The sequence below is a fragment of the Capricornis sumatraensis genome, chromosome 7, assembly GCF_032405125.1.
Source record: "Capricornis sumatraensis isolate serow.1 chromosome 7, serow.2, whole genome shotgun sequence".
Classification (NCBI taxonomy): domain Eukaryota; kingdom Metazoa; phylum Chordata; class Mammalia; order Artiodactyla; family Bovidae; genus Capricornis; species Capricornis sumatraensis.
This window is the reverse complement of record NC_091075.1, coordinates 65,636,718-65,689,805: the sequence shown is the minus strand read 5'-3', so window position 1 is coordinate 65,689,805 and position 53,088 is coordinate 65,636,718. Positions and strand designations below refer to the sequence as shown.

Sequence of the window (53,088 nt, the reverse complement as noted above, 5' to 3'; positions counted from 1 at the left end):
GGATCATGGAGAAAGCAAGAGAGTTCCAGTAAAATATCTATTTCTGCTTTATTGACTATGCCAAAGCCTTTGACTGTGTGTATGTATCTCAGTAAACTGTGGAAAATTCTGAGAGATGGGAATACCAGACCACCTGACCTGCCTCTTGAGAAATCTGTATGCAGGTCAGGAAGCAACAGTTAGAACTGGACATGGAACAACAGACTGGTTCCAGATAGGAAAAGGAGTATGTCAAGGCTGTATATTGTCACCCTGCTTATTTAACTTATATACTTAAGTACTATTAAAGGCATTGGTTTGTTCAAGATTCCTACAGTTTTTCAAGTTGGCATTTTACAGTGACTCCAGTAGTTCATTCCTCTGGTCTATGTTAATAAACTCATTGATATATAATGTAAATGTATTATTTCATTTTTAAAATTTTAATTGTATTATTTCTTGTTTACATTTGTTTTAGTTTCTTCATCCCCCTTCTTATTTTGAGTGTTTCCCAGAAGATGCTCTATGTTATTGATTTTTCCAAAGATATTGCTTTTCATCCTCTTTTAAAAATACATGTAATGGGAATCCCCTGTTAGTCCAGCAGTTAGGACTCTCAGCTTTCACTTGCCAAGGGTGTAGTTGAATCCCTGGTCAGGGAACTAAGATTCTGCAAGCCACATGGTGTGCTCTCCCTAAATTTTTGAAAATATATGTATGTAATTAATTTCTGCTCACTTTTAATATTTCCCTTTTTCACTCTTTTTTTTAAAGTTGTTGTTGTTGCTCTCTCACTGTAGTCTTGAATTAAATATTCATTTTTCCCCAGTGGTTGCTCTAAAAAAAGTATAAGAAAAGTACTGCATGTGCTTAGTTGCTTCAGTTGTGTCTGACTGCGACCCCATGGATGGTAGTCCACCAGGCTCCTCTGTCCATGGGATTTTCTCGGCAAGAATACTGGGGTGGGTTGCCATGCCCTCCTCCAGAAGATCTTCCTGACCCAGGGATGGAACCCACGTCTCCTGCATCTCCTGTGTTACAGATGGGTTCTTTACAACTGAGCCACCTCAGAAACCCATGTGAAATGTATTAGAAGATTTAAAAAAAATTAGAAAACAAACCAGCAAATAAGCAAAATAATGTCTCTCACATTAGAAGCATATTTCAGAGTTAGGGAAGAAATGTAGGAACATAGCCTAGAATATGCATGTAAGATTACATGTGCTATTAGTAAAAAGAGAGAGTGCTCATAACTTTTATTTTCAAATTTATTTTAATTAAAATTGCACTTTAAACATATTATTGTATCTTTAATCTGTTACATAAGAATTCACTGTCCTGTTCATTTGAAACAAATAAGCAAAAATTAAGTTCATCTAACTTCCTTCCATTTGTTGTTTTGTAGCCTGTGAATCCCTTGGACAGCAAGGAGATCTAACCAGTCCATCCTAACAGAGATCAGTCCTGAGTGTTCATTGGAAGGACTGGTGCTGAAGCTGAAACTCCAATACTTTGGCCACCTGCTGTGAAGAACTGACTTGTTTGAAAAGACCCTGATGCTGGGGAAGACTGAAGGCAGGAGGAGAAGGGGATGACAGAGGATGAGATGGTTGGATGGCATCACCAACTCAATGGACATGAGTTTGGGTAAACTCCTGGAGCTGGTGATGAACAGGGAGGCCTGGGGTGCTGTGGTCCATGGGGTCACAAAGAGTTGGACACGACTGAGTGACTGAACTGAACTGAGCCTGTGAATTACTTTTATTGTGTTTATTTAGTTTCTGTCTGACCAGCATTACTTTCCTTCTCTTGTCTTCCCTCTTTCCCTTTGTTTTCATTTGGTGGCTGCTCCTTTTTTCCTTCAGCTACTCTAGGAGAAATAATCAAATACTCAAAAAATCTACTCTCTGGCCACATTTGACTGGAGTTGAAATGTATAGTTATCAAAATCCTATTATAACTTTTCTCTGGGGTTGTGACACTGGGAACTTGAAAAAGGAATCAGCTTCCTGATGATACAAATCTCCAGATGTGAGCTTCTCAAACTCTTTGGACTTGTGTTCCCACTATGAGAAGAAACAGGACTGATATTCGTTAAAGAGAAAGGGAAGGAAGGAGATAGAGATACAGAGAGAATATTGGTGAGAGAGTTTGTCTTATGAAGGTTCTGGTGACTGGCTCTAGCTATCCCCACAGCCCAGCCTTCTGTCATTCTTCATTTCTTTGTTCTTTCCTTCCATAATTTCTGTAATGCAATAACTTCTCTTTATTCCCTATGCTAGGTTGTGTTCAGTTTCTGTTACTTGCCATCAACACTCTTCTGACTAATATGCTTAATCTTTATGCAGCAGAAATTGCAAACATCTAATCATGTGATATTTCATAAAGCCACCTGGGCTTTCCAGGTGGCTCAGCCAATAAAGTATCTGGCTGCAGTGCAGGAGACCTGGGTTTGATTCCTGGGTCAGGAAGATCCCCTGGAGAAGGGCATGGCAACCCAGTCCAGTATTCTTGTCTGAAGAATCCCCATGGACAGAGGAGCCTGGTGGTCTACAGTCCATGAGATCGCAAAGAGTCGGACATGACCAAATGACTAATACTTTACTTTTTACTCTTAAAGCTAAACAATGGACATACCTAAGGAGAAATAGTATACTGCCTACTTCACTGATCTGAGCCCAACTGAGTGACATCTATTTCATATAAGAGATCATCAATCTGCTGCTTCAATAGAAGCCCCACATGGAAGGTAGGAAATCAGGAATGAACACTTATACTTTCAAGTAAATACATATACAAATAAATAATAAAGAAATACAAATAAACTGTGCTTGTGTGTTTGAGAAGCTTAATAACCCTCTAAATAATCATTGTCATTAATCCAGATTCTGACCAAGAATTATGAATCAAATCCTATCTCTTCCATTTACCAGGAGAGAAACTTAGGCATGTTACTTACTTTTTTCTGGGCTTCATTATCATCAACTATTAAATGGCATCAATTTTAGTAGATTTTTAGAATAATCATGAGGTTTAAATGACTAGATGCATAGATAGAGATATGAGTAAGAATGTAGATATATATTTATCTTTATCAATTAGCAAAGAAGAGGAAGTGCTGTACAATATCATTTATTATTTTCAATCACTGCTAAATGCTACCTCTGTATTTCCCTCCTATGAAAGGAGCCATATAAGTATCTAGTAATTCCCATTATTTTTTCCTAGAACACATTTAGAATTCCTATCAATAATTCTTTCCTTATCTATACCCTATCACCTCTATCTGAGGTGAAACTCATTAAAAAAAAAAGTAGAAAAACAACACTGACAGTGATCACCAAAATTGCCTTTTTGTGATGGTTACTGGAGGGTACTTATTAACTTCATTTTTAACTTGAGATTTTGTCATGACGTTTTCTTGTATCTGCATACTATAACTTGCATTATATGTTCTTCTAAATATTACAGATGAGTTGTACATATATACATGTTTTATAAAATTGCAAATCTAACATGTTTCAGTGTATGAGGTCCACTGTGAACAGAATTGGTGGATATTTACTAGGCTGTACTTAACAATGAAAACAAGCTAGTGCTATTTATTACATTTCGTAAGTCAAGTGGAAAGTAAACAAACCTATAAATTCCCTTGATATGTGTTATTTAAGGTGTATAGCATATTTTGAAAACTTTAAGAATAAGTAAGTTTATAATAAAATTTCAGAAGTTCATCTTAGTCTCAGAACATTAATTTTTGTAAATTAGAGGATAATTACTTAACAATATTGTGATGATTTTTGCCATACATCAATATGAATTGGCAATAGGTATACATTAATTTTATACTATATGAATCAATATATATTTCTTTCTATGTTGTGAAAAAGTAGCAGTAAGAAAAGATTGAAGCTTTATCACTATAAGGAATTTCATTAATGTCACAAGAGTTGAAATAGAATATGAGTGTTTTCTGTGTGCATATGACTTCATATATCCAAAATATGAACTTATATCATTTAAAATACACATTTATATATCAAGGATGTGTATTTCTATGAAGTAATTTAAGACATTTAATATAAATATGTGCCAAAGAATTGAAGCTTTTGAACTGGGGTGTTGGAGAAGACTCTTGAGATTCCCTTGGACTGCAAGGAGATCCAACCAGTCAATCTTAAAGGAAATCAGTCCTGAATATTCATTGGAAGGACTGATGCTGAAGCTGAAGCTCCAATACTTTGGCCACCTGATGTGAAGAACTGACTCATTGGAAAAGACCCCTATGCTGGGAAAGATTGAAGGCAGGAGGAGAAGGGGATGAGAGAGGAGGAGATGGTTGGATGATATCACCAACTTGAAGGACATGAGTTTGAGCAAGCTCCAGGAGTTGGTGATGGACAGGGAAGCCTGGTGTGCTGAAGTCCATGGGGTTTCAAAGAGTTGGACATGACTGAGCAACTGAATTGAATATAAATATGAGTAAAGAAAGCATTAAATGATTTTTTTTTTAAATGAGAGAAACTAAAAGACAAAACTGGAGAAGGCAATGGCAACCTACTCCAGTACTCTTCCCTGGAAAAGCCCTTGGATGAAGGAACCTGGTGGGCTGCAGTCCATGGGGTTGCGAAGAGTTGAACATGACTGAGCAACTTCACTTTCACTTTTCACTTTCATTCATTGGAGAAGGAAATGGCAACCCACTCCAGTGTTCTTGCCTGGAGAATCCCAGGGACGGGGGAGCCTGGTGGGCTGCCGTCTATGGGGTCGCACAGGGTCGGACCCGACTGAAGCGACTTAGCAGCAGCAGCCCAAAAGAGAAAAATGTAGGTTATAAAGCTTAAGTGCATCTGGGAAAATAAAAGGAAATAGAATCAGGGAAATTCAACAAATATATGACAAAATTGTATTATGATTAATGTTATAATGTTTGGTGAAGAGGCTCATGGAGTAAAAAAATTGGAGGTTTTATGATTAGGAAACTGAGTGATCTGATTTATGTCATTCTCAATGTAAGATTTACAGTGAATTTTGAATATAGAAATATGTGACTTGAGAAAATATCATAAAAGGACTGAGCAGATCAAATCAGTGCCTCACAGATTTTGTATGGAGTCCTAGCTGAGAAATGGGTCATATTTTCAGTCCAGTGAAATATTCACATCTTAATTCGTATTCTGAAAGTAAAACCCTCAAAGACCTTTAGATCCTCTCTTAATATGTAAATAGTATTCAAGTCTCCTTTTTTAAACCACATAATCCCAGTTAGTTTTCTTGAAAATTTCAAAAGAACTATTGATATATATATATATAAAATCCAATTATTTTAGTTTGAAACAATATTCATACATGAGAGAAACACTGCAGAATGTCTCTTTTGCTGTTAAAATTATATCATCTTCAGAAAATTTTTAAACATTTAATTATGAATATTCTTAGACAGATAAGTTTCTAATTTTCCCAGTGTACTTGACATATCTGTAATACTCCATGTGATGAAAAAGTGGAACAGTGACTAGAGACCTAAATTTAAATATTGCCTGTCAACATAATATACAGTCGGGGAGTGAAGATAATTGATGTGTGTAGTGCAATCAGAATAAGCCCAAATACTAAATTATGTATTTGTTGTTGCTGTGCCACCAAGACCATTATCCGGTATGTTTATAAATTTTAAATTTTCCTTGCAGGAAAGATATGCTTCTAATAACTCTGGCTTCATGGTGAAATGAGGCTTTAGAAACATGATGCCAATATGTACTTACTTTTGACCCTACATAAGAAGATAATCTTTCTGTATTCTGGGCTAAATATTTTCTGAGTATTAAGTATTTAAAATACTGTATTTCTCAATAACACAGCCAGAAAGGAAACTGCCAACAGTCCTAGAGTATTTTCATATGAATTTTAGTCCCCTTTTCATCATTAAATTGGAAATTGACATTGGCATTGGTGCATTTAAATGTTAACTGGTGAAGATATGGAGGTGGTGAAGGCTGAAGGGAAAGAGAAGAGATAGTATATAACTTCAAGGTATCTTAGCGCTAACTCTCTTTCTAAGTTGTGAATTTTTAATTAGAAATATGGGGCAGAGAACAGCTAGAGGGGTGGAGTAGATACTGTTTAATTTGTACATCCCTAACAGCCATTACTGAAATCTCTTCAAAATGCATTACTGTCAACCTGCTTCCAGCATGCAAACAAGTAAGATTATCAAAGTTCATTTTGGTATGTTTGAGGGTTTTGAAATGTTAAAATACATTTTCTTATGAAAATATAATAATGGCATTATAATGCTAAATTGGCAATTAGTTTTCTAAAACAAGCAGTGTAATCTAATTTATCTGCTATATAGTTTAGCAGTTGGGCCAATGAATACCATAGAACCTGGCTAAGATTTATAATCTGTCTGCAATGCAGAAGACCCAGGTTTGATCCCTGGGTCAGGAAGATTCCCTGAAGGAGAGCATGGCTATCCAACTCCAATATTCTTGCCTGGGAAATGCCATGGACAGAAGAGTCTGGTGGGTTGTGGTCCATGGGGTCACAAGGAGTTGGACTTGACTGAGTGACTTTCACTTTCAACTTTCAAGATTTATACAATTAATTCCATGAAATGTGTTTTCAATTTCTAACCTGGTCTTTGAAAAATATATCTTCTCTTTTGACTTGGCAGTGAGACATCTAGAACTCGTAGTTCCAGTGAATGATCTACAGATTTGTATAGTCTTTAGATCTGACTATTTAAAGTGATTTAGAACTGGAAGTAATTGTCAACGAATCAACTCAAAGGCAAATCATAGTTTCCTCCTGCTACTGTGTGTTCCAATCAAGATGATTTTCAGCTGGCCTCACTACATAACAGAAAACATAAACCACAGTTTACAGGTGAAGTAACAACATGGATCAATGAAGTGATTTTCCAAGGTATACAGAGCTTGTAAAATGGTAGATCTGAGGTCTGAGCCAGCAGTGCAATAATTTGAGGGGCCCAGTGGAAAATGAAAATGCGAGGTCCCTTATTCAAAAATCAGAAAGAAAAAATTTTCCCTTCTTCCACAGCTTGTCTCTCCAGTTGTTGTTGTGGTTTTCATTTGCTAGGGCATGGGAAGATTTGAGGGGCAAGTGTAGGAAACCCTTAACAGAGTGTGGGGTCACATGCCTAGACACACTATTCCCCCTCCATGGGTGGAGGGTGTCAGTAGTTTCTGGCTGGGGGCAGATGATGGAGAACCCGCTCAGGAACCCACTCAGGAGAAGCAGAAAGGTGGGATGCCCATGGAAGCAGGATGTGGGTGTCAAGGCATACAGCCTGCATTGCCCCATCAAACTTCATTTGCAAAGCACAGATTCAAAGAGAAAATTAAGAATTTCAAGGCAGCTACTGTAGAGCATCAGCTCCAAGGTTTATGAGCATGGGTTCCCAGGAAGATCACATGGACTTAAAGCTGATTTTATCCAGGACACTAAACCTGATTATTTTATTTCAAGGTTTTTTTTTTTTTTTTTAATTTTTCCACCATAGTAACTGCCTATCTATGTTGAAGATTATTTGCAGAATGACTTTCTTAAAATGTAGCATTTCCATGGAGAGGGCCTGAAATTTGAGGTCTTAGGAGAGAGAGGCTTAAATGAACAGTTTGCAAGGTTTTGACTTTTGATTTTTACTCTGAAGGCATGCTCTTCATATAAAGGTGAGTGCTTTTTACAGCCTTGCCATCAGTAACCACTGACCTCTCTTACCAAACCAGGATGTGTGTTTCTTATGCCATTCCAACAAGTTTAGGGCAAAAAAACTTCATAGCAAACATTTCAAATGTATTAATTCTTGAAGTTTATTTTTCACATACAGATAAGTACCTTGACAACTTCAGAATAAAGAGAAAAAAGAAAACAGAATAAATACAACTGGCAGTGGTGACTCTTCTGTTCCAACTACACCCTGGACAATCTTGACATTGTTTTCATGGGCTGATGACTCCTACAGACACAGGCAGATACGTGCTGTTTTCAGAAGCTGTGTCTTAAGGGCTGATGCTGAACTGCTGCTGTGAAGCAATAGGGAAAACCTTTGGTCCATAACGTTTTCTTAAAATGGTTAAAGTTAAATATTTGGAATTTTTTCTCATTATGCCCCTAGTCTGTGTTGTCTAGCGTTAGTCAAGCTGCCATAAAATTTCTTAGGATGAAAAAAATCCATACATCTCTCTACGAAAGTGAAAGTGTTAGTCGCTCTGTCATGTCCCACTCTTTGCGACCCTATGGACTTTAGCCCGCCAGGCTCCTCTGTCCATGGGATTTTTCAGGCAAGAATACTGGAGTGGGTTGCCATGCCCTCCTCCAGGGGATCTTTCTGACCTAGGGATTAAACCCAGGTCTCCTGCACTGCAGGAAGATCCTTTACTGTCTGAGCCATCATATCTGAATATTACCCAGCAAATTAAATATATTTAAAATATTTATAGGAAAAATAAGGGAGAAGGAATAGGCTGTCTAGAATTGGCTCATTGCAGAATTATTCAACAACGGGAAAATAACTTTATTTCTTTTATGATTTACAATTTGCAGTCAGGAAAAAAACAGAAAAGTATGTGATGGCACAGAAGTAGTTTGAGCATGAAGGTATTACAAGAGGGTAGCTCAAAATATATAATCCACACGAGAGCTATCTAACAGGATTTTTCAGCTCTGTGCTCCTGTTTTATTGAAAGAATCCAGTCACCTGCTGTTTCTTTTCTCTCTTCTCCAGATGGAATAAGCACCTGGGTAGGGTCTGCAATCTATGTTTTCAGACTAAACAAAGCTAAAATGTCTGATAAAATAGAGACAAAGCTCTGTTCTTAATCAGGGACTCAAACTATAGCCTTTTCTTCTACCCTACCCCACCCTGTTTTTTTTTTTTTTCCATTTCATTGCCCATATCAACAGAAGTTGAGGTGACAAGAAGATGAAAATTAATATAACCAAGTGAGGACAAGTTATGATTACATTATCAAGTTGATGGCTTAGCCTACTTCAGATGCTTAGCATTTAAATCCAAGTTCTGATTTGAATTGTGGCAACTCTAAATTCCAACCCATGCTTCAAGTCTCAGGAATTAGAAAAGGGTATATTAACGGTGGTACTTTTATGAGGTACATAAAACATGGAGTCATGTCAGTGATTTACCGGTTTGCATCAGATGACTTGACATTTGATCTTTTATTCATACAGTGAATAGTTCAATTAAAATATATCCCAAATCAGAACAAGATGCTGACCATACTGGCAAAAGACATACGAATCCAGTAGTAGGTTATAATGAATATGTCTATTTTTCTTGTTCTGCCCCCTGCCCCATCCTCTCCTCCCCAATATGAAATCACATCCCCAAAAAAACTCATTCTGCTCAATGAATGGCATTGTAATCTGAAGCTGGTTGAATGTGCTTATTATGAATAAATATATTTGTATAAAGTTTTCTTAGTTTAATGTGGAGTTTTCTCACTAAAAAGCTTAACTGTCCAATCATTCAGATACACATTATTTTCAATGCTTGTAGCCAATTATCTAGGCTGTATTTTCTCACTGTAGTTTTCCAATTTTTGAAATATCTTCCAATTATTTAGAGTAATAAACTGTGGTTTCTGCAGAAAGGTGACAACAACTGGAAAACTCCATTTAAAAGTTTCAGGAGGCCTTCAGCAAATACATACTGAATCAGCTTTTCTGAATCCCTAGAGATCTCTGTCAATGCCACATAGCTATGTGTACCTGCTGACTGAGCCAGGATCTGGGCATGTTAAACAAGCCAAATCCCCTGGCCACCATATCCTAAAACACACTGCCATCAAACTCACCCTGTATAATCAAGGATACTTAGAATGCCTGTTTACTGGCTTAACTGGAGACTTATATAGATAAAATGGGATGCTGGGAGTCAGTGGACCCCCTGCATTCCCCTGGGATCAGACTGACAAAGGAAAGTAGCATCAGTCGACCATCATGATAGAAGTCCATGTAGTTTTGGATTTCCATCTAATAAAATATGTAGCTAGTGATCATCTGATGGGACACAGAAACCTGACTACAAGAAACATAATTCTGCAACCACAGAAATTATAATGGAGTCACCTAACAGTGACCTTCTATCTTCCATGTTTACATTGGGAGGTGAATGTTAAGTCCTATTGCTACAGAAACAGGTAAAAACATTTTCCCCATGGAGGCCATGCCATATCTCAACACAATATCATCTAAGTAAAGACAAGTCTCTTCAGGCTGGTTGGAATTGTATAACCCCAGCTATAGGTGGTGAAAAGGGGAATACTGAAGAATTAGTGAGCACTCAGAGGGTTTGTATATGGACCAGGTATGGCCATTGCTTCAGGGGTTGTGGATAGAAATCCTGGCATGTGTATAGTGGAGATTCTCCTGGTAGGCAAACACAGGTTGGGTGGTATGTTGTGAAAGTCAGGGTGGGTGTTCCAGGGGAACCGAAGTGGGAAAAAGCTAGAGATGATCAGCACAGAAGGAATACAGGCTCTTGGACTCTGATTAATGTTGTTTTCTATGAGGAAGTGGCAGACTGGAAAACAGCTACTTACAAATATAGAAAATGCTGTTCCAGGGAGTGAGGGAGGTGTCTAGAATGCTTCAGAGTCAGTCTCAGGAAGAGGACATACGAACACTTAGCTAATGTTTATTGATTGCTTCTTATATGCCCAGCACTAATCCAAGTGCTTTACTTATTTCAGATAATTTAATTCATAATAACCTTATTAGTTCTATTATTGTCCTCATTTTACAGATGAAGAAACAGAGGCATAGGAGGTGAAACAGTTTACCTAAGAGTATAAAATTAGGATTTGAACGCAGGCATTTGGACTCCAGCAGTCCTGTTTGCTAACCAATTTACTTGGTTCAGAGTACATCCTACCATGGGACTATCATTACAGGCAGAAATATAATACATAGAGTCAGAAAGTAAAAGAAGGGAAATGTGATCAAAATGTTGCCAGTTGTTCTAAAGGAACTTTTTGCAGTCACTTCGCAGTTGTTTGAAATGATTTTTAGAAGAGATGCCTGCTAACCAAGGTAATGTTTAAATCCCACCTGCCAGAGTCCAGTGTTTATTTTGGTCTAATTCAGTAATTTGGAATAATATGTTGGGTTTTAAATCTTTAATATTTTATTATTTACCTTCCCAAAGGGCTAACTAAGATGCTCTATAATCAAGGACCATTCTTTATGTTTCTTTCCTTTCCTTTAGTTAAAAACAATTTGAAATGACCAAATAACATTGTAGACTAGCCCCCATTTCTTTCTTCCATTCTCTAGCTTTAAGAATTTATTTACTAAGATTATTTTTCTCACATAAATGGTAAAATAAAAAAATAAAAGCACAATCAAGGAAATGTTGAAACATTATGTTTTGACAAAACTAAATCGCATATTTCAAAAGAGGAACAGTGAAGCCAGCTATGAAAGACTTTTAGTCAGGAACTCAAAGATAATTTGATTGGAAATAACTGTCTGGGAAGGGCCAGAGCTTTTCTATGTCTGGGGGTCTATTTCTGTTTTGTAAATAAGTTCATTTGTTAGATTCCACATATAAGCAATATTATGTGATATTTGTCTTTGTCTGGTTTGCTTCATTAGTATGACTGTGATTTTTTTAATTGCTCTTTGCCCAGATTTACAGGGAATGTCCTATTTGGTGATAGTTTCTGAAAATCAGTGGAAAAGCAGCATCATGTAGGGAGACGTGCACTGCTCGGACAGACAGCTTCAGTTCACTGTCCAACACTTGAATTTTTTGTGTGTTGCCAGACAAGTCATTCAGTCTCCATGAATCTGTATTTCTTTTTCTGTAAGATGAGATTAAAACCACAGTTTTTACTTTGCAGAGTATTAATTAAGTGAGAATTGAATCGCCAGTCTATGTCTGACGCAGGATACAGCATGCTTGGGGCTGGTGCATGGGGATCACCCACAGAGATGTTATGGGGAGGGAGGTGGGAGGGGGTTTCATGTTTGGGAACACATGTAAGAATTAAAGATTTTAAAATTTAATTAAAAAAAAAAAAAAGAAAAAAACCATTGAGAAAAAAAAAATAAAAAAAAAATAATTAAGTGAGAAAATGTGACGGGTCCAACACATTGCAAATAATCAATGCATGTTAGTCAGTATGGATCATTCTTCTATAGAGTTTTCTCACAACTAGTTACTTTTCTTTTTTTGTTTGTTTGTTTAGGTTAAACTTCAAGCAAGTTAATTTTTTCATGGATAAATAGTCATAAAAACCAGGAGAAATTATAAAACGAAAATTGTAGTTTCCTTCCTCGCTTGATCATGATATCCCTTTCTTAGATGTATCAGTATCAATATTTTCCTTTTTCTAGACAACAAGCCAGTGAGCAGCCTCAGCCTGCCTTTGTCCCAGCAGAGATGCTCATGTCCTCAGCTTACTCAGGGCAGTTTTTTCAGCCAACATCGAACCAGGATTATTATTCACCATCTTCTTACATTGACAGCTTTGATGAAGAGCCTCCTTTACTAGAAGATAAGTTAAGGAAGTGCTATTAATGTGTGTACAGCTTGAAGAATAACAGCAATAATCAGCACTTAATGCATACTATCAGCATGCTGCATATAGTGTTTTATATGATTGTTCCACATATAAACGAGAGTCTGCCAGACAGATACATTTAAACCAATGGGAGATGGTCTCCTGTTTGTGTGGGGAAAATCTGAAGTAGATATGTGCTAACACTATGTTGGTCTCGCAGTTTTTAAGTGTTTCTTCACTGTTTCTTACACGTGGACTCCCTGGCCATCTCTAGACAACAGTGAACATCTTTGGGCAAAGTAATTATATCAAAGTAACCACTCTTCCCACCTAGTTAATGAAGCTACTTTATAGCAGCATGTTTTACTATTTTCTGCTATGGTTGCCTGGGGGCAACAGAGATAGTTTCTCAATATACTTTGTTTGTTATCATGGAGAAGCAAGTTTTTTTTTTTTTTCCTCCTTCCTGGCTCATGTGAGCCCCCTCACCTCATCTAGGTAGGACTAAGTAAGGAGGAATATGACTCCAGTAAGTAGCACTGCTGGTGGCAAGGAAACCTGGGGACCCTTGCAGATGAACGTTTCCTCCAAAGATTTCAGGGGTCTCCCATCCTTTGATTTTTTTTTAAATTTTTAAGATTCAGCCAATTTATGTCTGCTACTTTTGTTCCTATGGCATGTCAACATGATGCTAGAAAACTAAAATTCAAGGAGATTTAAATTTGGGAGCCAAGGAGAAATATTCACTGGCTAACTGCTCTCTTTTCTATGAGGTCCAATGAAGACAGATAGGCTAACATTCCCAGTATTTTAGATCAAAAGATCGTTGTTTGGACACGGCCAGCCACCTGATATTAAAACATTCTTCTCTGTTTGCCTTCAAAATTAAGAAGAGGGTAAAGATGTAAACTATTCAGAAAAGTACAGAGAATTATATAATCAATTTGTTGGAACTTTAGAGGCCAGTTAAATTTTTGCATCTTTTATGCTTAACCATGCATTCTAAGTTGCTTCTACATCTGATACCTAACACCTGAAAATTATAAGCTATTTTCATTAGGCATCTGCCATGACCCTGCCAACATCGCTACTTAAAAAATAAAAAAAACTTATCAATTGTCTAATTATAAAAGTTATCCATATTCAAAAATAAAAATTTGGAAAATATAGAAACATATGAATAAAAATATAAAGTCACTGAAAATTTTGTTTCTGAGACATGACTATCATTAATGATTTGATAATATTTATTCCAGCCTTTATTCTATTTTCTATGAATATATATATATATATACACACTTAAAAATGAAATACTGCCTCTCTTTGAATATATATATTTGTAAATACTTAAAAATTGGATCATACTATGGATATGAAGGTTTTTTTTTAAGTTACCTTATATCATAAGCATTTTTATCTTTGCATTCTTTAAAGTCATTAAATATTGTTTGAAAACATGATCTGTTATATACAAGTGCACGCATGGTCAGTCACTAAGTCATGTCCAACTCATTGTGACCCGATAGACTATAGCCTGCCACACTCCTGTGTCCATGGGATTGTCCAGGTGAGAAGAGTAGAATGGGCTGTCATTTCCTTCCCCAGGGGATACTCCTGACTGAGGAATCAAACCCATATCTCCTGCACTGGCAGGCAGATTCCTTACCACTGAGCCACCTGGGAAGCCCATTCTATACAAATATCATAATTTAAATCTGGCTCAGCAGTGAAAAATCCATCTGCAATGCAGGAGACACAGGTTCGATCCCTGAGTCAGGAAGATCCCCTGGAGAAGGAAATGGTAGCCTGCTCCAGTTTTCTTGCCTGGAAAATCCCATGGACAGAGGAAACTAGTCTGTGGGGTCGCAAGAGTTGTACACAACTTAGTGACTTAACCACTACCATAATTTAAATCTTAAACGTTGCTCCTTTATAATAGATAATGCTTTGGTGAACATCACATTAGATAACTTTGACCTGTACAGAATCTGTCCTCAGGATTGATCTATAACATTGGGATTGCTGGGTCAAAGGCATTTACACTGTCAGAGTCATCTGGAAAAATGATGAGCCGATACACCTACACAGTAGAATAGTAAATGTCTTTGTTAATTTGATAGACAAAACAGGCAAAAAAATAATACTTTTTATTTCTTGGTTACTAGAGAAGTTAGACTTTCTTTTCATGTTCGTTGACTTTTACGTCTTTCTGCTTTTAAAATCTTAAGACTTTTCCTTTCTTATTCCTAGAGATATTTATATGGTAAAGATATTTATTATTGTCTGGAATATGTATTTCATGCTTTTTTCATAGATTGTGTTTGCCATCTAATTTATTTATGGGATATTAGAGCATATAGACATTTTAATATTTATGTTTTCAACCCCACAATATTTTTCTTTGTAACTTTTTTCCAATTGTTCTTTGTTTAGACTATATTTCTCCAGCTCTAAAGCCAGAAAGATATATCCTCTTATAGATTCTTAAATTTTTAAATTATCTTTTTGTTCTGGACTTAAATTTTTGATTCATTGAAAATTGTTTTAAGTTAGTATGTGAAGCAGAATCTAACTTTTTTATGGTTGATCAATTTTTCCTATAACATTTATTGAATATAATATTTTCTACTTGCCGCAAATACTTCCATTCTGATATTCTAAACTATAATACATTCTCCTGTAACGTCTTCTCAAATTTCAAGTAGGAAATATATTAGATTTCCCCTCCTCCTTTTTACAGCTCAGAGAAATTCCTAGAATTTTTTTCTCTTTGTGATTATACTCACCAAATATATATATTAGAAATAACAGTACCTAATGTAATTTTCCATTTTGAGTCTATGAAATTTCTGGACTCTAATCCAATATGCTCTTCAGCCAGGGTGACTTTGTGAAGCCTTAAGCCTTATCTGTCTAAAAGGTATAAAAAGACCATAGGCAAGATTTCTAGGATAAGATGATAAATGATATTTGCTAGTTTTTATTGAGTGTACACCAAAACAATCTATAAAATTATGAAGCTATAATAATTATCCCTTGCACAAAAATATGCTATTTGAAAATATGTTTGTTTATTCCTCAGTTTGCTTGCTAAAAAGCTCACTTTCGCTTGCTTTTCTGTAAGAATGATAATTTTGCTATGTGGTAATGTGCAATCAATGTGTTAACAAATGCATCTTGATAAATAATAGTCAATTCAAATCTGTCAGACTAGAAAAATTACTATGACATTTGGTATTTATATTTGTAGCATAGCCTGATGTTCATATTTGAAAGGCCAATGCCATAATTTGCATAGAAAACAAAGGTATTAATTCATTTTTATAGCATATATATGGTATACTTTACTACCACTAGATGACAGCAAAACAATAAATTTTGCATTCAAATTTCATAACAGTTTCATCTTTTTTATCTTGTAAAACAAGGTGTTATATTAGAGTACTATAATTGATAAATACATATAGTCTTATTTGCATACCATGTAATAAATTTTAAAACAAAACATTATGGAAATGTATTTTGGTAAAAAACACATAAGATATTTTTTCTTTTTTTTTTAATTTTACTTTATTTTACTTTACAATACTGTATTGGTTTTGCCATACATCAACATGAATCTGCCACGGGTGTACATGTATGAAAAAATTTGTTAGATCTTATGTTCATTTACTGTTTCATGACTCAATGTTGAAAAGTGCAAAAGTTAATTATGCCATTAAATAAGTGCCTGAAATCAGTAACAATGTCTTGTAAAACATTTTCTTCTGGGTTTCTTCAAGCATAATAATTATACTCTTTGAGGAAAAAGTTATTTTAAATTAAAAGTCACTTTATTGTAGTAAAAACTGAAAGCACATTGTTAATGTAAATGTCTAAACTGAAAATAAAATTTGAAAACAACATAAGTCTCAGGTGACATCAACTTCAACTTAAGCATTTGTCTACTTTTAAAATCTTCTGCTATTTTAAATATCACATTAGGCAGCCTAGGCGATTTTAAATTGATAACTGCTCATATTTTCCAAAGTATATGTTCATTAAGAAATATATAAATACACTGTAAAAGTGAAAAAGGAAGTTGAAATGTAAAATTGTTTGCTCACTATTAATTTAGTTCAAATTAAATTCATTTTCTTTCTTTTCAAGTTTGGGTGGCTAGCGCTTGTCACCCTGGATGTGGAAAGAGTGAAAGATACACCTTCTATCCTAATTGAGGTCATGTCTGGCTGATATTCTGAACATGCCTAGGTCCCTGTTGGAGCAAGACCCCTCTATGTCATGCAATCATTGAAATTTCATCTGATACCCTGTGTGTAGAATGTTAGCTCTGCAAGGTGTTTAGGTACATGCCACTATAGAAGAAACTGAACTATACCCTGTCTTTGACCAAAGAGGGTTACTAAATCCTGTGAAGGGAAGTTAAATGCCAGGTACCAATGATTTGGGAATACAAGCCTTCACATGGGAGAACTGAGCACACTTTAAAAAATACAAACATTATCAGATTAGATGCACACTGACTCAATCAAAGCTATGGTTAAAAGTGTGGGTTCTTTTTCTGCTTTTCTAACCTTTTACCAATCTCTTCCTACTTTCCCATGGCAACCACTTTTCTACTCTGACTCTGTAAGTTTGACTTAAAAAAAATTTTTTTTAGACTCCACATAACAAGTGATACTGTGCAATATTTGGCTTTTTATTTCTGGCTTATTTCACTTAGAAAAATGCCCTCAAGTTCCATTCATGTTGTTACAAATGGTAAAATTTCCTCATTTTTTATGACTGAATAGTATTCCTGTGTGTGTGTGTGCACACGCACATGCGCACACTTAGTTGCTCAGTTGTGTCCAACCTTTTGTGACCCCATGGACTGTAGCCTACCAGGCAGCTCTGTCCATAGGGATTCTCCAGGCAGGAATACTGGAGTGGGTTGTCATGACCTTGTCCAGGGGATCTTTCCAACCCAGGGATTGAACCTCTCACACACTGCAGGTAGATTATCATCTGAGACACCAGAGAAACCCATGAATACTGGAGTGGGTAGCTTATCCCTTCTCCGGGGATCTTCCCAACCCAGGAATTGAACTGGAGTCTCCTGCATTGCAGGCAGATTCTTTACCAGATGAGCTACCAGGGAAGACTTCCATAGTGTGAGTGTGTGTGTATATATATATATATATATATATATATATATATATACACTATAACTTTTAAATCTATTCATCCATCAGTGAACACTTAGATGGTTTTGACTATTGTATCCAATGCTGCTATCTTCACAGGTAGCACTAATAGTAAAAAACCCACCCTTGTCTGAAGAATCTCATGGACAGAGGAGCCTGGCAGGCTATGGTGCATAGGGTCATAAAGAGTCGGATACAAGTGAAGTGACTTGGCACGTGCACACACACGGTGCCGCTATCAAAGTGGAGGTGCAGGTATCTCTCTGATATCCTGTTTCTGTTTCCTTCATATATATTCCCAGCAGTGGCATAGCTGGATCATATGGTAGTTCGATTTCTTTATAGTATTTGAGGAACCCCCATAGTGCTTTCCATAGTGGCTATACCAACTAACAGTCCCACCAACAATATTGAAGTGTTGCCTTTTCTCCATATCCTCACCAATACTTACTTCTTTTCAATGTTAGCCATTCTAACAGGTGTGAAATGATTTTGTGATTTTGATTTGCATTTTCTTGATGATTAATGGTGCTAAGCACGTTTTCATGTACCTCTTGGCCATTTGGATGTCTTCTTTGGAAAAATGTCTATTCAATTCCTCTATCTATCCTTTAAATTGGACTGTTATCTATTTATTTATTTGAAAAGTATGAGTTCTTGGGTCAGATTCTCCAGTGCTGGAACCTAAATTTTCTATTACTGGCTTTGTGACTTTGGAAAACTTACTTTATCTCCCCAGACTTCAACCATCTAACACACAAAAGTAGAGATAAATTAACAGTACTTGCCTCAGTGCCTGTCAGAAAGACCAACACATGTAAATCTTGCAGGGCTTACAGCAAAATTCAGTAAAAACATTCACCTAAAAGATTTCCACTCTTTCCAACTGAAATGCATGTACTTTATAGGAGTTTAGCATCAGTTTTTCCTAACCCCCACCTCACTCTTATTCAAATTTAAAATGATAGCAGGAGGGAAATCAGCTAAATTACTGGTTCCTAAGTAGAAAAGTTACATTCTTCTTCCTTATAAATGTTCTTTTTTTTCTACATCTTAAAGTTTATCAGAGTGGTAAGAAAAGTAACTGATGTAATCCTGGAATTTATTTCATATTCAGTGTATGTCAAATGTCTGAGTGTTTTTCTTTTCTTTTTTTATGAAAAATATATAAGAGGAACAGAATCTAGCAGAGGGGTATGTAGTATGTAATGTGGCAGTCACAATTCTTTGAAAAATAAGGCACTGGAAAAAAATTAGAAACATATAAATGAGTTTAGACTCACAGACACTGGGCCTCAGTGATTTTGGTTATTTTCTTTTATCATCACTACTCAAAAAAGAGAAAGGTTAATTGTCTCAAGAATTCAGTCTCTGAATACACACACTCAACAACACAGAGCTTTGGCCTGATTAAAATATGTGTGCACCCATGATTGCTGTTACTTGCTGAAAGAACCTGTTCTCTTCCATGGAGTTTTACATAGTTAGCATAGCATTGCTCATTAGGAAGAGTGGAGGTAAGTGTCTTCAGATTAAATAACACTGCTAATTGAAAATTAGATGTCCTTTTCATCATACGGGACTAGAATGCAAAAGTAGGAAGTCAAGAGATACCTGGAGTAACAGGCAAGTTTGGCCTTGAAGTACAAAATGAAGCAAGGCAAAGACTAACAGAGTTTGCCCAGAGAACACACTGGTCATACCAAATACCTTCTTCCAACAAAACAAAAGACGACTCTACATGTGGACATCACCAGATAGTCAATACTGAGATCAGATTGACTATATACTATGCAGCCGAAGATGGAGAAACTCTACACAGTCAGCAAAAACAAGACCAGGAGCTGACTGTGGCTCAGATCATGAACTCCTTATTGCCAAATTCAGATGTAAATTGAAAAAAATAGGGAAAACCACTAGACCATTCAGGTGACCTAAATCAAATCCCTTATGATTATACAGTGGAAATGACAAATATTTTCAAGGGATTAGATCTGATAGATAAAGCATCTGAAGAACTATGGGTGGAGGAGGCAGTGGTCAAAACCATCTCCAAGAAGAAAAATGCAAAAAGGTAAAACGGTTGTCTGAGGAGACCTTACAGTTAGCTGAGAAAAAAGAAGCAAAAGGCAAAGGAGAAACAGAAAGATATATCCATATGAATGCAGAGTTCCAAAGAATAGCAAGAGAGATAAGAAAGCCTTCCTCAGTGATCAATGCAAAGAAATAGAGGAAAACAATACAATGGGAAAGACTAGAGACTCTTAAAGAAAATTAGACATACCAAGGGAACATTTCATACAGAGGTGGGCACAAGGAAGGACAGAAACCGTATGGATCAAAGAGAAGCAGAAGATATTAAAACGAGGTGTCAAGAATACACAGAACTTTGCAAAAAAGGTCTTAAAGACCCAGATAACCACAATGGTGTGATCACTCACCTAGAGCCAGACATCCTGGAATGTGAAGTTGAGTGGGCCCTAGAGAGCATCACGGCAAACAAAGCTAGTGGGGCTGATGGAATTCCAGTTGAGCTGCTACAAATCCTAAAAGATGATGCTGTGAAAGTGCTGCACTCAATATGCCAGCAAATTTGGAAAACTCAGCAGTGGCCACAGGACTGGAAAAGGTCAGTTTTCACTCCAGTCCCAAAGAAGGGCTATGCCAAAGAATGTTCATACTACCACACAATTGCACTCATCTCACACTCTAGCAAATAAATGCTCAAAATTCTCCAAGCCAGGCTTCAACAGTACATGAGCCGAGAACTTCCAGATGTCCAAGCTGGATTTAGAAAAGGCAGAGGAACCAGAGATCAAATTGCTAACACACAGTGGATCATGGAAATAGCAAGAGAATTTTGGAAAAATATCTACTTTCGCTTCATTGACTATGCTAAAGACTTTGACTGTGGGAATCCCAGCAAACTGCGGAAAATTCTTCAAGAGATGGGAATACCAGGCCACCTGACCTGCCTCTTGAGAAATTTGCATGCAGGTCAAGAAGCAACAGTTTGAACAAGATATGGAAAAATGGACTGGTTCCAAGTTGGAAAAGGAGTACGTCAAGGCTGTATATTGTCACCCTGCCTATTTAACTTAATGCAGAGTTAATTTCCTTCTCCAATGCATGAAAGTGAAAAGTGAAAGTGAAGTCGCTCAGTTGTGTCTGACTTTGCAACCCCATGGACTGCAGCCTACCAGGCTCCTCCATCCATGGATTTTCCAGGCAAGAGTACTGGAGTGGGGTGCCATTGCCTTCTCTGTAATGCAGAGTACATCATGCTAAATGCTTGACAGAGTGAAGCACAAGCTGGAATCAAGATTGCCAGGAGAAATAACAATAACCTCATATATGCAGATGACACCACCCTTAGGGAAGAAAGCAAAAAGGAACTAAAGAGCTTCTTGATGAAAGTGAAGGAGGAGAGTGAAAAAGCTGGCTTAAAACTCAACATTCAACAAATAAAGATTATGGCATCCGGTCCGATCACTTTGTGGCAAATAGATGGGGAAACAACGGAAACAATGACAGACTTTATTTTCTTGTGCTCCAAAATCACTGCAGATGGTGACTGCAGCCATGAAATTAAAAGATTCTTGCTCCTTGGAAAACAAGCTATGACCAAAGTAGATAACATTTTAAAAAGCAGAGATATTACTTTGCCAACAAGTATCTGTCTAGTCAAAGTATGGTTTTTCCATAAGTCATGTGTGGATGTGAAAGCTGGACTATAAAGAATGCTGAGCACTCAAGAGTTGATAATTTTGAATTGTGGTGTTGAAGAAGACTCTTGAGAGTCCCTTGGACTGCAAGGAGATCCAATCAATCCATCCTAAAGGAAATCAGTCCTGAATATTCATTGGAAAGACTGATGCTGAAGCTGAAGCTCCAATACTTTGGCCACCTGATGCGAAGAACTGACTCATTTGAGAAGTCCCTGATGCTGGGAATGATTGAAGGCGGGAGGAGAAGGGGACAACAGAAGATGAGATGGTTGGATGGCATCACAGAGTCAACGGACATGAGTCTGAGCAAACTCCGGAAGTTGGTGTTGAACAGGGAAGCCTGGAATGCTGTAGTCCATGGGGTCGCAAATAGTCGGACACTAGTGAGCAACTGAACTGAACTGATCTGAAAATGACGCATGTTTCATAGAACAAGTTTCAAAAGTGTTAGCAGTTGGAAACGCAGGAAAAAGAAATAACAAAATGTGCAACAAGATGGGACTTTCGATTTGTTGCTGCTGCTGCTGCTGCTAAGTCACTTCAGTCACGTCCAACTCTGTGTGACCCCAGAGATGGCAGCCCACCAGGCTCCCCCATCCCTGGGATTCTCCAGGCAAGAACACTGGAGTGAGTTGTTAGCTACCATTATATTTTATATCTTTACTGAAAATGTCCATTTCTTCACTTTTGGCTAGATTTTAACCATATATTTGCTGAAGAAGGCAGGAATTTTTTCCTTGACTATATCTCTAAAATATATCCTCTAGGACACTGTGTGGGAATATACATTCTTTTTGTTTGTTTTAAGGTTGCTCTGTATTATATATATTACATAGAACTTTAGGATGGTATAACAAACAGATTAAAGTGCTTTGTAAATTAATAAGTTAACTTTAATTAAAGAATATTACTCATGCTTATTTTTCTATATTTATGTTATCTCTTTTTCTTTTTTTGCAGAACTTGGAATTAATTTTGATCACATATGGCAAAAAACCTTGACAGTGTTAAACCCAATGAAGCCAGCAGATGGCAGCATTATGAATGAAACAGATCTCACTGGGCCCATCCTGTTCTGCGTGGCCCTAGGAGCCACCCTACTTTTGGTAATGAACAGCAGCCAGTTCATGATTTTTTTCTTTTTTAATTGAGGTAACATTGGTTTACAGCATAATCTGAGTTTCATGTTTATAATATCGTATTTCTACTTCTGTATACATGACAGCCAAGTATCAGATTTTAATGTATGTCCTTCTAAATGTTATTTGTGGAAGTTGTCTTTGTAAACACAGAAAGTAGTATATCACTTTATAAACTGAAAATTGTTTGTTTAATTCATGACTACATTTTTTTGGTAAGAGAGACATATCTACTTGAACCATAATGGCAAAAAGAAACTGTCATCACTTCTTACAACAAATAAAAAAGTGTAAATTTAAATAGAATTGTGAAAATCAAATCACCAAGTCAGGTTTTCAACAAAGCAGGAAATCATATACATGATTTTCTTATTGTTAAGCCTTTTTCTGTTGTTTAGAAAAGACTATCAATCTGAAAAAGTTGAAGGAACTTGAGGAATTTGGAAATAATAGGGCCGAAATTTTATTTCTTGCTTTCTGTGTGACTTCTGTTGTAACACTAGACAAATATCCCCTATTTACTCAATATTTTCTTTTCTGGATTGTGTCTCCAGACTATTGCAGATATTCTGTGAGGTCTGAGATGAGTCTCCTTGTTCCTGGTTAGGCTACTATGATAAATAGACTTGCATTTATAAGCAGTGATTTGTTTTTTCGACCTGTATATTTCCCCCGTCATTTTAGTTTTCTTTTTTTTATGAAAGCATTTCCCATCCTAACTTCACCATTTGTCTTGTGTTTGGGTCTCTTTCATTCTTTAAATTTGGGAGCAATGACATTCAGTTCTTCAGTTCAGTCGCTCAGTCTTGTCCGACTCTTTGCAACCCCATGGATCGCAGCATGCCAGGCATCCCTGTCCATCACCAATTCCGGAGTCCACCCAAACCCATGTCCACTGAGTTGGCGATGCCATCCAGCTGTCTCATCCTCTGTCATCCCCTTCTCCTCCTGCCCCCAATCCCTTCCAGCATCAGAGTCTTTTCCAGCGAGTGAGCTCTTCACATGAGGTGGCCAAAGTATTGGAGTTTCAGCTTTAGCATCAGTCCTTCCAATGAACACCCAGGACTGATCTCCTTTAGAATGGACTGGTTGGATCTCCTTGCAGTCCAAGGGACTCTCAAGAGTCTTCTCCAACACCACATTTCAAAAGCATCAATTCTTCGGTGCTCAGCTTTCTTCACAGTCCAGCTCTCACATCCATACATGACCACTGGAAAAACCATAGCCTTGACTAGATGGACCTTTGTTGGCAAACTAATGTCTCTGCTTTAGAATATGCTATCTAGGTTGGTCATAATTTCCTTCCACGGAGTAAGCGTCTTTCAATTTCATGGCTGCAGTTACCATCTGCAGTGATTTTGGAGCCCCAGAATATAAAGTCTGACACTGTTTCCACTGTTTCCCCATCTACTTCCCATGAACTGATGGGACCAGATGCCATGATCTGAGTTTTCTGAATGTTGAGCTTTAAGCCAACTGTCTCACTCTCCTCTTTCACTTTCATCAAGAGGCTTTTGAGTTCCTCTTCACTTTCTGCCATAGGGGTGGTGTCATCTGCATATCTGAGGTGATTGATATTTCTCCCAGCAATCTTGATTTCAGTTTCTGCTTCTTCCAGCCCAGAGTTTCTCATGATGTATTCTGCATATAAGTTAAATAAGCAGGGTGACAACATACAGCCTTGATATACTCCTTTTCCTACCTGGAACCAGTCTGTTGTTCCATGTCCGGTTCTAACTGTTGCTTCTTGACCTGCATACAGGTTTCTCAAGAGGCAGGTCAGGTGGTCTGGTATTCCCACTCTTGAAGAATTTTCCACAGTTTATTGTGATCCACATAGTCAAAGGCTTTGGCATAGTCAATAAAGCAGAAATAGATGTTTTTCTGGAACTCTCTTGCTTTTTCCATGATCCAGCAGATGTTGGCAATTTGATCTCTGGTTCCTCTGCCTTTTCTAAAACCGGCTTGAACATCTTGAAGTTTACGGGACACGTATTGCTGAAGCCTGGCTTGGAGAATTTTGAGCATTACTTTTCTAGCATGTGAGATGAGTGCAATTGTGCGGTAGTTTGAGCATTCTTTGGCATTGCCTTTCTTTGGGATTGGAATGAAAACTGACCTTTTCCAGTCCTGTGGCCACTGCTGAGTTTTCCAAATTTGCTGGCATATTGAGTGCAGCACTTTCTCAGCATCATCTTTCAGGATTTAAAATAGCTCAACTGGAATTCCATCACCTCCACTAGCTTTGTTCATAGTGATGCTTTCTAAGGCCCACTTGACTTCACATTCCAGGATGTCTGGCTTTAGGTGAGTGATCATACTATCATGATTATCTGGGTCATGAAGATCTTTTTGTATAGTTCTTCTGTGTATTCTTGCCACCTCTTCTTAATATCTTCTGCTTCTGTTAGGTCCATACCATTTCTGTCCTTGATCGAGCCCATTTTTGCATGAAATATTCCCTTGGTATCTCTAATTTTCTTGAAGAGATCTCTAGTCTTTCCCATTCTGTTGTTTTCCTCTATTTCTTTGTATTGATCGCTGAAGAAGCCTTTCTTATCTCTCCTTGCTATTCTTTGGAACTCTGCATTCAGATGCTTATATCTTTCCTTTTTTCCTCTGCTTTTCGCTTCTCTTTTCACAGCTATTTGTAAGGCCTCCCCAGACAGCCATTTTGCTTTTTTGCATTTCTTTTCCATGGGGCATCAGGAGTCACCAAAAAACAACATTTTTCCTCCCAAGTAAAGTTTAGAAGACATTCTAGCTCATACTTTAGAAAAATGTTTTCTCCCCCTCAAAATAGGGGAGAAAAAGAAGAAGTAGGAAAGGTCTATGATTTTACATTAAGGAGGTAATGACAGCACATTAAAAGCAGAGGATGAAAAAGATGGTCAAGCCAGTCTGACAAGTACAGTTTCATTAAGGCACAAAATAGTAAACTTGGCAAGAGAGATGATATAGAAAATTTAAGATGCTAGGAAAAGTCCTTAAATTAATTATTCAGTTCACGTCTGTTTTTTACAGCTATCCACTCCCCTAATGCAGCTATACTTCTCAAAAGGTAGCTATGAAATGTATTTGCAACTAAATTAATTTTCACTTTGCATTACTAAACACATATTACTAATCAAAATTCTGATAGAAATCTAGTTTGTACATTGTAACTTGGTCAATAAGTACGTCATGTTTATCCAATACAAGAGTACTTAGTTATGGCGTCTTATTTCTTCCTTTGAACTACAGCAAATGCAAATACTCTGCAAGTATAATGCTATATCAACTAGAGTTTTAGTTTAGTTTCAAATGTTCCTTCTGTCTTTGCCACAGTAATTTGATAATATTAGATTAAGTTGCAAGTAAGACCATGTTAATTAATCAAAGAGTCAGAAACAATTAATTTAACATATTAACTCTTGTTTCTTTTTCAGGTAATTTGTAATATAACAGCTGTTCATTTTTTTTGTAGAAAATTTTACTATTACCATCTCCTAAAGGAAAAAAATTAATCCCATTAAGATCTTTTTTGGGTACATAATGTTAGTTGGAATTATTTAAATATCCTCAGTTTTAAGTGTAAAACAATACAAAGAACTCAACTGAGAGTGAAAAATTTGTATCTGCCCCTAACTTTGCCTCTAGATAAGATCCTGAACCTTTTATTTCTTATTTCTAGGCCTTCATTTTTTTCACTTTGAAGACAAAAAAAAAAAAAAAAAAAGCTTATGCAAGTGATTCTTAAGGTTCATTTCAAATCTGAAATTTTGGGAAATGTGTAAAAATTCATATTTTCTCAAAGATTTTAGGCAGCTATTTTCACTTCAACTTTACCATCACATGCAGTTACTCCAGAATTGATTCTGATACATGTAAAACAATAAGGACCAAAAAACTCAGCTGGATATTAATAAAGCCAGATTTAACTCAGAGTCCATTTGAGGCTATTAACCCTGTCCTGGATATCTGAAATTAAAATGTAAAAGATGACTTTATGAGCTGGTAGTGCACTATAATAAAGAAAACAAGACTCAATCCAGAAACAATATTCAAATCTGCTCATTATCTCCAGAGGTGTAATATTCATAGTCACATACTCATCATTTTTATGATTTATGTTGATATAAAGCACAATATCTTTTAGTGGACTTTCTTCATGTTGCAGGAAGCAAACCAGAAAGAACAGCTTCAAACACTCAACACAGATTTAATTTTACTTATTCTTCTTCTTAAAATTAGTTTCAACCCCGAAACCATATACACAAGTGTTTTAAAACTATGGCTCCATTTAATTTTTCTAGTAGAGCTATAAGTGTGATCTGGAAAAGGGATATGCATGGCCAATATAAAAGCATAAGCAAGAATAAGAAGTATTTCAAATAAAGATGTAGTAATGGTAAGAGGATGATCTCAAACATTTGAAATGTAAAAAGAAACTGAACATTTATTTTCCACTTCAATTACAAACCCTTATTAGAATTTGAAACAAATTAAAAAATGAGAAAGGCCCCTGCCAAATGGAATTAAGCCTCAAACTGGATAATCTAACAAGAGAAAGAGAGAAGTCAGTAACTGATATGAAAAAGGACAATTTTACTACCAAATAAATTTAATCCACCCTCTGTTTACCCCATTCACAAAACTGGTTAGGGTCACGGGCCAGCTATGTGTCCTTTGAGTGTAAGGAAGTTGAGTGTCACCATTACAACTATTTGTACCTCTGAATTATCCCATCCAGTTAAATGTCAAGTAGAATGTTACTCTAATACATGAAAGTAATTTGAAATTGTCACTATTTTCCAAGTGGAACAAACTCACCCAATAGTGCAGTACGCAACTGATGTGTTTCTTTTAGCATACCCATTAGCATTATTAGCATTACTTCACAAAATAGCCAGAAGGACTTATTATGGCTAATGCAGGAGAGAATGCTGCGGCATAGCCCAGGGACATTTTGTGAAAGGATTTAGTAGTGATCAATTTCCCTAACTGCAGAGGAAGAAAAATTCAAATTAGCTTGACAGTTTTGAACAATAAAATGGTCATGATATTCTCCGTTAATTGACTACAAAATAAATATCTCTTTATTCTGTAAAGATATAAGGACTTATTCTTATTCTGTAAGATATAAGGACTTCATGAATAACAGCTATGGAAAAGAAAAAATGACAGCTAAAAAAACTCTCTCTCTGTGAATCAGTTTTGTTGATTTTGTATAATTTCCCTGAAAATCAGAGTCAGACTCTTCAATCTAGAATCTAGAATTTCTAACCAGCTTAATGTATATATAAAAATGACATGCATTTTTTACTGGAGATTTGGCATCCTCAGATAGCAAACATTAAAATATCTTCTGTTGAATCAACAATAGTTTGTGACTTTCCCTGGATGAGTTTAATGGAGCTGCTTCAGCAACAAGTCTCCAGTACTGTGTGGGTGATGGCTATCTGATGAATCCTCACATCAGTGGTCTATCCTGAATACGTCACTCTGACTTCTTTTAACAATGCCTTTATGATTCACTATCGCTTGCTTTATGTAAATCAGTTTTTCATAAAGTCTGTTTAGTTAAGCTGGTAACAGGCATTATGAAAACATAGGATTCTCTGGTCACATAAGTTTGGGATATGCTAGCTTGCATGTGTGTGCATTCTCAGTTGTGTCTACCTCTTTGGGACACCACAGACTAAGGGAGCCAGGCTCCTCTGTCCATGGGATTTTTCCCAGCAAGAATACTGGAGTGGGTTGCCATTTCCTCTTTCAGGGAATCTCTCTGACCCAGAGATCAAACTCATGTGGCCTACATCTCCTCTGTTGGAATATGTATTTGTGGCTCAGCTGATAAAGAATCCACCTACAATGCAGGAGACCTGGGTTCTATTCTTGGGTTGGAAAGATTCCCTGGAGAAGGGAATGGCTACCCACTCCAGTATTCTGGCCTGGAGAATTCCATGGAAAGTATATCCATGGGGTCACAAAAAGTCAGAGATGACTGAGCGACTTTCACTTTCATTTTCTTTACTACTGCGCCACCTGGGTCCCCTTGTTTTGTCACTTGTTGGAGCTTCTGCAGGTATTAAGGGCCTAAATTGTAGAGCCAGACTGCCTGGGTTCAAGCCAAGCCTCACTGCTTAGCATTATTTTATTTTAGGCAAGTCCCATAATCTCTTTGCACCTCAGTTTCTTCCTGTGTATAATGGGTACAACAATGATACCTACTCATTATATTGTGTGGATTAAATAAACTAATTTATGTGCAATCTCGAGAACAGGACCTAAGATAGTAAATGCAACAGATGTTTGCTAATATTACTATTATGTCTTATAAATCTCCAAGACTAAATCAGAATTTTTTAATTCATTTATTCATTCATTTAATTGTTCAACAAATATGGGAAGAAAATATATCCTAACCTATGCCTAGTACCCCAACAGGCAATCTATAATAAAAATATCAGTCTGGGAATATAAGAATGCTTGTGCCATCCCATGTATAGAGGAGGGGATTGTTTTCATGACCTGAATCCGTATTACAATCAGTGTTTTCTTTAGAGCTCCCAGTCTCCTGATGCTTATACTCCAAAGGCATGAACAACATTGAGCTGAATGATTCGAAAGTATTCTCTGCTTTGTTGACAATCTGATTTCTTCTTGATGTTCTTTGTGTATCCAAACTGTTTTCTTCCCATTGTTTCAGGCAGGAAAAGTCCAGTTTGGTTATGTGTATGGCATGAGTGCCATTGGCTGCCTAGGTATTCATGCCTTACTGAACTTGATGAGCTCTTCAGGAGTGTCGTATGGCTGCGTGGCGAGTGTGCTGGGTTACTGCCTGCTCCCCATGGTCATGCTCTCCAGCTGCGCCATCTTCTTTTCACTGCAGTAAGTGTCTGTGTTACTAATTGACCCCACATGCAAACATCGCTGAAGCTTGCCACATCAGTGCAACAGTTAACCTCTTTCTGATCATATTAGTAGGAAGATTGGGGAAACTGGCTATTAAAAGCTACTTACAGTTTCAGAAAAGTAGGTTGGTTTTGGCTCAGGTGCTGTTCCTATTTCAATGATTTAAAAAATAAATTAAACCAAGCTATCTTTAAAGTTGGTACTTCGTTTGTAGTCACATTCTTCAATATGAACTATTGCCATGGGTAATATAACCAACTACAGAAAATTCACTTGTTTGAATTAGGAAGAGTAAGTGCCTGGTGAACCCTGACAAATTGCTTCAGCTCCCAGGCATTCTGCCTTCTTGGAGGGAAGCAACTGTTCTTTCTCAGCTGGGCTCCTTGTAGTGCAGAATTCCCAGGAACCCTGGTGAGGATATTGATGCTAGAGAACTTCATAGTATATACACTCAGTCAATTTTTTTTTTCTTTTTTCTTCCTGGGCAGTTAGTATTTATAATTCAAAAATACACATAAGGATTCAGTGAATACACTTCTGTTGGGGACTTTCCTAGGGCACATACAGAGCACTACCACTTTGGGCTGGGGAGAGCAAGTAATTCCATAGTTCTTTGTTACCTCCCATGCTCCAAACACAATTAGAAATAAACATTTGCCACCAGTGCTCATTTTTCCATATAGACACAATTCACATTTTTTTCTTGGATGATCCAAGTTTTAGGTTATTAACACTATATTGGATAGGTTATTATATACAGACATTGTCAATGCCAGATAAACATTTTAGAAAGACTAATATTTTTGTTTAGATATAATCTCAGATACTTTCTTTTTAACATTATTGAGAATTGCATAGATAGAAGTGCTTTTCTGTTTTAATATGGTTTCATTTTGAAAACAACCGTCTTTAAAAAAAAAGATTATTGTAAGATACAACATTGACTTACAATGTTCTGTTAGTTTCAGTTGTACAGCAAAGTGAATCTGTTGTACATATATCCACTATTGTTTGCATTCTTTTCCCATATGGGCTAGTACAGGGTATTAAGTATATCTCAATAAATATACCTCTAGCTCACATTGTGGGCTTCCCTTTCCAGGGAAGGGGGAACGATTTCCCTCTACAGAGCAGAGTTCCCTGTACTGTACAGTAGGTTCTTATTAGTTATCTACTTTATATATAATAGTGTGTATATGTCATTCACAATCTTCTAATTTTTATCTCCCACTCTTTACCCCCTGGTAACCCTAAGTTTATTGGAAGTAACAGTCTTCAGAATAACATAGAGCAAACCCTTACTTTACCAGTGAGTACTCAGCACTTAAAAAAGAGGAATACAATGGCAAATGGCAACCTTGAATGTGTAAGTACAATGTGAAAAGTGAATGAATGTCACTCCGTCGTGTCCAGTTCTTTGTGATTCCATGGACTGTAGCCTGCCAGGCTCCTCTGTCCGTGGGATTCTCCAGACCAGAATACTGGAATGGTTAACCATTCCCTTCTCCAAGGTGTCTTCCCAACCCAGGGACAGAACCCAGGGCTCCTGCATTGCGGGCAGATCCTTTAGCGTATGAGCCACCAGCAAAGCCCACAATGTGAGTTAGGTGGATATTTACTGGGCCTTGTCCCTGACTTTTGCATATCATTTTCTTTAACTAGCTCTTCTGTTTACTATGTTGTTTGATATGGATGTTTGACATGTTACTACAGAGTTCAGTTTTACAATTTCTATTTTGTCAGATGCTTTTGCCAAAGAGTACTATAATGATCTGCCATTTGAATTTTTTTTTTTATGTCATAGACATTATTTCTAGCAAAGTTGAGCTTTGGGGCATATTAAATCACTCCAGATTATTAGAAGAACAAAATAAAAACTACAACTTGAATTTTGAGAATCATCAGTAGTCTGGTATTTTTCATTAGATTTTCATTCTGAAATGTATAGGATGATTTAAGAATCCATTAAGTTTTATTAATAAGGAACAAGTAACTGATCCCTAAAGACCATGAAACTGAAATTACCTTTTTGGGCATATCACTATAACATTCAAATGAATCATATATAATCTCACATTTTTGTTCACAAAAACTGGTAAATTGAATCCTCTAAATTTTATTTCTAACAGCATTAATTAAGCCAATAGACATAATATTTTTTAGAGCACTTTAAAATATGTTTGGTTTATTTATAATCTAAGCCATTGCAAACTACACAGTGTACCTTTTCACTTGTTTTGCTTTGGTTCAACTATTAAGAGTAGGTATTTCTGTCATTCTCACAAATAATAAGCACAATTCTCAATTTCAGATTGAACCAGATCAAGTGAGGCAGTGTAGTTTGATAGCAAACAGAACAATATGCTGGGAGTTAGCAGCTCTTGACTTAATAGCCATCTTACTTGCAATTTTTGCCAAGTCACTTCATTCTCCTTTCTTCCTAAAGAACCAATTGCCTCCACAGTTACTTTTTTAAGATACCAAATTGAACAAATCCATTTCAATATTATAAAAATCTACACCCACACCAACCAAAGGGATCTTCAGCAATGAGTTGGGAGGCCACACACATCTGTGCCTTCCTGCTCCATCTGTTCCCTCCCTGAGCTGTGTCAGGCTTTGCTGTCTCAGACAAAAACCCAGGACATGGCCCTGGAGCACTGTGGGGTGGGAACCCCACTGGAATTCAAGTCCAGTCACTTTTCTGCTCATACAGTGGGTAAATTTAGGAAGAAAGCAGAGAATAGAAATTTGTAGTTATAAAAGAAGTCTCTAAACATAGTTCATATAAAAGAATTTTAGTAATTGCAATTTTGACTTATGAAAGTGACTGCAGGTCAATCCTATTTCCAGTAACCTGAGTTTTTACCTACCTATGAAATATTTAGCTTCTAATGGTGAACTTGACTCAAAATTCTAACTGGCCAAGGCCTTTAGTTCCTATGACCCTTCACCCTCATTTTACAAATGGAGGAAATATACCAAGGATATTTTAGAGGCAGTGTGGTTCAATAACTTCTTTCTCTCCTGGTATAAGATAACCATCTCTTTGGTCTCTGCTGTAGGGGCACCTTTGGAACTGTGGCGGCACTGGTCATCATTGGCTGGTGTAGTCTCTCAGCCTCCAAAATCTTCATGTCAGCTTTGGCCATGGAAGGACAGCAGCTTCTCATTGCCTATCCTTGTGCCTTACTTTATGGACTCTTTGCCCTCTTAACAGTTTTCTGAAGAGTGTTCAAGATGGCATTACAGGATTCTATTTGTTTGCTGATGTTCAGGTTATCTTGGAAATGGTTTAGCATTCACATTTGGTCATATGATTTCTGTTATTGCTGTTAAGAGAATAATAAGCAGAGAAACAAAACAGCACTTAAGGATGGGACTCTAATAGGCTGTTTGGTTTGAATGATGATTTGCTTTTTGGTTGATGCATTAAAACAATTTAAAATACTTTAAAATAAAAGGATATATAGTTGTTGTACTGATGGACTCTATTTTTCTTAATGGATGCATTTCTGAGAAATTGTAAGTAAGTAAAATCATATGCTGACTGGGTAGAGGAAATCTACACTGAGCCTTTTGAGAAAACTTCATGACATTTCATGCTGTGTACAACTGATTAAAGTCACACTGTGCAGGACCTTTGGAGAATTGCAGGGGAGGATTATTTAAAGTTTTATTCACCTGAGAAATGAATCTCCTGTCTCTGTTCATTTACTTCCCCAACTGTTGTTTGGTTCCATTTGAACAATGCATTCATTCACCAGTTTGAAGCCCTCATTTCCTTCTTAGCTTAGATACCATGGTTCATTACTATAATTTCTTCCTTGAACATGTATGTCCTCAGTAAGCTTGCCATTTGCTCCCTGAATAGATGAATGTGAATGAAAGAAATCCTACTTGTTTCTCCTTTATTATAGTACTACATCTTAAGTGGCTGCTCTGTACTACCTTTCAAATCCTACTGTATTACCCTACTAAATTCACTTTTTCACTTTCTGAGATAATTGTTTCAAACAATTTCTCCACTAGGGCTTTCCCGGTGCCTCAGTGGTAAAGAATTTGCCTGCAGTGCAGGAGATGTAGGTTCAATCCTTGGGTTGGGAAGATCCCCTGGAGAAGCAAGTAGCAACCCACTTCAATAGTCTTGCTTTGGAAATCCCATGAGAAGCGCCTGTCAGGCTATAGCCCATGGGATTGAAGGAGTCAGACACAACTTAGCGACTAAACAGTAGCAACAACAATTTCTTCACTATTCAGATCTCTAATACTCTTTTCTGTTAGTTGATGACTTTTCTTATTTTATTGAAAAAAAGAAACATCTAGAAAAAAATTACATCTTCCTGTCATCAGATCTATCAACCTACATGCATCTTTATAGATATATGTATATACCTATGCATTTGTGTGTATACATATGTGTATATTTATATAAGCACATTTCCCCTTAAAAGCCAGAGAACTGGGCCATCATTGGAGAGTGATGTTGAATTAAAACATTTTTATTTTAAGGTAAGAGACATTGAAAGATGCTTTTGTGCTAATATAAATGATACGTCAAGAGGAAAACACTGATTGTGCAGGTGGAGGGGCTGGGTGTGGAGGGGAAAGGAGACAATGACAAGGGGGAACGTGTGAGAGTGAATGTGTGCAAGACCCGTGCATGAGGCAGGGCACATACATAATTACCAAACATGTGCTCCTGTGATTGTCCTGTGAATTACCCCTCTGCCCTTTGAAGCTCCAGACCCCTATCCCATTCCTTAGCTCAGGATGGCATGTAAGCCTCAGTTGCTCAACTTGCTTTTGAGTCTTGTATCTTTGGGGCTTCTATATGAATGAAATTAAATTTGCTTTCTCCTGTTAATCTATCTTATGTTAACTTAATTATTTGGCCAGCCAAAGAACCGAGAAGGGAAGAAAGAAAAAATTTTCCTCCTCCACAGTGGGTGTTGATCATTGCAATAAAGGAGAAAAAATGGCTGCAGCCTGAATAGAAATTGCATTGGGAGTGGGGAAAAAATAGACAATAAAAAGTGAGCAATGAATAAACAAGATAATTACAGAATTATGAGAAGGATACTAAGCAGGAACAAGTAGAGGAGAAGGCAGTGCTGTGGTGTTAAACTTCTGTATTTTATAACTAATAAATGAATCTGCTAACAAATCATGGTGTTGCCTTAAGTTCTTGCTTTTTCTACTTGGACTAAAGTGGTCTTACTGTTTGTTTAAGGGAGATGAAGCAAAAATGCTGTTTATGATAATAATTTTTCTATGATATTATCCTACCAATTTCTTAGAGGTATATTTATATTACAGATTTTAATTTTTTACCTTTTAGAAAGTATTTTAATTTTTAAAAAACTATAGGTAAAAGTTGCTCTAAATTTAGGCTTTAGGTTCACATGGTTTTTCTGTGCATAAAAAAAGTTATACCCAAAAAAGGTTTGATTCTTTTACTATGAAAAATAATAACATCTGTATAAAAAAACACCATAAACAAAACACTAAATATTTTGTAATAGCAAGGAATAAGAATAAATTCATTTAATAGTTCCTAACAGCAGAATTTTAAAATACCTAAGAATTAATGTAAAAATAAATATAAATGGTGTCTATGAAAATAATTATAAAATATTAGAGGCACTTTTTAAAAAGATCAGATATGTTGACAGATATCCTATATCCCAGGATGAGAAAATTGGGCTTTGTAAAATAATGTCCTCCAAATAAATGTATAGGCTTAACATAATTCCAATTTAAAAAATTCAAGGAGTATTTTTCTTGGAAACTAGCAATGACTTTAATGTTAATCTGAAAAGCAAATGTGTAACTGTGAAAAATTGAAACAATAAAAAAATATGTTACAATAGGCAATAAGTTAAATCAGGTTTTGTTCATCTTGATGGTTGAATGCTAGGCAACTCCATGAAACTATTTTGGAAAAATGATCCATGAGAAAATGCATGCGCAAAATTTTCATAGTTTTGTTATTTACTGAAGACTTAACTATGGTTTGACCTAGAAGCTTTACATTATGAACTCCCTTAATGCTCACCATAACTCCATGAAGTTTTCTTATTATCACCTCTGTTTTACAGATGAGGCTACTAGTTACAGATTGGCCAAATAACTTGCCCAAGATTACTCAGTTGATAACCAGGATTTGAATCAGAACTGAATTCCAGTGTCCATAACCACAACATAACCCTTCTGTTACTGAGCAAAAACTGCTTTGCATTTTCCAATGAGCGTCAACATGTCTAATACTTCTATTCAGATCATCCTTTTCCCTTGACCTTAGCCACTACTAGAAAGAGCCAAAGACCTTACCTGCGAGGGAATAATAATAAAATAATAAGATAAAAGAAGAATCCAGAGTGTCTAACAGGAATAAAGTGACACCTTCATGACTCCTGGGTTCATTTCTGAACTCTAGTTGAAATAAGCTATGCAGAGTCAGACCTAGTTGGCCTTTGAATTAAAAAATCTCATGAAGTATATAAGGCTTTCCTCTCATTCCAAGTAGGGTTTGCATTATATGGATTTGTATGGATTGGAGATATTTTCCTTTGTTAATAGTGCTGTTTATGGTCAGTAGGATGCGTTAGAGAACAAATGATAAAGTGAAAGGCACTTAGGGTACACAACTAGAAATACATGTTTTTGGTTGAATAAATAAGTGTTAGTTGCTCAGTCATGTCCAACTCTGCGATCCCGTGGACTGTAGCCCCTCCAGGCTCCTCTGTCTATGGAATTCTCCAGGTAAAAATACTGGAGTGGGTTGCCATTCCCTTCTCCAGGGGATCTTCCCCACCCAGAGATCAAACCTGGGTCTCCTATATTGCAGGCAGATTCTTTGCCATCTGAGCTACAAGGAAGAACCCACCTTATTTTGGTGTAATAAACCCTACAAAACTTTTTCCCTTTTGCTCAAACGCTTTCAATTTATTTTATCTGAGAATGTAACATTTTCCACTTTTCTGTTTTTACTCTTGAATGAAAGTTGCAGGTTATGTGTAAAAGTTAAATGGCACATTTTGAGTCAAGAGATGGCCTTCATTTCTACAGGAATGAATGGGGACATGTGCTGAAAATAAAAGTCCTGAATTACTGAGACTCAAGTGCCCCAGTTCACAGTGGTTTAACTAGGGCAGTGGCCTTTGCAACATTTGATGACAGATGCCTTTCTACTTTGCTCTGCTTCCCAGTGAAGAATGTTAAATGTAAAATCACACTCTTGCTCCGCTTTTCCTTAGAGCACCGTAGGTTCTATTCTATTTTTCAGCAACACAATGAAGGATCTATCTTTTCAAATCACTTTTCACTTATGAGTAGAAGTCTGGAGCGATTTTAAATGAGTGTTCTGGCAAGGAGAACAAGAAATTCTTGGACATCTGCAGGAAGTTCGAGAGTTCAACTCTGACACCATATACCCAGTGGCAGCATCAGATGCCACAGGTCTTAGCCTAATCCTTCTCCTACTTCAACCCCAAGCCCATATTTTTGGGCTGTACTTCTGACTGACTGGCTATGAATCAGGGGTTCCCCCTCTTAAGGGTTAATTTACTAGAGCATTTCACAGAATTCACTTACTAGATTACTGGTTTATTATGAAAGGATATAATATAGGATACAGATAAAAATCCACATGAATGCGATGTGTAGGGCAATGCATGGTGAAGGGAGACTCCATACTCTCAAAGGGTGCCACTCTCTCCAAATCTCCACGTGTTTACCAACCAGAAACTCTCGAAACACAATCCTTTTGAGTGTTTGCTGTTGTAGTTGTTCAGTTACTCAGTCATGTCTGACTCTTTGCGACCCATGTACTCTGGCCCTCCAGGCTCCTCTGTCCATGAGATTTCCCATTCAAGAATACTAGAATACTAGAGTGGGTTGCCATTTCCTTCTCCAGAAGATCTTCCTGACTCAGGGATTGAACCCTCGCCTGCATTAGCAGGCAGATTCTTTACCACTGAGTCACTAGGGAAGTTCCATTTTGGGTGTTTATAAAGGCTTTATTTATATGCAAAGAAATAGAGGAAAACAATAGAATGGGAAAGACTGGAAATTTTCTTCAAGAAAATTAGAGATACCAAGGGAACATTTCATGCAAAGATGGGCTTGATAAATGATAGAAATGGTATGGACCTAACAAAAGATACTAAGAAGAGGTGGCAGGAATACGCAGAAGGACTATACAAAAAAGATCTTCATGATCCAGATAATCACAATGGTATGATCACTAACCTAGAGCCAGACATCCTGGAATGCAAACTCAAGTGGGTCTTAGGAAGCATCACTACGAAAAAAGCTAGTGGAGGTGATGGAATTCCAGTTGAGCTACTACAAATCCTAAAAGATGATGCTATGAAAGTGCTGCACTCAATATGCCAGCAATTTTGGAAAACTCAACAGTGGCCAGAGGACCAGAAAAGGTAAATTTTCATTCCAATTCCAAAGAAAGGCAATGCCAAAGAAAGCTCAAACTACCACACAATTGCACTCATCTCCCATGCTAGCAAAGTAATGCTTAAAATTCCCCAAGCCAGGCTTCAACAGTATGTGAATCAAACCTCCAGATGTTCAAGCTGAACTTAGAAAAGGCAAAGGAACCAGAGATCAAATTGCCAACATCCGTTGGACCATCAAAAAAGCACAAGAGTTCCAGAAAAACATCTACTTCAGCTTTATTGACTATGCCAAAGCCTTTGACTGTGTGGATCACCACAAACTGTGGAAAATTCTGAAAGGGATGGAAATACCAGACCACCTGACCTGCCTCCTGAGAAATCTGTATGCAGGTCAAGAAGCAACAGTTAGAATTGGACATGGAACAACAGACTGGTTCCAAATCGGGAAAGGAGTATGTCAAGGCTGTATATTATCACCCTGCTATTTAACTTATATGCAGAGTACATCATGAGAAATGCTGGACTGGATGAAGCACAAGCTGAAATCAAGATTTCCGGGAGAAGTATCAATAAGCTCAGATATACAGATGACACCACTCTTATGGTGGAAAGTGAAGAACTAAAGAGCCTCTTGATGAAAGTGAAAGAGGAGAGTTAAAAAGTTGGCTTAAAACTCAACATTCAGAAAACTAACATCACGGCATCCAGTCCCATCACTTCATGGGAAGTAGATGGGGAAACAATGGAAACAGTAACAGACTTTATTTTGGGGGACTCCAAAGTCACTGCAGATGGTGTATGCAGCCATGTAATTAAAAAACCCTTATTCCTTGGAAGGAAAGTTATCACCAACCTAGACAGCATATTAAAACCCAGAGACATAACTTTGCCAACAAAGGTCCATCTAGTCAATGCTTTGGTTTTTCCAGTGGTCATGTATGGATGTGAGAGTTGGACCATAAAGAAAGCTGAGTCCCAAAGAACTGATGCTTTTGAACTGTGGTGCTGGAGAAGACTCTTGAGAGTTCCTTGGACTGCAAGGAGATCCAACCAGTTCCTCCTAAAGGAAATCACTCCTGAATATTCATTGGAAGGACTGATGCCAAAGCTGAAACTCTAATACTGATGGGAAGAACTAACTCATTTGAAAAAACTCTGATGCTGGGAATGATTGAAGGCGGGAGGAGAAGGGGACAACAGAGGTTGAGATGGTTGGATGGCATCAGGGACTCAATGGACATGAGTTTGAGTAAACTATGGGAGTTGCTGATGGACAGGGAAGCCTAATGTGCTGCAGTCCATGGGTCACAAAGAGTCAGACATGACTGAACTGAACTGAACTGAAAGGCTTTATTGCATAGTCATGGTTGATTAAATCATTTGCCATTGTAGATTGATTTAACTTCCAGCCCCTCTCCCCTCCCCAGAAGTGGGAGGGTAGGACTGAAAGCTTCAATTTTCTAATTGTATGGTTGGTTCTCCTGACAACCAGCTTGAGTGAGATCCCAAAGTCACCTCATTAGCAAAGGAAGAGATACCCTTGTTGTACTTATCATTTCCAAGGTGTTTTTTAAAATTATAAATTATTAAATTATTTAAAATTATAATTATTTTATTGCATACATATATTCCAAAGATATATATATATATATATATATCATTATTATAGATTTTTTAAGTTTAAAAAGCCAGCTAGGCCGTGTGTATATTCAATCCACTCAAGATGGCTGTTCTCTTGCTCTCTGTACATCTCCTGCTCAGCCAATGTCTGTTTTACCTACACCCTACTCAGATGACTGACCTTCCTACATACTGTCCCTCATCCCAGCTAGTGATTGTTCTTAATAAAGGTGATGAGGGGTGTGCCCCTCTGCTAGTTTCTCTGGCAACCAATGAGCTAATTTGATGTCAATTCCCCCTATAATTAGCAGTTTTCTCTTCCCCCAGAGCAGACTTGCTGCCATGTCCTGCTTGCCATCACCTTACACTGTAGAGTATCACTCCAGGGCCTTGTTTCAGATGTGTGAGCTCCCCTGATTCAATAAACCATTAATGTCTCTGTTGCTTACTTTGGCCTCTTTCCTCAGTCCTGAAGCTGGGCAGGCACAAGGCTTGTAAGTCTGTGGGGGTGCAGCCCATAGAGAATCCATGATTATGGTAACCAAATACATATTTTCAGAAAGGGAATCTTAGATTCTAGTCCTGCCTCTGCATATAAACAGCTTGGTGACTTTGAGACCATGATGTACCTTTCTGAATCTCATTTTCTTCACAAATGATACAGAGTTTGCAAAGTCCTTCCAAACTTGCTAGGTGCTTTGGGAGTTCACTTTGCTAAAGGCTCAGACAGTAAGGAATCTGTCCCCAGTGCAGGAGACTCAGGTTCGATCCCTAGGTTGGGAGGATCCCCTGGAGAAAGGGATGGCAACCTGCTCCAGTATTCTCGAATGGAGAATTCCGTGGACAGAGGAGTCTATTGGGCTACAGTCAATGGGGTCACAAAGAGTCAGACACGACTGAGCTACTAACACTTTCACTTTCTATGAGGATGAACAAGGATGCTGCACATAATTTACCTAGACCAGTGCCTGGAATATAGTAGTTACTCAATAAGTGAAAATTTACCCATAAAACCTCTGGGCTAAAATTATAATAAATACTGTTTGATACTCCATATATCTTGAATGAAATTGTAAATAAAGGATGATGACTTTTATTGATATACATAAATATAGTGGAAAACATTTTTTTTGGCATAGTAGTGCCATTCGTGAGAAGACCATGTCAAAGACAGCTAAACATTTTTGTGTTATTAGAAATATTAACACAATTTTATGAACTTGAAAAAGGGTCTTTGCTGAAGTTTTATTATTAATATTTGGCTACTGAGCATCTGAACCTCCTTCTAATGTTAAGGGTATTCTCCATCTCCCAAAATAGAAAAAAATGTAGATGGCTATATCCTCTCATTGATTCACTTCCCTGGTGGCTCAGAGGTTAAAGTGTCTGCCTGGAATGCAGGAGACCAGAGTTCGATCCCTGGGTTGGGAAGATCCCCTGGAGAAGGAAATGGCAACCCACTCCAGTACTCTTGCCTGGAGAATCCCATGGAGGGAGGAGCCTGGTAGGCTATAGTCCATGGGGTCGCAAAGAGTTGGACACGACTGAGCGACTTCACTCCCTTTCACTTTCTCATTGATTCATGTGAGTTAGTAGCATGTGAACAAAGGTCAGCCTATTATTTAATAATCCTCTTGTTTAGTACTTGGAATCCTGATCAAGTGATGCAGGAACAGAGGGAAACTTCGAAGTGCTCATGGAAACAGAAGCAGGACATATGTAGCTAAGGTTATATATAGACTAGACTTTCTTTCTGACAAGACCTGGGCCATGTTCTCTGCCTGGTCTCTTTTGAATTATGTCCTTTTCACAAGCTTGGTCCTCTTGCCCTAAAATTGATTTTATGATCTATCCTATGCATGCTCAGTTGCTCAGTCGTGTCAGACTCTTTATGATCCCATGGACTGTAGCCCTTCAGGCTCCTCTGTCTATGGAATTCTCCAATCAAGAATAGTGGAGTGGGTTGCCATTTCCTCCCCCAGGGAATCTTCCCAACCCAGGGATTGAATCTGCGTCTCCTAAGGCTCCTACATTGCAGGCCAATTCTTTACCACTAAGCCACTCACCAGAGTAACCCTGATATATCCTCCATCTTTCTTTAAAATCCTACTTTCTTTTTTCCTTTTTTTTTTAAATTTATTTTGGCTGAGCCAGTTCTTAGTTGTGGCACATGGGATCTTTAAAGTTGCAATACGTGAGATCTAGTTCCCTGATCAAGGATTGGACTTGGGTTCCCTGCATTCAGAACGAAGGAGTCTTAGCCACTGGACCCCCAGGGAAGTGCCCCCATTTCCTTTTATATTAACCAAAATCATTTCCTATTGTTTGCCATCAAGAACTCCAAGGAATTAGTTAACTAGTGAATATTTCTTTTCAGTATCACCTAACCATTGGAATATAAATTTTGTTATCATAACATGGAGGGCTCAAATAAATGTACTCTCTGCATGTCCAAGAAGACAACTATAGCTAACTCTCACATGCAGAGCAATCAGCAGCTAAGCTGTCACCGTGCAGGACGCATCATGCAAAGGGACACCAAGAAAGCGGCGCTTGAAACTTCCTGTAATCTGAGGAGAGGAGTTTGGTAACTAAAGTATAATTCCCAGACTCTGGTATACATTAAGAACATGGGCTTTATCTGCCCCACCACTAAACTTTCTGAGACCGTAGTTGACGGTGTAGAATGTGGTACAGAGGGAGGAGCCATGCTAGAATGGCTAAAAGCAGCAAGTGAGAAGGAACACATTAAATGTGGAATGCAGGCAGGGGCAGAAGGAGTGAGAAAAGACATCAGCCAAATGTCCTCCCACTGACCCAGTCAAAAGTGCATGCCTCCTTAGCTGCCTTCCGAAAAAGCTGCCGTGAGACCACCACCTGAGTAGGCGCTGCAATCTGTCTTGCCTTTTAAAAGGAATTCATATTTACTTCATAAAAAGTGTGGGCCATGTAGATAAACAACCATTCTGAACTTCCCTCTGAGGGATCATTTATTGACCAGGTAGGGGTGAGAGAAGCCAGTACAAGTACAAGCAAGATTTTTCTTGTGTCAAAAGTGTATTAGAGGAACTTTTATAGAATTCTTTCAAATTCCTCGAATTTTCTCAGAATAGGATTGTTTGAAGGGGCCCTAAAATGGTGTTTAGTGTTTCTGTGTTTATGTTCTTCATTTGTTTACAGTGATTGCTGGAGCAAGCCCCCAAAATATAGAGAATATGCAAGGACATTTTTATTCCTAGCGTAATGTTTGTAAACATTGACTACCAAGGCATTCATTTCATATCTTTTTGGACATGACCCTGAGTTTGTGTTTTTGCAAGGAGTCATTGAGCCTAGTTTCAAATTTTATGTACTTGTAACCTGTACCCTACTTATCTGCCCTGAGTCGTAAGTACTATTAAGAAACAATGCTTAATTAAAACAATAAATTAGAATTATAAATAACTTCTCTCTGATGAATGATATGCATTGATAATTGATCTCATTAGATAGACCATTTCCAGAAATATTTCCCAAAAGATAAATTCCCTTCAGCATGAACTCCATTCAATAAACCTTTCCTCCTTTATAAACTTTGATGAAACAGATTCTTAAGTAGCCATTAGAATTATTTAAATGTTATATTTTCATATTAGTTACAAATAATGAGAAAAAGTCTATTTACTAATCTTTGCTCTCATAGTTTAATCTTGAGAAGATGCTTTTTAACATGAGCAGAATGAGCTAATCCAGAATGTCTTTAAGGATATCATCAGCTTCATGGAACTTCAGAACCAGTAGCCATTTAGCTGTGACAGGTTTCTCTCCTACATGAGCCACAGCTCCAAGGCCAGGTCATCATACCCTGGGTGTGCAACCAGTAGGTAGGGTCAATGAAACTTTTTTTAAAGACTCTTCCATTTTTGATTTCTACATTTTTTTTTTCCTTCCATGAGTAGAAAGACTCCCTGGTGGCTCAGATGGTAAAGAATCTGCCTACAATGCAGGAGACCTGGGTTCAATCTCCAGTTTGGGAAGATCCCCTGGAGGAGAGCATGGCAACCCACTCCAGTATTCTTGTCTGGAGAATCCCCATGGACAAAGGACTCTGTTGGACTATAGTACATGGTGTCGAAAAAAGTCGGACATGACTGATTGACTAAGCACAGCACAGTGTGTGTATACAGTAGGCATAAAGGAAGTCTCTAAAGAGCTAATATGTGTTGGGTGTCTATTATGTTTCATTGTTTTATGTAGAAACTCTCATTTTAGTGTCATAAAAAACAATGAGACATTCATTGTTGTTCAGAGACATTATGGTATTGTACAAAATATAAACTAAGATAATACGATGCCTGTTTCATATGTTCCCATAGCATCATGTGTAGATATTAGAAATGTCTATATATTTGTCTATACCTTCAGTGGAGTTAAGTATCCTGAGGATACTGGTCATATTACTGTTACTGAATGCTAGGACTGCCAGCACAAAGTACCACAGACTGAATGTGGTCAACAACAGAAATTTATTTTCTCACAGTTCTGAAGGCTACAAGCCCAAAGTCAAGGTGTCTGTTAGTGTGGGTTGCTCTGAGACCTCTCTTGTTAGACTGTCTGTAGCTACCTTTTATCTGTGTCCTCTCATGTTCTTTCCTTGGCCTGTGACTTCTATGTCTCAATTTCCTCTTCTTAAAAGAACACCAGTAATATTGGATTAGGCTCACCTGTAAGTCCTTAATTTACTTTAATTACTTCTTTAAAGATCCTATCCACAAATACATTCATATTCTGAAGCACTGGGGCTTAGGACTTCAGTGCATAAATTGGAAGGGAGTTTTGGAGAGCACAATTCAGTTCATAACACTCTCATGTCTAATCATTTTTATGTCCTCACCACAGAGTTAGATGTTTGTTTCTATCATATTATCCATCTTTCCAAGTAATTTTCTAACCTCTTCCTCAATTTTCTAAAAACAGCTCTTCTCTATACCCTTATGACACAGCTCGCATCTGCCCACCAACGCTTTGTGTAAATGTGCCCAGAAGTATGGCTGCTGTCAACAGTTCCTTCCCCCTCTGTACCATGTTTATTCCCCTTCTTGAATCTGGGATTCTTATGACTCATCTGGCCAATATAACATGGTGTATATATATGATGTTGCTCCAGTTCTGAGCCCAGCCTTTAGGAGGACTGGCTACTTCAGCTCCCTGGCTCTTGAGGTCTTAAGCCATTGTGTATGAAGTCCAGGCTCCTTTGTTGCAACAAGACAGTCCCTGTAGGAACACTGAGGAGCTAGGAATGTTGGTGAGGAAGGCAACTTGGGCAGAGAGCTTCTACCTTGAGAATATGTTGACAGGAATTCTAACTAGAAGTACTATCAATTATAATCACTCTATGCTCCTTTGACTTCAGTGTCCCTATTTATGGCCTTGTGGTGCATAGATTGCCATAACCTTAGAGAATTCCTTTGAACTAGCCTAGGGCATAGGGTAGGCGTGAGAGCAGTCTTCTCTTTTGTCCTTACCCTTATGTAGCTCTGTCCAAAGGGAAATCTAGGCCACTAAACTATTTAATAAAATTAATATATTTTTAGGCCAAACTCTTGTACTTTTAACATGAAACCAGTTTCACATAATTTGAAATCTATTCACTGGAGCAACCATCCACAGATTGGTTCTCAAATATTCTTAAACCTAGAATGCCTGTTAAGGTACAATTGGTGCTGTCAACATTCCTTACACAGTTTTAATGAGAAAAAAAATTAAAAGCACACTTCTTTGGATGGTCAGTCATTAATCACTGCAATGATAGCTGGGAAGTAAATTAACTGATACAATAACCTCTTCCCCTTCAGAAGCTAAGTAATCATAAAGGTATCATGGGAAAATTGGTTACATCCGAACACATTTTCTAAGGAGTGATGATAATTAAAAATGGTAAAAATCAAAGATTTTTTTTTAAGTTAAAAAAAGAAACATTCTGAGAACCTCAAACTTAGAAGCAGTGCTGTAATTCTCAATTTCCCCGCACTGTTGCTGCCTGTATGCTTCCCAAGCCATGGCTGCACTCTCTTTCCCTCTCCTCTGGGGAGCCCCTTTGGGTCCACTGAGGACTTGGAGTCCTTACTGTGTCCTTTGCACTCTGTGGATGATGTGCCCTGAACTCCATCCTGAGATCTTTGATAATCGCAGCAACATTTATTTCTCCCTTATTTCCATCCTGCCACCACAGCCACACTCTGGATGTTGCTGTTTTCTAGAATCCATCTCAAGAAAAAATATTTCATTAGAATTCTCAGTTCCTCAATTCTTTCTTTCTCCCCAACCCATCCCCAGTATTGTTTTTCCATTCCCAAGACATTTAATCAATAACAATAACCTCAGATATACAGATGACAACACCTTATGGCAGAAAGCGAAGAAGAACTAAGGCGCCTCTTGAAGAAAGTGAAAGAGGAGAGTGGAAAAGTTGGCTTAAAACTCAACATTCAGAAAACTTAAAATCATGGCATACAGTCCCATCATCTTATGGCAAATAGAAGGGGAAACAATGGAAACAGTGACAGACTTTATTTTGGGGGCTCCAAAATCACTGCAGATTGTGACTGCAGCCATGAAATTAAAAGACGCTTGCTCCTTGGAAGGAAAGTTATGACCAACCTATACAGCATGTTAAAAACAGAGACATTACTTTGTCAACAAAAGTCTGTCTAGTCAAAGCTTTGGTTTTTCCAGTGGTCATGTGTGGATGTGAGAGTAAGACTATAAAGAAAGCTGAGCACCAAAGAATTGATGCTTTTGAACTGTGGTATTGGAGAAGACTCTTGAGAGTCCCTTGGATTGCAAGGAAATCCAACCAGTCAAACCTAAAGGAAATCTGTCCTGAATATTCATTGGAAGGACTGATGCTGAAGCTGAAACTCCAATACTTTGGCCACCTAATGTGAAGAACTGACTCCTTGGAAAAAACCCTGAGGCTGGGAAAGATCAAAGGCTGGAGGGGAAGGGGACGACAGAGGATGAGATGGTTGGATGGCATCACTGACTCAATGGAAATGAGTTTGAGCAAGCTCCGGAAGTTGGTGATGGACAGGGAAGCTTGGTGTGCTGCAGTCCATGGGATCACAAAGAGTTGGATATGACTGAGCGACTGAATTGAACTAAAGATGTTTAACTTTTGTTTCTATCCAGGCCAGATATCATGGAATCTCACTTTCCCAACTCCCTAAGGATTTTGCCCTTCTCCTAACTTGTTTTGCCAAACTGCATATAATCTTACTTTAATACAAACTCCTGGTGACCTAATTTCCTGCTTGGTCTAATGGGAATTCCTGGAAAACTGAAGAATCACACAACTATATTGCTTATGACTTCAGTTTATAAACTAAAATATCAAATAGGTTCACAAAACAACTCAATTTTTATAAAAGTAAAACATGTTTGTTATAGAACTCATGAAAACAAACAAAAAATAACAAAATATGGGGAGAACAGGCACCTATAATATTGCACAGAAAAATTGTCCAATTGCAAATGCACACCAAATTGCAAATGACAATTTGGTGCTTTTCCTTCTGATCACATTTCTATATAAATAACACACAAAGTACCTCTTAACTTACAGAATGCCCCTTACACTATCATGAAATTAATCTATGCCATGTCTAATTTTTATTGACTTCATAACAGTTCCCCTTTTAGGCGATTATACCTTTTTAAACTTTCCTTTATTGCTGGATATTTAGGTTGTTATTGACCAGCAACTCAAACTTTTTTTCCTCTAGAATGCATTTCTAAACGTAGGACCTGGAAGCTAAAGAAAATCATTGTTGAAGTTCCGCAAGTACTTTTGAATTGCCTTTGAGAAAATTAAGAAAGAAATCTATTAACAGCGGAAGTTAAGACCAACTACTTGGCACCTTGAATAGCTTATCTAAAGGTAGTACTGATTGCATTAACAAGCCTTTGCAAATATAAGTGGCCAAAATTTTTGTGTGTCTATTTCATATCTTGGATTATTAATAAGATTAAATGTTTCACTTTATATATTTCTTCATATCTATTACTTTATGAATTTCTTATTCACGTTTTATTCATTTTATTAATTTATTGCTTTTTTTTTTTTCCTGGCTGTTCATCATGTGGTGATCTTAAGTCTCCTTTCCTGACCAGGTATTGAACTTATGCCTCCTACATTGGAATCAGGGACTCAACCACCAAACCAACAGGGAAGTCCTTTATTCACATTTTAAAAGTGACCACTTGAACTATTCCTGGCCATCTCAATCTCCCCGTTCCTCTTGTACTGTGGTGAGCTTAGTTGCTCAGTTGTGTCTGACTCTTTCTAACCCCACAGACTATAGCCCACCAGGCTCCTCTGTCCATGGGGATTCTTCAGGCAAGAATACTGGAGTGGGTTGCCATGCCATTCCTCTTAGTCACTGTCAATTCTCAGTGTCCTCCAGTGGTCATCCATTCTAATTTTGCTTCCTATACCTTAAATTATCTATCTGACATCAACAGAGTCTATCTAGCAATAATATTCCTTCATTGAAACATTTTGTACTATGTATTGTGTTTTTTTATTGACAATTCAGAATCATTTTTTTTCTTTGTGTGCTATTTTGTATCATGTGGGCTTAAAATGTGAGAATTATATTTACCAAAATCCCAAGTAAGATTCTAATAAGTACTTCAGGCAAGGGGTAGCCGGCCAAAAAGAAGCAGAAACCATTATTCCTCTTTAAGCAGAGGTGGGCAAACAAGGGCTTTGGCAGAAGGAAAATATGAATTTTTTCACCTTCCTGATTTGATGCTATGGGCAGCTGATTAGCATTGACATTTCCCACAATTCCCAAATAAACTAAACTCTTGAATGCTAATGGCTTCCCTCAGAGGGAAGCTCCATGTCAGAATCCCACCTAACTTTTCAGTCTAGACCACAGGTAACTACAAGGCTTTGCCCCGCGGGGCTCCTAAGAGGAGGAACTCCTTACCAGACTTCGTGCACAGCCAGGGCCTTCAAGCTCTCTGGAGGAAGTCCTAGGAGCCAGGCTCCTCTGGTTCAGCCATGCTCTTCTACCTATGAGATCACCTCATCAAGGGCACTTCCAGCACCTCCTGCTCTTTATTAAAGAGCCTTGCCTGAGGCACTTCTCTACTTGACTTTGGAGTCCCTCCTGCCACTTCAGGGCTTCCCAGGTGGCTCTAGTGGTAAAGAACCTACCTGCCAACGTAAGAGACATAAGAGACTGGGGTTCAGTCTCTCCGTTGGGAAGATGCCCATGGAGGGCACTGCAACACACTCCAGTATTCTTGCCTGGAGAATTCTACGGACAGAGGAGCCTGGTGGGCTACAGACCACAGGGTCGCAAAGAGTGGAACACGACTGAAGCAACTTAGCGGGCACGCACTGCCAGCTCATGGATACATGAGGAAGGAGGAGACCCCAACGTCCCTGATAAGGTTATCTCTGATATGTAGGTGAGCCTGGCTGGACCAGAGGAGCCTGGCTCCTAGGACTGTTACTCTCTCCAGAGAGCCTGAAGGCCCTGGCTGTGCACCAACTCTGGTAAGGTGTGCTTCCTCTTAGGAGGCCCACCGGGCAAAGCCTTGTAGTTGCCCGTGGTCTCTCTCTGAGAGAGAGTTGCTGGAGTCATGCCTTTGCAAGACTAAATCCTTTATAATGGGGCAGTCTTCTGGCTCTTTGTCTTCTTCTTGGCCAGTCTCATTGCTTTGATTCCCCTGGCTAATTTGTCACAGGATGCTCCCCTAGGTGCACATGTATCCCTCAGTCAAGACGGATTTTGTTGCAGAGAGTGAAGGGGGTGGGGGTGGGGGGTGGTTAGCAAGAGTTATGGCCTGGCTTTCCCTGCCTTTTTTACCCTCAAAGACTTGCACATGTCTATCATCTTGCTTGACCCAAGGATGCGAAATATATGGCCTTTTTACCTCCTAACATATTTAAACCCTGTTTGTTCCTGACATAAAGTACCCAATGTCCAGTTACCCATCCCATTCCTGTTATTGTTCCTTATATGGAAGTGCAGATCTTGAAGTGTAGACCCAAATCTGATCATAAACATGTAGCCCATGGCCCATTTGTCCCTTGCCTCAAGAAATGTAAACTTGGGCTTGGGAGTGAGCCTCCATTCTGGGACCCATCTTTTTCTCAACCCAGGAAGTGTGAACAGGGGGGCAGTTGTAAATATCTAACCTCAAACCCATCTATCTCCTGCCTCATTCAGACTCATTAGTAACCAAAGAAATTAAATTCATCAAATTAATACAGCAATACTGTCCTATGTCTACCCCTAAAATTAGCAAAGATACAAATGAATACTAATAATTGTGAGGGTGTAGGGAGGGGGTATTGTAAATTATTGGAAACGTCTCTAAAAATTAATTTAATACTATGTGTCAAGAGATTTAAAATGCTCATATGTTTTGACCCATTCATTCCACTCTGGTGTATCATAAATGCAGCCAGTGTTTAGCATTACCAACCAGGAGATAAAATGGCAACAACTTACATTGCTGTGAAGTGTAACACTTCACATGTTATGAGATAACACTTGCTAAACATGAGATAAACATGAGATAACACTTGAAAAACGCCTGTAACACTGCCAGGACATAGAGGAGTTCAGTAAATGTTAGGAATCATTCTTCTTTTGCATCTTGACTTAAAATGTGCACAGGCAATAAATAAATGAGTGAGAAAACCACAGTATGTATTGCTTGCCCACTATGTGCCAGACCCTATGCTAACTGCTGAATACATAATTGTGACTATTATAGGATTTTCTCTTACTCTTATGATATAATGTAAGAGACTATGATATAGTCTATAACTGTTGCAGGAAGGTTTGTCATTTCCTCCTCCAGTGGACACATTTTGTCAGAACTCTTCCCCATGACCCGTCTGTCTTGGGTGGCCATGCAGGGCATGGCTCATAGCTTCACTGAGTTACACAAACCCCTCACCATGACAAGACTGTGATCCATGAAGAGGAGTGATGAAGAGAGACTCTAAATAAATAAACACTATAAAATCTACATATACATGTTTACATGTGTATATAAACATGTACATTCAAAACACACTGAAGTAAATGAACATGTAACTGAGAGGAAGAGAGAAGAGATTAAAATTAGAGAGGTGGGAGCAAGGCGGCACTCTCTGGCTGAGTAAGTTTTAACTGAGGACCTTGTAAGGGACCTTGTGTCCACCTTCCATTCATTCGTTAAAGCTCTAACCTCTCATGTGACTGTCTTTTGAGACGGTCTTTAAAGAAGAGATTGAAGTTAAACAAGGTCTTAAAGGTAGGGCCCAGAAAGCAAACCTACTGGTAACTGATCTTAGACTTCTAGCCTCCAGAACTGTGAGTAGATAAATGTCTGTCGTTCAAGTCTTCTTCTTCTGCTGCTGCTAAGTCACTTCAGTTGTGTCTGACTGTGTGACCCCATAGAGGCAGCCCACCAGTCTCCCCCATCCCTGGGATTCTCCAGGCAAGGATATTGGAGTGGGTTGCCATTTCCTTCTCCAATGCATGAAAGTGAAAAGTGAAAGTGAAGTCGCTCAGTTGTGTCCAACTCCTAGTGACACGATGGACTGCAGCCCACCAGGCTCCTCCGTCCATGGGATTTTCCAGGCAAGAGTACTGGAGTGGGGTGCCATTGGCTTCTAGTCTGTGGTATTTGTTACAGCACCCTGTGCAGACTAATACAAACCTGAAGGACAGTAGAAGGTGGCTATGTGCAGAGTAGGGCATTTCCAGGCAGAGTGAACATTAGACCTTAAGCGCAGGAGTCTGAAAATGATTGAAAATCTTGGACAACTGAAGGAGGAACATCTTACCTGGGACTCTATGGATCCATTGTGAATATTTCTGAGATATCTTTGGAAAATGAGGCCAAAGTGATATAACAACTAGTTATGGAAATAACAAATGGAATCATTCTTCAGGTGGATTTTGATTTCCACTTCTAAGGGGTACAATGTGCCTGAGATAAGGAGGAAGAGATTACAGTTTTACATTCTGGCAGTGCCTGAGGTACTGATAACCATGGGAAACTCAACTTTGCATGTTATAGATGTCAATGTTAAAACACAGGAATATGAAGAATATTAACAGAGATTAAACAGACAAATACCACACCAGCTAACATCAGGCATGTTTAAGAACTTAGGTCTCTTATATCCCTTTCAAGTGGTTTAAAGCAATCACAGTAAACTAAACCAAATGTTCCACCCCAAACTGATAATTGATTGGGCTATGGCACCAAACCTGGACTTCTAGAAAATTAGTCTCTGGTGTCTGAAATGTAAGGAAAGCAGAAACTGCAAGCTAAAAGCATTAACTGTTAATGTTCTTGTTGAGTGTTCAGTTCAGTTTGGTTGCTCAGTCTTGTCCAACTCTTTGTGACCCCATGGACTGCAGCACGCCAGGCCTCCCTGTCCTTCACCAACTCCCAGAGTTTACTCAAACTCACTTCCATTGAGTCAGTGATGTCATCCAACCATGTCATCCTCTGTCATACCCTTCTCCTCCCGCCTTCAATCTTGCCCAGCATCAGGGTCTTTTCCAATGAGTCAGTTCTTCGCATCATGTGGCCAAAGCTTTAGAGCTTCAGCTTCAGCATCAATCCTTTCAATGAACATTCAGGAGTGATTTCCTTTAGGATGGACTGGTTGGAGTTGGACTGGTTGGAGTCCCTTGAAGTCCAAGGGACTCTCAAGAGTCTTCTCCAACACCACAGCTCAAAAGCATCAATTCATTGGTGCTCAGCTTTCTTTATAGTTCAACTCTCACATCCATACATGACTACTGGAAAAACCATAGCTTTGACTAGACGGACTTTGTTAGCAAAGTAATGTCTGTGCTTTTTAATATGCTGTCTAGGTTGGTCATAACTTTTCTTCCAAGGAGCAAACATCTTCTAATTTCAGGGCTACAGTCACCATCTGCAGTGATTTTGGAGCCCCCCAAAATAAAGCCTGTCATTGTTTCCCCATCGATTTGTCATGAAGTGATGGGACCAGATGCTATGATCTTAGTTTTCTGAATGTTGCATGTATTTGCCTCTATCTTCTCTTAGTAGGATTGACTGAGCACTGTTGGAAGTTCCAGGGTTTGAAGGTCCTGGGTCTGTTGTGTATGTTATTTACTTACATTGTAGTATATTCTCAAAAAAAAAGTCCCTTTCATAATTGTAGTAATAACAAAAGTAAGAGTGTATTTATTATTTATGTTATCTATAACAGATGGCTAGATATATTATAAAACATATTTTATCTATGACGTAGGTACTTTTAGTACCAACAGATGAAGAAAGTAAGGGAATATGTGGATAAGTTGTCAAAGGTTATCCAGCTAAGGGAAGAAGGAGTTGAACATGAACTGTTCTTATATGAAAAGAACAATTTCAATGAGCCCAGACTTCCTAAACATAGAAAAACACTAAATTCTTTAACTTGGGATATCAGGTTTCTTTTAAATTGACAATACTCTCTTGATGTTCAGGTTTCCTGCCCTTTGTTGTAAAACTTCTATATTCCCTGGCTTCTCCCCTCTCCTCCTCAGAGTAGT

General features: G+C 38.0%; 1 protein-coding gene across 1 annotated transcript; it reads left to right on the top strand.

Moving 5' to 3' along the window:
- The first annotated feature begins 10,332 nt into the window (after positions 1–10,332).
- Positions 10,333–32,708, top strand: LOC138081813 (protein YIPF7-like). Its single transcript, XM_068974945.1, has 5 exons — positions 10,333–10,409; positions 12,364–12,522; positions 22,403–22,550; positions 29,275–29,456; positions 32,546–32,708. The coding sequence occupies exons 1-5, from the start codon at positions 10,333–10,335 to the stop codon at positions 32,706–32,708; spliced, it is 729 nt and encodes a 242-aa protein (XP_068831046.1).
- The last annotated feature ends 20,380 nt before the right edge of the window (positions 32,709–53,088 follow it).

Bases quoted from the DNA above. Each gene is read 5' to 3' on its own strand.
- LOC138081813 (XM_068974945.1), top strand. From the start codon at position 10,333: ATGGCCATTGCTTCAGGGGTTGTGGATAGAAATCCTGGCATGTGTATA. The intron at 12,523-22,402 runs AGATAAGTTAAG...TTCTTTTTTTGC, and splicing joins GAAGAGCCTCCTTTACTAGA to AGAACTTGGAATTAATTTTG. The intron at 22,551-29,274 runs GTAATGAACAGC...CCATTGTTTCAG, and splicing joins TAGGAGCCACCCTACTTTTG to GCAGGAAAAGTCCAGTTTGG.